Source organism: Cibotium barometz, chromosome 1, assembly GCF_041138505.1.
Source record: "Cibotium barometz isolate CiBa-2024 chromosome 1, ASM4113850v1, whole genome shotgun sequence".
Taxonomy (NCBI): Eukaryota; Viridiplantae; Streptophyta; class Polypodiopsida; order Cyatheales; family Cibotiaceae; genus Cibotium; species Cibotium barometz.
The window spans coordinates 10,435,287-10,507,375 of NC_141046.1; the positions used below are offsets into that span (position 1 = coordinate 10,435,287).

Below are 72,089 nucleotides of genomic sequence, written 5' to 3' on the forward strand. Positions count from 1 at the left end.
CTTTTATCCGATTTTGCGTGTTGGAGTTTCCTTCATTGTGAATTTAATACAATGCAATATGGAGGATTCAATGTGTTGGATATCTTTTTATTGCATTGTAGTGAATTTCATCCAAAATGTTTTCTTTGTTTGTCGTTTGAGCGTATTTTACATGTTGGAGTTCCTTTGATTGCGAATGCAATACAACGCTATGTATGGGTTTGAATCTGTTGGTTGTTTTGCATATCATGTTGTAGTGATTTTTATTCAAAATTTGTCCTTATTGGCCATTTGAGCTGATATTATGTGTTGGAGTTTCCTTCATTGTGGAAAGCTGCATGCCAGGAAAGAATATATCCAGCCTTTGGTCAATGAAGACTCAAAGGTATGAGCAACATAGGTCCGTTTTACGTGAATTGTGAAAGGAGTAGAGGCACATGCAGAGCGCAATTTTGAAGCTCCCATTCTAGCACCTTGTTAGATCCATTTGCAAAAGGAACCATTGTGGTATGCATTGGCAGGGCTCAACGCTAGGTTTCTTGCATGAGGCTGCCGAGAATCGGCTCATTGAGCATTTTCAAGACAACTACGTTCTAGCTGCCCATGCACACAGAGTAACAGGGATGTCAAAGGACATGTACTCGCTACAGCTTTTTAGATTCAGATATGACAAGACCCTAGAGCCAATGAACCTCACTAAATCAAAGATGAAAGGTATCATGGAGATCCCCCCTAAGGGAAAGAGTTACTATCACTAAAGAGAAAGGACAATCATTCGCGGCATGACACATATGGCACAACGTACAAAAGACCAATAATGAAGCTAGAAATAGGGAGGTTGATAGGGAGAGTATTGAAAGGGCGAGGAGAGAAGCAACCTTTCAAAAATTGCATAATTCTAATGTTGAATCTTTGAGGTATTTGGCCCCCTCCATTGTGAGGTTGCCATGCGTCGTCAATACTTTCCTTTCAACGTGGAGGCGATTGATGTGTTATCCAGAATGCACAAGGAGGTCAACAACAGAGTTATGAAGGCTATTTTAAGGTGTGCTATGTCCGTGCCCTAAACTTAAATTTAAAGTGTTATTCTTTGTCAAAGTAATACGATTTGAGTTATCTATGTAGCCTAGTTTATCAAATCTACCATGGGAAGCTCAGTGCACGGTATATATTTTGGATTCTCTTATATTCTTGCTTTTGGTTTCAGAGGAGGTTTCCTACGTGGATATATGTCCATGTTTTAGGCATGTAGATTTTGACCAAGCCCAAATCTTTGTAATGGCTTACCATGAAAAGTAAGTGTCATGTGACCTAAATTGTACTTTTGGTATTCTGACATAGATACTAGATTTACTGTCTTATATTGTTTATTGTTGTAGTGCACACTAGAGTTTGATTGTTACAGATACTGAGTCGAAGTGATGTTATCTTGCCAATTCAACTGTAAGATTTCATAGCAATGTGAGGTAGTAAGTCCATGAGATAATTTTTTATATTACTGAGAGAGAGAGAGAGAGAGAGAGAGAGAGAGAGAGAGAGTATTGACAATTGAAAAATGGTTTGCATATCTATTAGAAAGTTAATAGCTAGTATTGAGGCCCTTACCCAAGAAGAGATTTTAGAGGCGACAAAGATCATTAGATACAGAGTCCCACAACAAAATGATGGCTTTGGCTGTGATTGGAGAGTGTGCTACAACGCCATCATGTTGCTGCTGCACTCAATATTGGGACTACCCTTAGAAAATGTAAGCATGCACTATCTTAGTTTCTTTGTACATTCACTGATAGCACATATGTAATTTTTCATATGTGTAGAATCTACGATTAGTTTTAATTGTTGTGGCCTTGTATAACTATACAAGGCCACAACAATTGAAACTCTAATTAATAATATTGGGCAACAAGATTCTAATGTGCCATATGTATTTTTTCCCCCTTCACAACAACAAAGACCAATGCCGCCACCGTGCGACAGTATCCCACAAATCCCAAAACCGACAGGGAGTCCCCCAATGGGAGCACAACAAGAGCATGCTACTAACTCTCCCCAATAGAGCAAGGGAACTCTCCCCCATAGTAAGAGCAAGCTACTGACTCTCCCCAATAGCAAGAGCACTCTCCCCCACAGCAAGAGCAAGCTTCCCCTACCCAACGATAATATTCTACATCAGCCCATTCACCTTTGACGCAATGTGTAAGTTCAATATAATTGACAATGTAAGAAGACATTGATCTTTGTATTAACTACTCTTAACATGTTGTCATGCTGAATGTTAACAAGGCATTTTTATATCTCCATGTTGTAATGATGATCTCTATGATATAGTCGTTAGCACCAAGAAAACTTGCTTTATGGTAATGTCTTTACATGTATGTAAGTAATAGCCTACTATGGCGTAATGTTGAAATCTAGATATTTTCAAGATAGAGGAGTAGCGATGCCCAGGACGTGTGGTTGCCTTGAAGCAAATAGAAATATAACAATATAAAAAGAAGAAAGAAGTAACATTTATACAATAACATATAGACCAAAGATAACTCTTGAACTTTTATTATAGCATTAGGAATTTTTTGGACCCAAAAAGGGCCTCCTAAGGATTCCCAATTTTAAGGGATTAGAGCTTAAAAGGCTGGGCTTAAGGGAGACAAAGGCTATGATGACCCCTATTTTTTGCCTTGCCACATCAGCCATACCCCCCTAGTTTCACTTTTTAAAGGGAATATTCTCATACTCTCTCTCTTACTTTTTGAATTTTTTATCTTCACTCTCTACAAATTGAATCTTTCTTGTCAGTTTGAAATCTCCTTCCTCATTAATTCCCACCATATCTCCCTTCCACATCAGCAAAACATTCTCGTAATTAGGTGGGTCCCAAAAAGTGAAATTTTTTAAATTTTAAATTTTTTACATTTTGAGGTGGAAAAACACCACCCAACCAATATGTATGATGAAAATACTTTTTTCCCTCCAAAAATCTTGTAATTCAAGCATCACATCAGAAGCCTATCAAGAGCCAGTACATCCATAAGTAACTGTCAGGTCTCCACAACCCCATAAACATAACTAACTGTCAGGAACCACTATATCCATGAGATCCCAAAATTGTGGGGAGGACCTAGAAATTATTATTTTTCAAATTTTCTCATAAATGTAATTTATTGATGAAAAACTCCATGTTAGTATATTTGTATATCAAAAATATCATTTTCTACTTAGAAAAACGGATTTGTGTTAAACCTCCAACAGCAAAGTTTTAACAGTCTCTCTCACACTCTCTCTCTCTCTCTCTCTCTCTCTCTCTCTCTCTCTCTCTCTCTCTTCCCCTCTGAGGATCTCTCTGCTTTAGCTTCTTCCTTTGCTTAGCTATGGAGCCTTTGCAAGTTGTGTGTGTTGCCCCCCTTGTGAAGCTAGAAAACGGAAGGTTGATTTACACATTCGTATTCCTGAAGAGTATGGCAGCTCTAAAAAAACCCATCCTACTGATGCACAATCTATCCAAGCTCATAGGATAGCTAAGGAGAAAAATGTAGATCTTTGGGTTGATGGGCGTCTCTATCCAATTGACCCTCCATTAAGAGCAAACCCTCCTTTTCGCGATTTGTCATCTTTTATGGAATTTGTTGGTAAAGGAGAGCTTGGCTTGTTAGGATATTGTAGAAGATTGACTACAAGTGGAGCTTGGCAAACCCATATTCTCCAATCTCAATTGAAAGCATCACAATTCACCCTTTTACAATGTCAAGAAGGACTTAAAACATCATCAGATAAAATGAAAGAGATCCTCGTAGAGAATGTAGAGAAGGATGCAAAGATTCAAAGGCTAGAGGAACTTATCAAACAACTCAAAGCAACGCCAAATGGTGCTCCTGAATGCAAAAAGACATCATCAGATAAAATGAAAGAGATCCTCGCAGAGAATGTAGAGAAGGATGCAAAGATTCAAAAGCTAGAGGAACTTATCAAACGACTCAAAGCAACGCCAAATGGTGCTCGTGAATGCAAAAAGACATTGGCTGGTATAGAATCTCTTGCGTTTAAAGATGGAGCACGGAAGAAAAGGATTCGTACAACAAAGTAAGTAACATAAAATTTCATTATGCACTCAGTGATTTAAACAAAATAGTCATGATTTGTGTTCTACCAGGAATTTTCTGCAAGAGGTGTGTGGTTCTAATAACGAAGAGGGATGGAAGGATTTGGTCAAAGCCATTCTGAATACCAAGGATATTCTCTCAATTATTACTGACCCTCATCGTCCTAAAATACGCCAAGTTGTTGTTAGCAATGTGGTGAGCAAGATTACCACCTCCATCGATTCTTCATTAATTCAACATGCTTGTGATGCAGCTGGAATCAACATGAAAGGGTACCAAACAATCCGTTAGGTTGTAAAAGATGCATTTCTAAGACAAGAAATCACTGACACTTTAAGCGTATCAATAATGATGATGTGCAGTGAGCTATAGGATAGTTTTATCATGTTGAGGGCACACTAACATTAGACACAAGATCGAGCAGAAAGAAAATCAAGACAACAAGTACATAATTTCACTATAATGTTTATAATAACATCTTTGTTCATATTGAGAGACTACAACAAGCTATGGTGAAGTTCTATGGTCTTTCACCAGAAGGTGAGAACTTGCAATTGCTACTATTCATGTTTTTCAGTAGAAAATGAAGACGATTATTTTGTTTTGAATATTGTAAATTACCGTTTATTTGCAGTTTTGGGGAGCACACTTTCATTTGTGCTCAAGCTAGATGAGTGCCAAATTGTGAAAGGTTGGAAGCTGGAACGTATGAGCATTATGCTCATGAATGAGGCCATGATATGTGCATGGAAAAAGACTACCAAACCAAGTTTTAGTGTGCAATCTAAGAAAGAGGTCTGGTGGCTTGGTGCATTCGAGGTACCGAAGGAGACACATGAGGTATTGACATGGATGTTTGAAAGGACTCCCTAGATAACAGATGTAATCAAAAAGCAAATTGATGGTCAAATTTTAGATGTAGAAAACATAGGAAAGTTCAAGGTGGATTGGCATCTTGGGGGAGATTTGAAGACAATTAAATGCATGATGGGTTGCGCTCAAGGCACGACATCAAGATGGCCTTGTCCATACTGCAATGCTCAGATTGATATTCCTAGGCAGAAAAAGACAAATGGAAAAGGTATGCAGAAGGTTGGTTCTGTTGGGAAGGATGCCTTGAAAGGTCTCAAGAAAGAGAAGAAGCAACAGGAAGATACAGTAGATCCAACCGAGTCAACTGATGAGATGAAGATGAGGAACAACCAAATGCAAGATGGGTGGAAGGTGTCGTGTCTCTTGATATGCTAGGAGAACCAAACAGGAATTCGAATTGGAGTCCCATAATTTTCCACTAAAGAATATTCACTTTTGCACACTTCATGCATTCATGAGAATCTTTGATCAATTGCTTAAGTGCCATATCGATTATGCATTCACAATGCCTACACAAGAGAGGAAAGTTGTAGCCCTTGGTAAATTAGAGCATCTTTTGAGTTCTCTGGGGCTGCCATGGTGAAAACGTGAAAATTGAAGTGAATAAGCAGGCCTCTGGTATGTCATACGAGATTTCTCAAAAGGTCTCCATGACTGGAGTAAAGGCAAGGAGATTTTTGGAGAAGCCAGCAAACATAGAGAATTCAAAGAAGACTTGGGGAGTCTGGAGAGACCTGTGTGCAATCACCACAAATGTAGATTGTCCAATGCTAGCTCTTGTAAATATGCGCAAAAAGCTTTGGATAAATTTCAATAACATGGTTTGCATTATGAATCAAAGTAGCACAATTGCCCACCAAGAACGAGCATCATTCCAACAACATATCGTAGAATTCACCAAAAGTGTGCTAGGTGCTTGGGGAGAGAGTAAAGTAACACACTATATGGTAAGTTGTACAATAAAAAAATAACCTGGTGTTTTAACGTGAAATTTTTCTAATTAAATTCTATTGTCATGTGTACAGCACATAGTTTATGCGCATGGTGCGTATTTCATGAACAAGTATGGATCGCTCAACATGTGGAGTACCCAAGGGATGGAGAAATCACATTATAAAGCAAGAGGGGTTTATTTAAAAAATACAAGACATGGAGGTGGAGCTTTTGCAGGAGAAACACGTACAAACTATTTACAAGGGATGTTCAATTGGTTTTATCGCACAACCTTTGGAAGGGTATTGGTTAGGGAGCAGGCCCAACAATCAAAGCTTGTGCAAGAGGCATGCAAGGCTACAAAAAGTCATGCTCTGCTTCAATGGTTGTATACCAATGCTCCCCGTAGGCATGGTTCTTGGCGTGCACGAATGAGGAGACAAGGAAGGCATTGGGTTGTGCATGCACCAGCACAAATCTAGATGTAATAAGGCTAAGAAAATAAGTTTAGTTAGGTTTTTTTTTGCCCTTAAAAAAAACTATTAATAGTTCCTTCTCTCACTTCATTTTCATTTCACTTTTTTAGAGAGCTTGAGCTTAAGATCTACGTAGGCACCCATCTAAAGACACCAACACATCACCACGTTAGCACAATAGGCATAGTCATACATGGATATGGCATGCACCAAGAACACCGCACGTGTTACCATGCCTTCACAAAACACAGTGCAAGGCACCCAACGACCACATACTATAATGACACCACGGAAGAGAGTGACCCCTTGGATTCTAGGACATGCCTAATGGGATCACTAGAGTCCAACCCTCCTCCCACAGCAACACCACATGCAGGCCCTTCTAGTGGGAGCAAGCGCGTGAAGAAGACCCCACAATGGAGCCACCCCAAAGATCAAGACAGAGAGGCCGATGATGAGCAGTTCGACTGGGTTGGTGAAAACATTCCTACATTGTGTAGTAGCACCACAGGTGGCAAGACCCTACTACCAGGATGGGGTCCCCTACCTCTACCTAGGAGAAACTTGATACATAGGTACCACAGCAGCAAGAGGAGGAGGATTCAGACTATGAGAGAGACCAAGGGGAGGTTCCTGCAAGTGCGCACAAACGTAGAAAGGTCAAGCTCTTCAAGCCAAGGAAGTCCCAACCTCGCCAACGCACCAACACAACATAGAGAGCTCCAAGGAGAAGGATGCGCCAAGGGCATAGGGCTCTACAAGAAATCAAGTTTTATCATAGGAACACTAAGTTGCTGATAAGAAGAGCCCCTTTTGCTCGCACAGTGAAGGAGATTCTCCAATGATATAGAACAGAGTTCCGTGTGCAGGGGATTGCCCTTGAAGCATTGCAAGAAGCCGCCCTGAGGCTTACCTTGTTGGGCTTTTTGAAGACACCAACCTCCTTGCAATACATGCAAAGAGGATTACCATTTCTGCCAAGGACATGCAGCTAGCTTGGCGTATTCGAGGTGAGCGAGACACTATCTAGAGATCTTAGATGTTAACCTGCTTTTTGAAACAACTCTTTTGTTTCAAACCCCCCTTTGTATAACAAGCCTATCTGGCTTTCATTTGTAACCTTCTAATAATTTTAATTTTAATTTTCTCTTACAATGTCTCGGTGTTATCATATTTGTTTTAACATGGAGTGTCTATCATGTGCCAGTTTGTCACCCAAGGCATCAGAAATTCTCTTGGAGGACTGAGGAAGCTGTGCCAAAATAGTGCGAATTTGGCCTCTGTAGCAACGGCGATGTAGGCTAAAAATTCGCACTGTTCTAGCACTTCTCCCCCCTAGCCACTCAAGATCATTTCTGATGCATTTATAATGAAGTTGAGTACACTAATTGTGAGAAACATTAGTTTACAAGATAAAAACACCTTTAATCATTTGTAAAAATACATTGTTTGTCATCTAACGCATCAGAATTGCTCCTGGAGGACTTGGGAAGCTATGCCAAAACAATGCAAATTTAGACTCTGCAGCGGTGGTGCAGGCTCAAAATTTGCACTGTTCTGGCACGCTCCCCCAGCCACTCAGGATTATTTCTTATGCATATAATGAAGTTGAGTACATTGATTATGAAAAACAGTAATTTACAAGATAAAAACACCTTTAATCATGTGTAAAAATACATTGTTTGTCATCCAATGCATCAGAACTGCTCTTGGAGGACTGGGGAAGCTATGCCAGAACAGTGCGAATTTAGGCTCTCCAGCAGAGCGGTGCGGGCTCAAAATTCGCACTATTCTGGCACTACTCTCCCAACCACTCAGGAGTATTTCTGATGCATTTATAATGAAGTTGAGTACATTGATTATTTCTGATGCATGTTGAGTACATTGATTATGAAAAACATTAATTTACAAGATAAAAACACCTTTAATCATGTGTAAAAATATATTATTTTTCATCCAATGCATCAAAATTGCTCCTGAAGGATTGGGGAAGCTGTGCTAAAATAGTGCAAATTTGGGCTCTACAGAGCGGTGCAGGCTCAAAATTCGCACCACTATTTTGGCACTACTCCCCGAGGTCCCCAGGGTCATTTTTGATGCATTTACAAAAAAATTGATGGTACAAACTAGAAAAAATAATGATATACTTGATGAAAATAAGTTTGCAAAAACTATATTGTATTCATAATAAGAAGTGATACATCATCTTTACAAAAGCTTTCTTACAATATTGAGCTTTCTTCTCTTGTTATTGGGCAGAGTGTGCTCAAGGAGTGATTGGGTTATTTCTTGAGGATCCTCTATGCCTATGCTTTTGGCTATACCTATACGAGGAAGAAGCTTACCCGTAAATCTAGAACCAAAAACATTGAAGGAAAGGGATTTTTTAATCAGAACTATACATTTGGTGCTCTGTGCCATAGAGGCTACACAGAGCACCTTAGAGAGGGCTTTCAAAAAGAAGAGAGTGAAGGCAGATTGAGGGGTGTAGTCCTTGTGGATAATGGTGCTGCCATCCATAGGAAGCCGACCAAGATAGTGCGCCAACGCAGCATCATGTCCATGGACCTTGGCCTGGTCTCTACTGTCGCCGCCTCTCCCAGCAAATGCGTCAATTTCAACCACCCTTTGCAATCAAAGGAAAAATCAAAATATTTTCCTATACATCATTACAAATGTTTCTAAGTTGTAAAAGGTCGATTATTACCTCTTGCTCAATGTCTTCTTTTGCCAGAGTTCTGGTGGGGGCGGAGAGGTCAATCGAGGACTTGACCTCATCCTTTTTAGGTGCTTTGGTCTCCTTCATCACTCCAAGAGCAAGGGTATCCTTTTTAGCCTCTAGCTTGTCTTGTAAGGTTGTGAATTCCTCCTCTGGAGCTAGGGCTTGCTCCACGGTCTCAACTGCAGTTTCCTTGACAAAAGCAACTGTCTCTGCGATAGATTCTCCAAGGGGTAATATGACACTCTAGGTGAGGACCGAGGCTGGACGTATCAAGGTCCACCTCACATCGCGTGCATATAATGCCCAAGCATTCATCCATTCTCAAGCCAGCTGCCTTTTCAAGGTCATGAAGAAATAAGTATTCTTCACCTTCTACCACAATGGTGCTCAAGAGATTGATCTCAAGCTCTGGCAGCACCTTGCTCTCCTCGTGTGGGGAAGATGGCCCCGCATCTTCTACTACAACGGGCTTTCAGCTGTAGATTGTGCACCCTCTAGAAAGTGCTCTGATGCAAGCTGCTCTTCCACACCAGCACTCGTACCTAGTGCCTTCACTTCCTTGTCATCCCTCAAATACCCTGCTAACTACAATGCAGGTATCTCTACCTCCTCATCCGAATCCTCATTGAGGAATGCAAAAGTGGTGAGCCATGAGAGGAACCTAGTTCCTAAATTGCCCTTCCCCAACCTCTTCACCTCCTGTTTATTGAAAGTACACTAAACTCCTGCGGGGGATGCAGATGTCGATGAAGAGTTCAAGGCAATGGATGTAGGGGCGGGCATATTGTTGAATGTACTTAAGCAGCTCAACACACACCCATCAATCATTGGGGCAATGGGGAAAGGAGATGGAGTGGGGAGCCATGTATGCAATCTGCGTCTCATAATGTTGGGACGCAAGGGCGAGCCACTTTTCAAAGTCGACTTCACAAGCGAACATGGCAACAAAGAGCTTGCTCTTGCCCGCCCATGGGGTGGTGGAGAGAAACTCACATAAGTTGTCAAAGTGGGTAGCCATGTGAATGCAAAGAGATAGTGTGAGCTCGTGCTTAGTTTCTATTGCGTGAAAATGAGAAAGAAGGCATCTTTGGCTATTTATAGTTAAAATTTAAAGTTTGGCCTTTTCACACTAGACCGCTAGACAAAAAATCACAGTTTGCAAAAATATTAAGATTTTAATTAAATAAAGATTGGTTAAAAAAGAGCCTACTACAAAGTACAAGCATGTGATCTAATCTAAAATTGTTATAATGTCTCCATTTTTTGTCTCTCTTTTGACATTTACTTCATGTTGATCTCTATCTCCTTGTTGACTTGAAAGCTCGTCATTGCCTTGACCTCGATCCTGAAACTCTTGCCCCTCACGTGCATCAGAACAGAGGCTATTTTCTCATATACCCAGTTCATCTTCAAGCTCTTCCACATGCCTACTATATGTTGGTAGGGCTATGCACCTTGTTTGCTGAAAGTTCAAGGTCCTCCATTTGCCATGATTCTGAGACCATGGTTGTCCCCTCCTTATGCTTCCCAATCTGTTAAAATATAGAAAGTGGCACAATAACCAAAAAGTGTAAGGGTTAATTCTAGACATATAGTAGAATCAGATATACCTTTCTTCTCATCAACTTGAAACTTGACTCTTCCACACTGTCAAAGCCCATGATGCTAAAGTGTTGACACAGGTCTGCTAGGCTCCAATGCTTGCTTGCTTCTGCCACTCGCTCAATCCATCCATTTTGCATCATCACAACTACCTCAATAGGCACAATTTCTTCTTCTGAGGCTTGAAGTGGGATCCATGTCCCATGCTTTTGCATCCATCTTTGGTAGTGCAGCCGCATGTACAAAATAGAGCGTGCCTTCAAGAACCTGAAAGACACTGTAGAATCTACTATATTGCACTTGTACACATCACCTTGATGTGACCCTTCATTAACCTCCCAACCCTCTCCTAGTAATCCTTGAATGAGGTCAGACTGTACCTCCTTACAAATATACATTGTTTTTGTTTTCGGCATGGAACTGAACATGTGCACACAAAAACATGTAAAGGACAAAACGAATTTAGCCCTAGTGACGATATCACTTACCATCTTAAACTTTAAGCATAATATGGTCCAAGCATCAGGTTTGGGCCATTCGGGATTGTTAAGAGGGGGGTTGGGGATCTCTTCTAGCTTGCCAAATAAATGTGGTTTTTTATCTACAAAATATGAGTGAGAAAAGAAAAAGATATTGTTCTGTATAAGATCACTTGGGCTTTGAGATACAAACATTGCCTCTCCAATGGATGCATGCATAGCATAGAAAACTCCAGTGAGGCTTTGGAGTGGTTGTTCCTCAACATAATTAGAGGGAAAAATATCTACAGATAGAGACATAAGAAAATGGAGAATCATAAGAAAATTTGAAACAAAAAATCCAATATTAGCATGTTGTTAAAGGCTATGTGTATATTACAATAACAATTTGAAGGAAACCTTGGTCGTTGGCCTTGAATGTATAGGTCTCCAAGGGAATACACATGTTGCACTATGGCAACCAGTCCTTCCTTCTTAGTATGCTTGAAGCCTTTTAGCCGCCCCTTCCAATAATGTAGCATATTCTCTAGTTTGACGAACTCCATGTGGTCCCTTAGAGCTTGGCTACATGTAGACCCAAGCCCCACCAACCTTGAATCTTGTTGGAGCCTAAACTCCATTCTCGTCTCTTGTGTTATGCAGCACAAGCTCTTCCACCTTCTCCCTAGGTCTTCTCACATCACAGGAAGAGGCCATGGTGGTAAGAAAAGAGAAGAAGGGAAAAGAAAAGCTTGTTTTACAACAGAGGAGTGGAGAGGAGAGAAAGTTCAGGGTTTTCAGTGCAACAATGGAAAGCTTAAAAGAGGGTTAGAGTTTGAGAATAGGCTTCCTGAACCTAGAGTAGACTAAAGAGGAATAGAGTTTCTGCAACAATGGAGAGGGAGGGAGCTTGAGAGAGAGAGAGAGAGAGAGAGAGGGAGGGAGGGAGCTTGAGAGAGAGAGAGAGAGAGAGAGAGAGAGAGAGAGAGAGAGAGGGAGCTTGAGAGAGAGAGAGAGAGAGGGAGATTGAGAGGGAGGGAGCTTGAGAAGGAGGGAGAGCTTGAGAGGGATGGAGTTTCTTTAACAATGGAGAGCTTAGAAAAGGAAGAAAGAAGGAGAGGGAGCTTCAGAAGGAGGGAGAGCTTGAGAGGTATAGAGTTTTTGCAGCACTGGAGAGCTTAGAAGAGAAAGAAAGAGATTCAAAATGAGCTCTCCAAACCTAGAGTATGTTGGGGGGAAGTTTGAGAGGAAAAACACAATTTTGGAAAAAAATTTAAATTTTTCAATTTTTAGGGTTTTTAATCTGCGCGATTCTAGGTGGGGGGGACCTCTAAGTTTGGGCCCAGGAGATAGGGGGACAAGAGTAGTAATTAGGCCCCATTATCAAACCAAAGCCTAGGCCCCCTAGGGTCAAAGAAGTCAAAAATGTGCACCCAGTCCTCTTCCTATTGGTCCATTCCTAATCAAAAGTTAATCCAAGAGGCCCTCTTTGGGGTCCAAAAAATTCCTAATGGATGGAAAGGTTACAATCTCAAGGTGATTCCACAACCTCTAGGACATGTGGTTTGATACAAACAGAGCAGGTTTTTTGGAAGCTTCACTCCTGCTTACGATTTTCTAACCATCTAACTTAAAATAGGAATCCCTCGGTGCATCACTACACATCAATTGGATCTCTTGTCTAAGAAAGCCCAATGGCCAATGGCTTTCTTGATTGACCACCACTAATGGGTCTCGACCTTGTAATTGGATTAAAATATCTAGTGATGAAAGAGTGGGTTCCATCATGCATGTCTTGATCCAAGATTTGCCAGACGGCTTTCCATAGTCGCCATCTTCTGTAACGAAATCGCATGCATAATTTTTGCCTCCCAATTGTTGAGAGATAGTGATTGCGGTTGTGCAATGCTACATTGATATGGGTGATGGGTGAGTTTGTGAAACACCTCGATTAAGAGGGGATATTAAGAGATGTAATCGCGGTGTTGTGTGTATGTAGGAAAGCACCCTAGAGATGCAAGATATTGTGGTAAGACAAGAATGCCACATGTGATATTGTATGGTGTGTGAGTGTTGACCAAAAGAGTGGAAAAGGGAGTGCCACATGGATGATGATGTGTAAAGTGGGATAAGGCTAGAAAGCCTATAGCATTGTATGGTTCATTTGTGAATGCAATAATAGAAGAAAGAGATCAAGTGTTGAGTGTGCAATCTCTCTCTCTCTCTACTCATGGAGTTCTTAGTGTGGTATAACCCACCTTAATTTTATGCTTAATCCTGTGACTATCACCATGATCAATCCCATTTTAGGATTGTTAACATGGTATCACAGCTTGGGTGGGCTCTTGGTCATGGTGAATACTTATGTATAGTTTCTTGATTATGTGTTTATTTGATTAAGCATTATTTTCAATTTATTATGAAAAAAATTAACACACTCACTGTCATTAATATTGCGTTTGGAGAGAGATTATGCTCATGGAGATTTGGAGATTATGGTGTTACCCAAAGAAGCTGAAAATGGAGATTTCAACAAAGATGAAGTCTTGAAAGCTGCCTCATCATCAAGGAAGGTGAAAATTGCAGTTTTTTGCAACATTGAAAGTTGTTTTTTTTTTGTGGATTTTGCCTCATTAAAGTATTGGCGAGTATTGGAGAATTCTCAATGTAAAGAAGGGTTGCTGATTCATGGATTAGTGAATCCCATGGCTCTTGCAAGTTGGCAAAAAGCATGTGTGGAGGTGAAAGGCTTGTCCAAGCAAGGGGCAAGCATTGTGGGCAAGAAAAGCATCCCATGAATGTGTACATCAAATGGAGGGATGTGTTGATTTGCTCATGAAAGATGCTGAATTTTTGGTGGAAGCAAGAGGAAGCTTTCACAAGGTATATCACCTATGGTTTCTTGCGGGAAATCCATGAAGAATGAAGCACCCTTGAAGATGGTGTGTGCAAGGAAAGCATGCACATTGTGGAGCTTGTTAAGAGAACTCAAGAAGGTGGAGAACTTGGACATAGATCCGACAATGATGAGTCAATGCAGCCAAGTCTTTGAATGATATGTAACAAGGAGATGTCGCAGCTTGGAGCTTTAATAATGGAAGCTCGTGTGAGCCCACATGGAAGGCTCAAAAGTATCTCCACAAAGGACATTGAAGGAGACAAAGGAGTTGCAGCAAAAGAAGTTGCACATGGAGCTCAAGTGTGTGGGAGATCACCAAGGCTCTCTGTTAACCTATGACGGACATTGAGACGTACTATGTTTTACGTCATTAATCTAAATATTCTGAGTCATGGGCCGGGCTTGTCGGCACCATATGTTAAGGATGAAGGGATTGGGTGATCGTCGATGAGAGGCGCACCTTGAATATCAGTAGGATAAGGGTTAGGGTCGGCCGGCCATGTATGGGCACCCAAGTGTGAACGGCCAAGTCACCTATAAGAGTCAAATGTAACCCTAAAATCCTCATTCTCATGTGTTGTGAATACAAGAGTGCTCTTGCCTTATCTCCTTGGTTTCCTTCTCCTGCGTGTGTCAGAGAGAGAGAGAGAGAGAGAGAGAGAGTGAGAGAGCGATCGAGCGCACTGTTTAGCGGCACGGCGGCGGCGACGAGGCGGTAGAGCGGCACGACGGCGGCTCCTCCTTCACGGCTGCGACGCGGGAATCCTTCAAGGCGACAGTTAAGCGGTAAGTGACACACCTTTTGCATTCTGTTTTGAGCTTGCCTTCCTGGTTGTATGCTTGCAGCCATTCGTGGCTCGCATACGGTGTTTGGCAAGTCCCCAGCTACGACCTGTGCGGCAAAAGCGCACATTTTTGGCGCCGCTGCCAGGGAGTTGCCCTGCACCAAGCTCCAATTTGCAGCTCGGCTGTTGCGTGAAGTTTAATTTACACTGTAGGAGGAAAGGCGTGTGTGTTGCTGTTGAGGTGTTTCTGTGGTTTTCAATCTCTGTTTCTGCAATTTGTCTTCTGCATTTCTGTTTCTTTTGTTATTTTTCCGCTTCGCGTGTGGGCGTGCATTCTGTTATCTGGTTTTCTGCGTGTGAGGGGGGATTTCTGAATCCCCAGATCTGTGCTGTGTGCGAACTGCGCCGCGGCCAAGGCTGAACCTAAAGAAACCCTAGAAAACTTATCTTAAAAAAAACAGAAAATAAAAATAAAAAAATATATAAAAAATAAAAATAAAAAAATAAATTTTATTTTTAAAGAAAGAACCAAATGTATGGAGAGGAAAGATTTTCTAATTGGAGAAAAAATTTTTGAAAAGAAAGAACCCCAAACGACCCACGACCCCGGCCTCGGTCTCGGTCTTTTGATATATATATATAGGAGAGTGAGCCTCCATAGCTTTCTTTCAAGTGAGAGCTTATGGGAAGTCGTGCCCTATATGTAACCCACTCCCCAAGGAGTAAAGTGAGCATGTGGGATAAAGCCCTCACCCTTTCCTCCACAAGCAAATAGGCTTTTGCCCCTTCCCCCCAAGGGAAACGGATTGTTTTGAGGACTATAGGAGCTCTAGATAGGTGAACACGGTGCTGTAAAGCACACTAGGACCCTTTGAACGATACGCTCGTTTCGAGCTATCACACACGCCCTAGTCCAAGTTCGACCGTAAGTAAGGGGGTCAAAAATGAGTTAAAAACAATCTAAAAACAAGTAAAAACGGGGTGCGAAATACCCAAGAAACCACTTGTGTGGGCTTTAAGGGTAGTTACCAACGCACGTATGGTACCCACGTCACATGCATCTACGTTCTGGTCGGGTACTAGAGCCTGAGCCACTAGAAAGCGTTTCAGTTTACGCAGGCTCACACCATCCCTCCACGTTAGCATCTTGGCCTTCGGCTGGAACCCAAGGGAGTGCAACCCAAGATCCACGAATAGTGGATAGTGACTCGTCTTCCGACTCAGAAGCCATGGAAGGACACCCTACCAAGAACCCTGAGGAGACAAGCCAAAACATGCCAGTGTGGGTCCCACAACCTGGATCTAGCATGTTTAGTCGTCTAATAGAGACCTTTAGTAGAGCTACACGCTCTGAGCATGCGACAAGCGAAGTAAATGAAGAAGGAGGGGTAGTAGATTCACCATTCACATCTTATGTAGACCCTACCCTCCCAAAGAGTGTCCATGTGGATATTCTACCCACTTCGTTTAATGAGGGCCCTACTGAGCTACCAACTTCCGATGCTCTTCCTAAAGTAGAGGTCCCTAGAAGCCAATCCATAAGAAGTGACATTGCGTCCACTTCAAGAGAACCGTTTGGCACACCAAGTCTGGATGGGATATTTCTCAATGAAAATTGGGAATATGATCTACACACAGAGACTCTAACGGACCTATACACGGGTTACACATACCATGTGGGTTGGTTAGAAGTCCTACGATCTACATCTAGCGCCACTAATCTAGAAGAGCAACAGCAAATGATATGTGAGGTTATTCATAGGATTATCCAAATTGAGAGGCAAAATAGGGGAGTGAACCTAGTTTCCACTGGCCCTATGAGGTTTTTGGATACGGGCAAGGCCAAACAACCAACCCTATCACAATTGGAGACTCCCTCTCGGTGAGTCCCATAGACCCTTCGTATGTTGTTTTGCCTGGAGTCTCAATGCAGGTTGAGCCCACGAGTAGTAACTTTAGCTTTCCAACCTTGGCTCAACTTTCCATTCAGGAATCCACAATGCCTACCCCAATGACGAGCATAGCGAAAAATGCACCTGTTACCGCTGTAGTTAGTACGACACCGCTACCTAGTGGAACAGTACCTACAACAGTGCGTGCCAGTGCCTATCAACCATATGTACCTATCGCTACTTATGCTCATGTAGCTCCTACACCTCTTAGTATGCCAATGGCGTATGCTCCACGACTGCCTTATCATCACCCTTATCCAAGATGAGCTAGGCCTAGTCACATATCATATCCTACGTCATTTGCCAACATACTCAGACCAACGCCAACTCCTATCAGCCAGGCTATCCCAGAAGTGCCTCCACCAGCTATGCCTGCTCACCTAGGTGATCTCGCAGCGTTTGCTCAGACGATCGGACGATCTATTGCGGAAAACATGCGGGGTATGCCTGAGAGAGAACCTAGAAGCAAGGCAGTACAAGTGGCTAAGCTCGCTCAAAACTTCAGTGGTAACGAGGATGTTAGGAAGCACATTGAAGTCTTTGAACACGTGTGTGATTCCTTGGAAGAGCACAATGAGCTGCATAAGTGTAAAGCCTTAGGCTTAACCTTGAGTGGGAAGGCCGGAGATTGGTATCGAACCTTAAGGGTTGAAGAGCGCACTCACTACCCCACTCTCAAGAGATTGTTCTTGAAAGAATACATACGTGAGGGTGTGCTTTGGGGAGTAGCTTCTCAACTCCAAAAAGCTGAACGCGAGGAAGGGGAGTCAGTGAGAGACTTTATAAGTCGATTGAAGCATCTAAATTCTCGCTGCACTCCCGATGAACGCTTCAATAACAACCAACTCCTCGATAGATTCATCCGAGAATTGCGCCACGAGGACATTTACACAATGGCCTAGTCATTAGAGGTCTTACAACGTGGGAAGCAGTCACTGCCAATGCAATCCAGTTAGAAGACAACTTGATGATTGCAGGTAAAAAGGTGTCTTCAGAAACAAAATCCATTAGTTCGCAAGTATCTGGGCACGAGCCAATGACGGTAAAACCTATTGCCAAGGAGCCCAAGATATCTGAAATGTCTGTGACCGACCTTACTAAGGCTCTCCAAGAATACTTTAGGGGTAATCGAGCTCCTCCGAATAGCCATATGTACCCAAGGAGAGAGCAACAATGGTGTTCGGTGTGCTTAGGACCACATAGCACGAGTGAATGTCCCACATTCAGAGTCAAATTCAATGGGAATTGCAATGCATGTGGTAAGTATGGCCATCAATCTAAAGATTGCCTAGTACTTAAGCAAATGTTGGCAAATCAGGCACCACTAGCCTGGTCAAACACACCTCAAGTACCCGCACTAATGCCTGCACAACCTGTCGAGCAACCGTCACAGCACATAGTTCCAAGGAATCCGAATGTAGTCCAGTCTGTGCCGTTACCACCGCCAGTGCTGCTAGGACCACAACCTCCACATCCAAGGATTACCCCAATAAACCAGATGGGTTGTGAGTCACATAGTGCGTGTGGGGATTATGAAGAGGAGGTAGACCCCACTGCTCCATATGGGATTGATACATTTGAAATGATTCCCCAGTACTACATGGAGGATCATTTTGGGCAAGTCAAGCGTGTATATCAAGCGGCTGCTCTCGCCACAAGAGGGCAAAACCTTAAGACTTTGGCGAGGAGACCACCTCTTCAATGCTATGATTGTGGTGGACCGCATCGTGTAGCGGAGTGCCCTAATAGGCTACAGAAGATCGCTACTCAAATGCAACCAAATCAAGGGAGCACATCGGGAATGCCGGTACTTACATGTAATCGTTGTGGCATAGATCATTTGATCGCTCAATGTCCACATAATCCTAATGCACCCAAGATTACACCATTGAATTTGGTTGAGGTCACCAACCAAGCACGAGGATCCACACCCGTTGTACCCGCGAATGTAGTTACATGATCAATGCTTCAAAATCAAAACTATATTCTTGAAGAGAGGGATACTGCATCAATCGCTCAGGCAAAGAAAAAGAAAACACGGCGAAAGAGATCGCTTAATGCCACGAGCTCCAACCCCAGTTCAAAGACCAACATAGGGACAGGAGACGACCCCGTGTATATGAATGATCCTGAAGATGATTCCGATTCAATAGAAACCATGGGGACCAAAGCCACTACCTTAAGGGAGGAACCCACTCGGGAGCTCAATGAAGGAGAATCAAGTGAGTACATAAATAAGGAAAAACAGAAGGAAACTTCCTCGGCCCCACAACCAAGTCAGTTAATGCCCTCTCGACCACCCAAACTGACTGAGACTCCCCAAGACAAGCCACGTGGGCCAAAAACCCTCAAGAAAAAGATTGGAACTTACCCAAACCCAGTTGAGGAGATTGAACAAGTGCAACACTTAAGGGGTTTGGTGGAAGAAACACAAAGAGAACTGGAGCCAAACCCGAGAAAAATCAAAATTCCAGACACAGTGTTTCCTACGCAAGTTCAGCCTCACAGGAACCATAAACCGTTAGCTATTCCTAGTATCATTCGGGAAGAAAGTGAGGATAGGACATCAGGAAGTGGGCAAACACCCTTCTTGCTGGAAATAATGTTTAGTGAGGGAATGCCTGACCCCATCGAAGAGGAAGTGATTCCATCTTCACCAGTCCCTAGTCAAGGTGCGATGTCTCGAAAAGTACTGTTGAATGTGTCCAAGCTAATGGATTTCATGTCCTCTGAGATCAGAACCACGATCATATCCAAATTATACGGAGATCCTGAGCTATTCTTAGCTCTTCGGGCATTTCTCAATGGAGAACTAAAGGCGGGGCTACCACAATTTGCAAATATGGATAGACCCGACACGCTTCAAGATGAAGGGGAACATTGGGATCTACAACCCAACTTAGATGAAGATTCGGTCGTTGAAATACCTGTTAACAAGTTGAGACAGTACTTTGAAGGTGACGAATCTAATGCAACCCTCCCCATTACTACCAAGGGATTAACTCTAAAGGGAATCCTTGATGGTGGTGCTGGAGTGAGCATTGTGACTAAAAACTGTTGGGAATCTATGGGGAGACCTCACCTCGAAGTCACAAACATAGTGGTTAAGATGGCAAACGGAACTATTGCTAAACCTATTGGAATGTTAAGGGACCTTAAGATCAAGGTTCTGGGATACAAGGTACGACATACCTTCATTGTAATGGATTTCTCCAAGCATCCTATGTCATATCAAATGATCTTAGGACGTCCTTTCATGAGGGAAGCACAAATGGTGCATGATTGGTCGAAAAACCATGTCTATCTACAATTCCAGGACTCTGTCATTCGAGTTGATCTTGAGAATGGTTGTGCACATCCTTTAGGAAGCAAGGTTATCATTGATAATCGATCGGATACCACTATTCACTCCGCCCCATTAAGGTATTGCTATACATGCAAAAAAGAGACTGATGATGGGAAAGATTCTCCTTATATGGATGTCCTACTGGGTATGACTAAGTCGGATAACGTGGATTGGGTACACCTAGCGGCAACCATAGACACATGGGGAAATAGAGGCACAAGTTGGGTAACACCTGAGGGGCAAGATATGCCACCGTTAGTGCCAATAAACATGATAGGTATTCTGCACTTGACTCCTGATGGCCAGAAAGTGGCAAACTCCACCGACACTGAAAGTAGCGAAGACTCTGACCAATGCAACTCTGAGTATGAATCTCAAGAAGAAACTAACTCTGAGCCTGATGGGAGGGATGGATCAAATATTCACCCAAATGTGGAAGCAATGTGCTCAAGGCCTAGGACAGTGGCCTCCTGCAGTTCATTCGAAAGTGAAGATCGACCAAGTGAGTCCGAATCTGATAGAAACAAACATCAAAAACTTGGTAAGAAGAAAACAAGACAACATGAAAATTGTCAATGTACTACTTAGTTTTTGAAGTTGCTTGCATGCTAGTGTAAATCATTAATGAGCTTAACTTTATTGGAAATATTCCTAGGCAGCAGCATGACGTCTTTAGTTAACCTTGGAATACGATTGTCTTAGGTCTAGGATCAAACCATCTTAATGTTTGACACCTGGCCATGTGTGTGTTGACCTCTAGGACATAGCTATTCCCCCTTTGTCGAAAGGATGCAAGACAAATTATAGTTCAAGAGCGAAGATCAAAAGAAATAGATTTTAAAAAAAAAAGCCTACAATAAATGGCAATACAAGTCTATGATGTGCTTTAATGTTGGCCTATCGCCTTATTGATACTTGGTAGGCGAGGAGTATTCTACTCCAGACCGATGCCTTGGTTGGTAGGGGGTAGCCTTGCCTAAAGTGAGCTAATAGATTCCTGGATAATGCCTTGTGTTAAACATGGTACCAGGATCGATGTTAGTTTTGCCTTAGGAAGGTCGCCATTGTGTGTAAAAATTGTCACGTGCATTTTTTTAAAAAAATAAATAAAGGCAAAAAGCTCCTGTAACTCTGATGTTTCTTGTGTCCCGAGGTTGTGGTATTAACTTGTTCTTAGAGTAGACACAGTGTGGTCATCTGTTTATTTATTAAGCTTGGTTATTTTCCTTGACTTAGGCCAGTTATAAACCTTGATTAACCTTTGACACCTTGCTTACTCTTGATTTACTTTCAATAATTTTAAACTCCTGTTAATTTGCTACACTAGCTCATTCATGTGACTCTTAAACTAAGTTCTCATAGCAACATCCATTGTGGTCTAACATGCTTGAATTTATACACTTTATATCTTTTGAATTCCAGCATACTTTCACTCTACTTCCCTGTTTTGCAGACGGTCAACAACAACCCTCTCGAGCTTACCATACCATAGCTTCCGAGGACGGAATCTACATCAGGAAGGGGGGCATGTTAACCTATGACGAACATTGAGACGTACTATGTTTTACGTCATTAATCTAAATATTCTGAGTCATGGGCCGGGCTTGTCGGCACCATATGTTAAGGATGAAGGGATTGGGTGATCGTCGATGAGAGGCGCACCTTGAATATCAGTAGGATAAGGGTTAGGGTCGGCCGGCCATGTATGGGCGCCCAAGTGTGAACGGCCAAGTCACCTATAAGAGTCAAATGTAACCCTAAAATCCTCATTCTCATGTGTTGTGAATACAAGAGTGCTCTTGCCTTATCTCCTTGGTTTCCTTCTCCTGCGTGTGTGTGTGTGTGAGAGAGAGAGAGAGAGTGAGAGAGCGATCGAGCGCACTGTGTAGCGGCACGACGGCGGCGGCGAGGCGGTAGAGCGGCGCGACGGTGACGGACATTGAGACGTACTATGTTTTACGTCATTAATCTAAATATTCTGAGTCATGGGCCGGGCTTGTCGGCACCATATGTTAAGGATGAAGGGATTGGGTGATCGTCGATGAGAGGCGCACCTTGAATATCAGTAGGATAAGGGTTAGGGTCGGCCGGCCATGTATGGGCGCCCAAGTGTGAACGGCCAAGTCACCTATAAGAGTCAAATGTAACCCTAAAATCCTCATTCTCATGTCTTGTGAATACAAGAGTGCTCTTGCCTTATCTCCTTGGTTTCCTTCTCCTGCGTGTGTGTGAGAGAGAGAGAGAGAAAGTGAGAGAGCGATCGAGCGCACTGTGTCGCGGCACGGCGGCGGCGGCGAGGCGGTAGAGCGGCGCGACGACGGCTCCTCCTTCACGGCTGCGACACGGGAATCCTTCAAGGCGGCAGGTAAGCGGTGAGTGACACACCTTTTGCATTCTGTTTTGAGCTTGTCTTCCTGGTTGTATGCTTGCAGCCATTCGTGGCTCGCATACGGTGTTTGGCAAGTCCCCAGCTACGACCTGTGCGGCAAAAGCGCACACTCTCACGATGACCACATGGAAATCTAATCTTGGAGGTCTTGAAGAACGCAGGTCACCATGGATTTGCAAAACATCCAACTTGACAAAGGGCAACAGAGGAGCAAGCCACAAAGCATGTGGAGGAGCTTGTAAAACATATCATCCTGAAGAAGATAAAGACCATCTTGAAGAAGAGAAAAGAAAGCTTGCGGTAGCACCCACTAGAGAAGAGAGACTGTCAATAAGATTTCCATAAATACTGAGCAGCCAGTTGGTGAAAACAACGCTTGACAGAGGAGGTCATGCAGGTGAAGGCGAAGGCTAGAGAAGGGAGGCGCCATGTCGGCCCATGCTATTGAGAAAATGGCATGTCTGAGAGAAAAAAGGCACAGAGGAGGCAGTAGCGTAGCATGTGAAGCTGGTCAACGGATGATGACTGCTGCTACTGCTGCAAAAGTAAGCTCGCCATGGAAGCTTAGTGAGGCAATGCCAGGAGAACAACCGTTGAGGAATATGACAACCTGGCAGAGGTGGCAGATCCCAAGAAGCCAGGCGCAGTCAAGAGGGCATTCAACGCCGCCTACAGAATGGCAGGTTCAGAAAATGCTAGGGGCAAAAATGAATCAAAAGAAAATTTGTTTTTAATTGACCTCCATGAAACCTTGGGCTTGCTCCCATGCTTGAAAAAAAGCATTATCAAAGAGATTTTCACTCACACAAGGTTGTAAGTACCCTAAATAATCGGGCAAAATATTGGTATACCAATGTGAAGCCATGGATAATTCTTATATGTGGGTTCCTTACCCGATTGCGACCAAAATGGAGATAAAAATTGTAATCTGATATTCACCCATGTACTTATGGTTAACCGTACTCGAGCTTGAAGCTCAAAACGGGATTTGTTTTTTCTTTTTTCACCCATTGGTATGAGGGTTGCCCTGCCCAAGCACACCGACAAGCTCAAAATCGTTGTCGTGATGTGTGCATGAGTGATGCACGTGTGAGGTGCATGCGCATGGGTTGGTTTCCACCCAAACTTTTATGTTCAAATCGGACTCAATGGTTCCGCTGTGAGTGAGTCGGCTCAAAATGGACTAGGTGTCTAAGATGGTAGACATGTGCACATGTGTTCATTGAATAACACTCCAATGTATCATTGAGGGAGAGTGTTGAGAGGTAGCGATTACGGTTGTGCAATGCTACATTGATATGGGTGATGGGTGAGTTGTGGAACACCTCGATTAAGAGGGGGTATTGAGAGATGTAATTGCAGTGTTGTGTGTATGTGGGAAAGCATCCTAGAGGTGCAAGATATTGTGGTAAGACAAGAATGTGATATTGAATGGTGTGTGAGTGTTGACCAAAACAGTGGAAAAGGGAGTGCCACATGGATGTTGATGTGTAAAGTGGGATAAGGCTAGAAAGCCTATATCATTGTATGGTTCATTGTGAATGCAATAATAGAAGAAAGAGATCAAGTGTTGAGTGTGCAATCTCTCTCTCTCTCTCTCTCTCTCTCTCTCTCTCTCTCTCTCTCTCTCTACTCATGGAGTTCTTAGTGTGGTATACCCACCTTAATTTTATGCTTAATCCTGTGACTATCACCACGATCAATCCCATTTTAGGATTGTTAACACCAATGAAATACTTGGTCATAAAAATAATCAATGCTTAAAAGTAGCGGATGTCACCCTAACAGAATTTGCTACGAACACAAACAAACTTTATGTTTTGATTTCACTTGAATGTAACATCTAGCATTGTTACTTTGCATTCAATGGAATCTTCTACAGAGGTCCTCTTTACATCCCTTCTCTCCTCCAAAATTTGGTTCATCCAAGCATTATCAAGGGACCTCACTTGATATGTTAACCTTTTTTTTCTTGACACCCTCATATGATGCAAACATATGTAAAAAGGCGCTAAATGGTATAAACCAATTGAGATGGACATCCTTAGAACCTGTTGATGGTTTCATTGCTGCAAACATATCTATTTTTATCTTATTCTTGTATACTGTAATGATGTCTATGCAAGAACAAACCCATTCTCTTGGCTAGACAATGGTGATAGTGGGATAGACTGTAGTCTACCAACATTATCATTTGCATTAGCCAGAATATACATGGAATTATAAAAGAAGATTCCCTGTGTTGCTAAATGCCCGGGTGGGTTATCATATGGTAATGTGTCTATCTCTACATGATGGAAGACATTGATTCTTCCACTGATGCACTCTGCATTCTGCCACTCCTCCACATTTTATGGATATAAAGGTGCAATAAAATTTTAATGCTTAGCTATAGAGCACAAAACAATTAGATATTGAACACAAAAAATAAAGACTACTTATTTAATCTTATTGTTTGCCTTAGATCTTGTACTTTCATCGTGTTGATGTAGCATTATGTCCGTGTGCATATAAACATGCTACACGAGGACCTTGATTGCACCATTTGACCACCTTGTAGAACTCCACGATTCTACCTTTCCAATGCTTGTTAGGATCACCAATGTCTTTTTGTTTTACCTTGAATGCTCCTCGAGTGTTTGGTCTCATCATGATCCAGTCTGACATCCTAAACCACTAAGGGATCCAGCTGCCACCATCAGTGTCCTTCTTGTTAAAAAGCTCCACACTTTTGATGTTATAGATGTGTTTTCTTCTAGAGCTCATCCACAAAGGCAAAAGAGAATATTATTACCATTTCATTGGTCTCAACAATCTAAATAACGAAAATAAAACTTTAAAAAATGTTGTGAACCTTGCACTCCATTTTCCTTGTGACAAATAACCTTGCAAGTTTTCTTTAACAAACATAACAAACAAAACTCACAAAGAAATCATGATTAGCAAACATAGCTTAATAAAGTTTGCCAGACTTTTAAGATGAAAGAAAAAAGAGGTTGAGGGAAGAAGAAGAAGAAGAGATGAATCCGATATGGTAGAAATAAGTGACACTGTAAGAGAGGCAGGAAACAAAGAGAACTAATTTCAAATTGTGGAGAAAGTCTTCAATCAGCCTAGCTTTCAATTAGTCTAGCGTCTTTTACTGATATTCCTTCTGACATATGTTTTGGTAGGTGGTATTCATGGCTGACATTCTTCTATTTTTTAGTTTTATGCCAATAAATTTTATTCCTCTTTTTTGAGCTCGAAATTGTGGGGACCACTCTGACAAAAAAGATTCACGTTACATGGATCTGGAATCCAAGCACTCTCATTGGGTGGCCTTATATTTTTTTAATGGTCTCTAAAAGGGCCCATTTGGAGCCTGAATTTTCCCTAATGTCTTTTCCATCCACCTCGACCTTTCTTATTTCCACTTTGATTTCTTTACCATCCACCTTGGCCTCTCTAGCTCCCTATGCCTCTAGAGTGGCCTCTTGCACTTATCTACGAATTGGAATCATTGTTAAGGCTGTCCATAATTTATGTTTCCATATTGGCCTACACCTCAGCCTCTACCTCTACATGTTTGATTAGAAGGCATTACTAGAGGATGATTTACTCATGAGATTCATCTCCTTATTAATCAAATGGCTATAAGATCCTAAAAATTAGGACAATTTTCTTGGGTTCTGCTAGATGTCCAAAACTCGTCATTATCTTTTCCAAGCCCATTTAATGACCAAGTCATCATCATCAACCAATACTCTAATAGAGACATGAGCATCTACAATCCCTTTCACCTTAACACATTATGTAGCTCTTGCTCTAATTGCGTCTTCATAGCGCCTTTCAGTAATTATGCGATATAGCTAACCAAGGTATCCCACACATATTTAGGTGTCGCTGCATCTCGTATATGACCAATCATAGAATTAGACAAACTAATGGAGAGTAAATACATAACCTCATTGGCCCTCTCGTGCCATCATGCCTTAACGTCCTATACCTGTTGTGGAGTGTGGTTTTCTTCCAGAGCCTTGAGCTCCTTCTTATGGTGACTAATAATAAACTCCTAATATCCTTTTGAGGAAGTTTGTCATCCTAAACTTCGATGCCTAGAAGGTAATCTTATCTAGCTTTTGGATCATAATCTAGGGTGGACTATCAGACATTCTTACCTACAGTCATGCCATGCCTTAAAGTCCTATACCTGTTATGGAGTGGGGTTTTCTTCCACAACCTCGAGCTCCTTCTTATGAACTATAATAAACTCCTAACATCTTTTTGAGGAAGTTTGTCATTCTGAAATTCCATGCCTGGAAGATAATCTTATACAGCTTTTTGAACACAATCTAGGATAGACTGTCACACATTGTTACTTGCAGTAACTTTCATGTGTACCAAATATGGTATCTTATAGAACAAACAGAACTTGCAATAACTTCTATACTTACAATAATCCTGCAATCTCCAATAATATGTATGATGGATACATACAAAATTACCAACGATATTATAAATTTATTCTATAGCCACTTTATGTGAACCAATCACATCATACATCTGCCATACCCCAAAATATTTGTAAGCACTTCAAACCAACCATTGTGCATAATAGTCTGTGCAAAACATGCACAAAAACATAACTAAATATTGTGATTGTCACACTTCAGAGTGTCTGCAAAAATTTACAGGGCAAAAACGAGCTATAAAATGACTTCAAATGGCTAAAATAATGATAGACAGACACGCATGGTCTTAAACGCAATATACACCATGCTTTTGGTGCACCAAAGACGACTTCTCAAGATATGACAATGTCTCATCATGTTGTGCCTATTGTGCCTACAAGGTCCCCTCCAGTTATGCCTAATGTCGTTGTCCTTAACTAATAGCTACTCAGATATTTTCTTCTGAATCAAAGGAAAAGAGATGGAGTTATCCTTACTTGTGTACTGCTCCCTTTGCTTATCGCTTGCTTGCCTCTTGAGCTCATTACGCGAACCCGCCCTTCTGATACCATGAGAATAACGTAGGGAGAGGGTGAGGTTGAGTTCCTTGCAAACTTCTTCACACACACACACACACACACACCAATTTGACAAGCACACAAGAGAGAGATGAATGGCTGAATTTTTCACTATCATCTTCACTTTTATACAACCATAACATAAAGATAAGACAGAGATGAATGGTTGAATTTTCCACTATCTTCTTTACTTCTATACAACCATAACATAAAGAGAGAGATGAATGGATGGATTTTCCACTATCTTCTTCACTTCTATATAACCATAACATAAAGATAAGAGTACATACTATATGGAAAGGTACTCTACTATAAAACATACAAGGTCCATAGTGTAAACCCAATTATATGAGCTAGTACTAAACTGTGCCATAACTCTAATAGAACAAAGTGGTTGTCATACAGCTTGTAAACCGTGGCAGCATATTCACTATAATCTTACCAACCATGCCAGTGGCATTAGTACAATGGTGTTATGTTATCATTGCGTGTCATCCATATTCGCACTAGTTGAGTGCTCAATATCTCAACAAGGCCTTCAACCAAGTTGTTGGGTACCATCAAACATTTCTCCATACATATCCCAATATACAAAACAAACGTTGTGTTTGCAATTCAAAAAACCTTAGAGCCATTTTTAAACAAACATTAATTCAAGCAACATACTTTTTTTTGCTTTTGATCTTGGACCTTGCATCATTTATGTCTTTACAGCCTATCGTAAACAAGTGTTTCTAAATAAGATCCAACACTTATTTGTGTTTACTATTTCAACAAAATCATCTCGAAGTGTTACTGCAACTCAATGGCCACATCTATCTCCTCATTGGACTCCAATGGTGGCCATGTGGCACCCTTATTCATCCCACATTGATAAATAGATTCGCATGTATAGCGAAGAGTGCGCAATCAAGTAGTGAAATTGATACTTTGAAGGAACCACTCTACAAAAGAACACATTAGCTCTTCCACCAAATTTCAAGAAAATAGAAGTGTAAGTTCAAGCAAAAGATAGACAGTTTAAATAGAGTAACTTAAAACCCAAGAAAAGAAAGGAAATGTGATGAACCACTCAAATAAAAATAAATTTTTGATGTAAGTTAATTACAATTTGATGGAAACCTGTTGTAGTCATTGTCAGTGCCAAAATTGTGTGCCATTTACACATGTTGAACGCTTGCAAGCAAACCATGTTTCTTTTGGACTCCTTTAAATTGGGGAGCCTTTCCTTCTAATGATTCTCTGAAATGCCACTTTGTCAAACTCTATGGGAATCTTTTGCACTTACATGAACACCCAATAATATTTCTTGAAATTTTTTCCTATCCAATGTCCAAAATCATCTTCAACAATTGCACATGAAGACATAATAAATCGAGTCATTTGTGCATCTTGGTGAGTCTAGAGAAGACAAATAAATTGCAAGGGGAAGTTGAATGAAAATGAATAGAAAAGGAAAGATGAGAATTTTGAGGACATGCATGCATTAACAACGAGGAGTGAACCAAAAATTGTTGAAATAGAACGGGTGGGATGATATGGAGGAGGAAAGAGAGAAGGTTACTTTTTAAAATTAAAAATTTTAATTTTAAAAGATTAAAAAATTTCTAGGTTACTTTTTGGTCGAGTTGATGATGTGGCATAGGTGGAGTAAATATATTGAGCAAAAAACGAGAGGGAGTTGTGGTGGTAACACTAGAAGGGAAGCTCCACCTCTCTCGCCATTCGTCCACCTAAAATTTCTTTCATTAGAGAATGGATTAAGGATTATCCAAAGACCCCCTTTTTCAGTCTATACGTCCCCCCTCACGTCTTCATTAATTAATTTAAAGTTGAGATCCACAAATGGTGTACAAGAGAATTATTTTTCTGTACACCTTTAGGTTGCAACATATTTTGCATGTATAAGAATAAGTTAAATGAAGCTCCAAAACAAGGCCTTCACGGTATGCACTTAAAGCTACAATGTAAGATAGATCCAACTTGTTGGATGTTTCACACATTGGAGCATCATAGTTGCACTATGATAGATTTCACAAATAACATGGTTCAAATCCAAAAGCCACTCTAAGCACAAATATGATCACGAAGAATAAAGCCTGCTAGATCTGATGGGCTTGATCCAAACCTGTAAAAGAAAAGCGAATCTCTATGAGCTGGTAATGTGATCACTATGTCAATCTAAACACTTCAGATCGCAACTTAACTTTCTAAACAATTGTCTTAATTTCTAAACTAGGATGCCCACCATCACAAACTTAACTTTCTAAACAATTGTCTTAATGTGATTATTGCATCTCTTCAAGCAACATATATAGGAAGCTTTCATGCTAATTGGCTAGAAGAACACAAAAGGCAAAAAAAGATCATGGCAGTAACTTGTCGCATGAGCTAATATAAGTGACCAAGTAGTGATGTGAGTACCTCGCAGCAGTGAAAACATGTCCCTTTCTAGGTCCCAAGGCTGGACTCTCGACAATATCATTCATGTAAGTATACATATTTGTAAGATGAATATTTTTTTTTTTCGAGAAAAGATCCTTTCATTAGTTAAAAAAAACCCGCCCACTGGGCTACAAAAAACCTCTCTTGCTCTTAAGAAGGCAGAGCAAAGATCCAATCAAGGCAGCTAGGGAGACTCTCCCTAGGTGCAAAAAGGGTACAAAGATCAGTACAAAAAACTGAGAGCTATATCATACAATAGGAGGGCGGAAAAGCCAAACAGGTGGCCTGTAATGCCAGCGGGGGACTCCCGCGTGTAGCGTATAGAAGGAGCCGCTGCACCAAGTGGTGTGGAAGGCCTGGCGCCGCAAGATCTCCGCATCTGAGTCGCCCCGGATGCGGTCATACTATCCGCGCAGGGTGTGGATCAGCTCCTGCCAAATCCCCCGAACAGTCTCTGCTGGTGGCTCCAGTCTCCCCTCAAAGGCCCAGAAACACCGGGCTCTCCAGGTGAACCAGATGGTGAGGCTGCTGAGGAGCTCCCATCGAAGATCCCTCTCCTGTGTCCAGACGACGGCGGACGAGAAGTCCGGTGAAGGAACAAGGCGAAGCTGGCTCCTAATGAATCTGATAGCCTGGCTGTCCTGCTCCGTCTCGTATCCCGGAGCAGGCCCTGACGATGTCGACCAAGCAGCGGCACCCCACGTATACATGGCCTCTGGAGAGAGGGGGACCGAAATGCGCAGCATCCTCAGCCAAATATGTTGCGCCTGTGGACAGTCCCATAGGCAGTGTCTCTGTGTCTCCAAAGGGTGGCCGCATCGGACACAGGCCGCCGGAAGACCACTGTAGATAAGCCAGGTGCCAACTGCAGAGCCCCTATGGGCAACCAGCCACACTGAAAAGTCGAGATCCTGCGTGCCTGTCGACTAGCCCAGAGCCTGGTCCCAAAAATCCTCCAGGAACTCCTGTGAGAGTCCCTGCACAGCAGCCGCCTGCGGCGGCTGGAGAGACCATCCTCCTCGCAGTCAGAATATGCCTCCCCAACCGAACAATGTACTAGAAAAAGGTAATCTCTATGGCCCCGGGGGACGCATAAGGATCATGCCACTCGTACTCGCCAGGGTCCCACTGGAGCCGGGCCAAAGGGCGCGCATCATATGCCCAAATGCGCCAATCAGAGTCCACATCTGCAGGGTCTGGATCAATATGCCACTTCTGAGAAGCGGCGGCCACTACCCGTATCCTCTGAAAGATGCACTCTGCAACCAAAGGCGACTCTGCCTCCGCTCTCTGAAGTCTGGCCTCATCCTGGATCTCATAGTAGAGGCATCTACCATCCTCAGTGCAAGCTCTGACAGCAGTAAAGATCTCCAATTGTGTAAAGGCTCCCATCCATCGTGGGGCCGCTGGCTCGAAGGGCGTGAACCACTCCTCAGTGAGTGCCTCTTGAATGTCATCCCGCATAATCAGCCCCCCTCTGAAGTGACTCAGCCTCTCCACCTGGACCTCCTCTGGGAGACTGCAAAAGGCCTGCCAATCTCCAAAACTGCGTGCTGGGCCTGCCGCCAATGGTCCCCAGGCTAGACGAGGCCGAGAGCCCAGCATATGACCCTGCTCAGTGCGTACCGCGGGGCTCCATATGAGCGGCTCTCTGGCCCACTTCTCATCACAAGTAGGAGGTCTCTGAGAAAGCCCCGGTCTTGGTAGCTCCCAAGCTCGCAGGATGCTCAAGGCAAATCTGTCCTCCCAGCCTCTACTGAGGCTTGTCCTCCTCATCTCTATGAAGATCCATCGTATCTCTGGTGCCCAAGTGCCCTCTGCTGGAGGAGCCCTAGCCTGTCGCTAAAAAAGAAGCTCCTTCCAAGGCTCAGCGCGCCTGGAAGCAGCCCCCAATTGTAAGATGAATATTTAATTCCCTTACGGAAAGTTAAATACATAAGTACTACAACTCCTACTTTGTAAGATGAATATTTAATTCCCTTAACGCAAAGTTAAATACTTAAGTAATACAACTCCTATGCATGTAAAAGACTACACGTACATAAAATACACCAAGAGCACTAGGTTAATCACACATAATGGGCATTGAGATTAGCATAATCACACCATGAGTGGAGGATTAATGAATCATGTTTCATTCATGAGAGTGTGCCTCTTAAATAGGCTAAATACAAAGCATAAAATGTGTCATGGATGATGTCAAGCACCTCCTCAATCATCTCCTACATTCTCTATAGATGCTCTCCTAGAATCTCTCATCAAAGTCAACATTGGTGGGTTCATAAATGCATGAGAATAGGCGCCTTCTTCTAGGTAAAAATGATGCCTTTTACAAAGAGTAAAGCCAAGGTTTTGTGTCCCAAATAACCTTAGAATATGAGTATGAATATTGGGTGTATTTCCCAATATTCATGACAATGCTACATCTCCCCTAGCTATGATGACACTTATAGAGCTCATTAGACTTACTGGTTATGTTTACAATGCCATGCCCGTAGATCTTACTCGTTATGATAACAATGCTAGAGAGTTATGTGAGAAATTCTAATGATGATTACAAAGCTTCAGGATTAGGTAATTACATTTAGTAAGATGAGGTTTTAACATGGTAGGGGCATAAACCTTACGCTACTCAAAAAGCCTAATCTGCTTCAACATAGTTGGTCTCCTAAGAGACCTCTTCTTGAGTTACAAGGTACGTCTTTTGTGCCTTTTTTTCAAAGAAACAATTCTCCTCGATATGATTATCTTTACCAACAAAATCCACAAGACTTATTTGCCTTTGAGTCGGTGAAGTTCTTCTTGCTGATGAAGTTCTTGTTGTTGGTGGAGAACTTGTTCTTGGTGTAGTATGCTCCTTCATAGACACCAGTCTTCTCTTGCTTCTTCTTGTGTTCCTCAAGGAGTGCAGCATCAATGTCCTCTTAAGAAGGTTCTGGAAGATTTATTAGAGTAGAGACCGAATGTCCATACTCTTCATCAGGCATACTTTTTAATAAGATAACAATTGTATCTTCATATCTATAGGTGCTCCGGCAGCTGCTAGAATCATCCATGTTGGCACAAGAAGCATTTGCTTCCACTTTGATGAGCATTAACTTGTTTAGCGTACAAGGAAGACTATTGGCATATATGCTATGAGTTACGCCACATATGATATGAGTAGTGCCACATGTGAACATGGGCTAACCAAGGGCACTTTTCTCCCTTTGGGTTTTTCCCCTTGGATATTAGGTGTGAAAGGACACCACATGCATTGTCTTTTGATATTGTTGAGTCAACTCTCTTTGCTCCACACATTTGTATCCATCTTTCTTTGAGCGTCAGCCACCATCTCTCTCTCTCTCTCTCTCTCTCTCTCTCTCTCTCTCTCTCTCTTGCTGCTGTGTGTTTCTCTGTGCGCGCCTCATTTCTGTGCAACCCTAGTCCAACAATGGTATCAGAGCGACGTTCCTCTTCTCCTGCACGCGCTGGTCTCTCTGTCTGCAATTCCGTCCGCCAGGAACAACTCCATTGACCCTGCCTGTGATTCCGTCTGCAGCGCTCTGTCCTCTTGTGCCGCTGCCCTTTCTAGCGCTGAGCCCTCTCACCGCCCGTTTCAGCCTCCAAAGGGGGTGGAGCTAGTGGGGAGGGCTCCACCATCGCCCAGCCCACGGGTTGAGCTCACACCACAGTGGGCAGCGCTTGGCTGAGCTCCGCCACACTTGTGGCTTACGTGGAACAGGCCACTTTTGGGCACAAATCAAGGTCTTCACTCTGTCGCCGTATCTGTTCCGTCCGGCTCTGACCCCGATGCCATCCCACATTCGTCCGACAAGCTCTGACCCCGATGCCATCCCACATTCGTCCGGCAAGCTCTGACCCGGCTTCTCACTGTCGCCGTCCTCGTGCAATTCGATGCCGTCGACTGCGCCTTTCCTGTTGCCATCGCTGCCTTCTGTACTCCTGCCGTCTGCATGCTATCAATGCCCCGCTCCTGCCGTCTGCTGCAATTGCAGTCCCGTTCGTCTGCAGCAGCTCCCGTTGCCTATAGCTACCAGGTCCTGCACAATCAATGCCGTCGGCTCCAAGGTGCAGTCGCCCTACCCATCTGCATGCTATCGGCTCTCCCACGCTGCCTGTTCGTCATCAGCTCCCGCGTTGCACAGCTCAAGGTTCGCTCACTGCTGCCCATGTATCTCCCACAAGTTCCGCCTCAAAGGATACCAACACCTGTAAAATCAAGGTTCTATCTAATCAGATAACTGATTTTTTTTGGGGTTCCTTTCAAGGTGCTTTTGTGCATAGCTTGCTTTTGTGCATAGCTTGCTTTATTGCAAACATAAGGTGCAGGCAACAGTGCAGGGCAGCATTAGGGTGCACGACACACAAAAAATTTGTAGTGCCCTCGTTCTGAATTGAGGGCCAACTGATATTGAGTCCTAAACTCTTCTGAATCCGGATATTGTGCCTTCATACTGTCCAAGTCTTTGCCTTGAATTTCCAGCACATTGGACTCCTGCAATGTTTGAATAGTGCCCTTTCGACTAAGAGCATCGGCAACAGGATTATTTTTGCCTGGGACGTATTCAATCATTCTCCCAAATTGTTGGAACAATTGACTCCACCTAGATTGCCTCTCACTCCATTGGGCTCTAAGCATGGTTTGCAACCATTAAAGTGCCTGGTGATCTGTCTTAACTGTGAAGTCCCTCCCATAAAGGAAGTGCTTCCAATGTTTAAGAGCCGTCATCACCCCCAAGAACTCTTTGTCAAACACTGAATAATTCTTTTCGAGCGTTATTCAATTTGCAGCTGTAATAAGCCACTGGCCTACCATCTTGTTGTAAAGCATCTCCAATGGCAAGGTTACTGGCATCGGTAATGACCTCGAAAGCATCATCTCATGATGCCAACATCAAAACTGGTGACTCAGAGGAAACTTTCTTCATTGTCTGGAATGCCTCTAGAGCCTTGCCCGTGAAGGACACTTTTTGACGACGAGTCTTCACGCCCTTCAACAAGTCAGTGAGAGGTGCTGCAAGGTCAAAAAACTTGTCCATGTGTGTGCTATAGGCCTGACAAAGACCCACAAATGAGCGGATTTCTTGGGTTGTAGTGGGAAGCTGTAGTGGGAACATCCCAACTAAGAATGGCCTATACCTTTTCAAGATCGAGGCTAATACTTGATGAACTGATAATGTATCCCAGGTAATGGACTTCTTGTACTCCAAACTCACTCTTCTTGGCATTGATAAACAACTGAGTCCTACAAGAGTTAACAAAATTGTGCCACATCTCGCTCATGCTGCTCTGCAGTCCCTGAGAAGATAAGAATATAATCTAAGAAGATGAAGATGCATTTGCCAATGAGATCCCGAAAAACCCGAGACATCATTTTGTTGAACGTCACTGGTGCATTGGTGAGGCCAAAGGGCATCACCACAAATTTGTAGTGGCAGTGCTCGGTCCTAAAGGCAGTTTTTGGAATGTCGGCCTCAAAGATCCGAACCTAATGGTAGCCACTCTTAAGATCTATCTTAGATAAAATTTTTGCACCATTGAGTCGTTCATTCTAGAATGTACTCTATTCTGGGCATGGGGAATCTATTCTTAATTGTTAGCTTATTTAGCGCCCTGTAATCCACACATAAGCGTGCGAACTTATCCTTCTTTTGGACAAACAGAATGGGAGCGGCAAAAGGTGAGGATGACTATCGGATAAATCCGGACTTGAGTAGTTGGGCTAACTGATGCTCCAGCTCACTCTCCAATGCTTTAGAAAGGTGGTAGGGAAACTTGCTTGGAGGTTATGACCCAGGAACCAACTCTATGCAATGGTCCTCAGGTCTACTGGGTGGGAGATCGTCTTGCAGCATGATGTTGCTGTACTGAGAAAAAAGACCATCCAGCCGTTGCTCCTCGGCAGGTGCTATTTGAACTGCATTAGACTGAGAGTGGACATATAGTAACGCACATTCTGCTCCTTTCGGATGGCATGTTGGGCCAGAATGTGGGAAATTAGTGGAATTCCAGGAATGCTCCGATCCCCGCGAATCATGAGGGGCTCTGAAAAAGGTTGATGGCGACGATGTGGATAAGGCTGCTACGGTTGCTACTATGGAAGTGGATGCCTTAGAAGACTTTTTAGCCTGAAACTTAGTGAAATCTTTCTTCCCGTGTCCCACAGTGTGACAGAAGAAACAACGGTTCTCTGTCCTGTACCGTGTTTGTTCATCCGGCTGCTTAGCTTTTTCCTCAGGAGTCTTCTTGGGCGTAGAATCTTTCCTATTGTCCGACTGACCCGGAGAGTTTTTCTTTTGGTCATTTTGGTCTTTGCTGTTCTAAGCCCCCTTACCCTAGGTAGATGACTGTAGGGTAGATGACTGTTGTTGGGGCTCACGGGAAGATTGTACCTGCTTGGGCTTACCTCCGTTCAGCATCAGTTCCTGATTCTAAGCGAGGGTCAGAGCCCGTGCATAAGTCTAAGGCTCAAAATTCCTATCTGGGTACCTAATGTTAGTGTCTAAACCTCGAATGAACTGCTTGAGCTTATCTTCTTCCAATATGCCCAATTGTTGGGCCATTGTAATGACCTTGTTGGAATAGGTCAAAACAGGGGAACCACCTTGACTAAGTTTGTAAAACTCATCCTCAAGATTGGTCATGTACTGTGATGGAAGAAAACAGGCTTTAAGGTGAACCACGAAAGTAGACCAATGAAAGTGGAATTGGCCTATGATGGGATCTGTGTTAAGTTGTGCCCAATGCTGCCACCAAGTAACAGCTTCCCCAGTGAGTTGGGATGCTGCTACATGGACTTTGTCTTGTGGATATGTAATTTTAGCTAAAGGAAGATGTGCTTCAAATTGATGAATAAATTGAGTAACAGCAACATGATCACACTTACCATCATACTTACTCAAATTTGGAGAGGTTCGTGTATGATGGTGGTGGTAGGGGCGGTGGAGGACGAGGAATTCGGAGCCGGCTGTAGGAGGGGTGCCAGAATCTGTGCCATCATTTGCTAATGCTAGATTTGCATAGCCTCCAAGTCGAGTCTTTGTTGAAACTCTCGGTCGGCGATTTCTCGACGGCGCTGGTCTTCCTCATATTTGCGTGTGGCTTCCTTATCTCGTTGTTCCTCCGCACGTCTCAGTTCTTTCTCTTCTTCTACTTTTCTTTTTGCTTCCTTTTCTTCTTTCTTCTTCACGTCTTGCTTCTTCTTTTCTTTTTGCTTCTTCACGTTGATCTTCGTCTTTTCTTCTTTGTTCCTCCATAGTGAGAAGGATCTATGCCAGATCTGAGATGCCTTCTTTGGACTTCTCTTTTTTTGCGGCAAGCTGCATCTTCAGAGAATTTATTTGCTTCATCATTATTCTCAGGAGCTCTTCTATGCTTGGCGGAAGTGTTCGTTCAGTTTGGAAGCTTTGTGCCTCCACAACTTCTTGTTGGCTTTCTTCTTGATGTGATTTCTCTCTTGACATGGTGGAGGCCTAGGTGTTTTTTTCGGACCGCAATTTACCATCCACCGCCGACCGGATGCTCTCACTTCTTAGTAAGCCAAGTTGTGTCACCAACCTAAGGCTTTGATACCAATGTTACATGCACTGAGCTTGCCTTATTTATACCTTTATGTGGTGAAAATCTTTAGCATCCAATTAAGAGAGTAGAGAGAGATAAGAGAATGAGAATGAAGAAGATGACAAAGTATTGGGTCCCAAATACCCACTGAAGGGCCCCCCCCTCAAGGAGGAGTATTTGCTTATATTATTCTTTGGAGAATGTTGTACAATGCTTGAGTAAACAAGTGATATGAATGCCCAGCGCAAGGACGAGGAAGACCGTAAGTCCGCTGGACATGTCTGGACATGTCAATGTCAGGTCAGTCCTCTTAACCCACTTTGGAGAATTCAGCAAGTGTTCATCATATAGGTGCATGCAGATGTCAACCTTAGCAGTACAGTATGCATCATAGGCATATTAGTACACCTCATATAGTAGGGGCCAGCCCCAAGGCAGCCCCAAGAAGTGGGGAAGACTTGCAAAGGGTAGGGAATACCCCTACCCACCAGTCGGTAGCCCTTACGGGCTTAGGCATGTAGTCGACCAAGGCCATGATGGCCTAGATAGCAGTCGGCCAGGTATTGCTTTAGTCAGCCAGTAGGACAGATCAACCATGCAAACCACGCATTAAAACAAGCCTTAAATGCTATTTAATCAAGTCGTGGTCTTTCTCACCAGGCCGCAGCACCCTCTGGTAGCCGACCAGGTCCTGAATCCATAAAAAAAGGCAAGCCATCATCCAAGGTGTAAAGGTACAGTAAGGTAAGGTATGGTAAGGTACGCATTCAAGTATGGGTTGAGATTTTGAGGTACATTAAATACGTAAGGTCCATAAAAACATAAAAAATATACTATATAGTGTACATATATACAAAAAAATGAATGAAAAAACAATTCATTTTTGAACATTCAACTACAACACAATTACCAAAATGAGAGCTCCATCTGTCAACATGTTTCCTTCGCTATCATACTCTCAGCTCTGGCTCTACAATGGTGGTGACCGCAACGGCTGGCACCGCGTCATCATCATCTCTCGCTGCAATGTTTGTATCAATGAGAGGAATGGCTATGTTTGCACTTTGCAAAAGTTGGCTAAAATCAGCGAGATGGCAGCCAGCCTAGGGTTTTTTTTGGGCCAAAATGTTTTTAAAAACTGACACGTACTTGCCAGTGAGGTGATAGATCAAGTGGTGAAGGTGTTTGCCTAGGACCAAGAGGTCTTGGGTTCAAAACCCCCCTTGGTGCTTCCTTGGTGGCATCGCCTAACGTGTGGATAAATAAGCGGCTTCAGGCGAGCACCTACGGGCGGTGGAAAATCGGTAACTACGGGAGGATCTTGGGCCAAAGGTCAATCGGGAGAGGAGGGGATGTGGGGGGGGGAGGGGAGGGGCTTCCACGTACGGATCCATACAATACCATACTGTACACTAAAATGTACCTTATAATAAGGTACGGAAGTACAATGCAACCTTGCCACTATCAGTCGTAAAAATCATCAGATCAAATCAAAGTTATCAAGCAAATTCAGTAAAGCATGTGTGCATACGCTCCAGCCTTTGCATACTTACACCCACTCTTGTGCTTTCAACCCAAAACAAAAGAAGCTCATCCTCTTCAAGAGATCTCAGCACACCAACCCTCAGTCTCGGGCCGGTGTAACCTCTTCGAATGAAACTATGACATGAGGCAAAAGGTTTTGGATGAGTGCCATGTGCCTCCATATGCTAGTCATAGAGGCATAATGCCTACTACTCACATGATTGAGCGATATTTCTCTTGGCCAAGTATGCGAAAGCACATAGAGACACAAATATGGCATGTATCACCTGTCAAAACGTGAAATTCGATAGGCAAAAGGCACCAGGATTGCTTCAGCCATTGCCTAATCTCACACAGATATGGAAAAGTATTACAATGGATTTCATTATGGACTTGCCACGGACCCAATACGGTAATGATGCTATTTGGACAATTGTGGACAGGTTTACCAAGCAAGCTCACTTCTTACCGGTCAAGTGGACCATCAAAGCTAAGCGTATGGTTAAGATATATCTTGCACAAGTGTTCAAGCATCATGGAATGCTGAAGTGCATTGTAGGGGATAGAGATCCCAGGACTACAAGTCTCTTTTGGCGGGCCTTGTTTGATAATATGGGCACCAAATTGGACTTCTCATCAGCTTATCACCCTCAAACGGATAGGCAAAGTGAGGCTGCAAATTCAGCCAAGTTGGAAATGTTATATGGCGGATCATAAGTCTTCTTGGGAGAAGTACTTACCACTTGTGGAATTTGCATAAAACAACACAATGCATGTAGACAGATGGGCCTCACTGACACACCTTTTGTAGATGCTTGGGGAGCCGGGAAGGACTTGACGAGGGCGAGGTCTCTCCTCCTCAAGTTCAAAGATACGGAGTCCCACTTGGCTTTCTTGAAGAAGAGGGCCACCCTCTGAACAACCAAAATATACCTTGGAGATGACCTCACCCCCCTACAGGTGCAACACAGGAAAGCTGGGATGGTTCAAGTTATGGAAGTCCGCAAGGTAGGAAAATGGGCCGTTTATCGTGATGACCGAGTCATCATCACGGATAAACGCCCCACACGACAGTGCGGGGCCTATGAGACCATAGATGCATTGAGGATAGGAGTATGGAATTGCAATGGAACTCTATGGTCAGACATAGGAGGCTTCACAGAGACTTACACAGATAGGGATATTATCTTCTACACAGAAATGCATCGAAGTCCTGAGAGAGGGCTACCCAAAGTGGAGGGTTATGCATGGGAATCAACTTTCAGAACACAAACACGCACCACTGGAGGGGTGCGTGGCTTGGGAGGAGTGGCATGCTTGTTTCGCCTTGATTTGAGAGGCATGCTCACAATGGTTAGACACGATGAGGAGGCTCGTTTTATCGAGCCGATAGATATGGACCCTCACGCGCCGTAAGAGGCGTGCATATGAGGAGGCACAGTACTGGGATATGTACCACCTTCTCATGAGGAGAGATACAGCCACTGCATGGCGCAGGATGAGAGCCTCGCTGTCGTACCCCGATTGAGGATCCACACACATGGCACACATATGCAAAGAGCCTCTAACATATCCCTCAGCAACCGCCCATACCACAGCCATAAGAGTCCCGCCCTACCACCACCTCTACTTTCTTTACTGCCACGATTGGTAGAGAGAGCTATCCGCCGGTTACTAAATGGGAGATCGGCTGACCACACACGCATACAGAGTGAGCATCTTATTTATGCAGCTGACACACTGGGACCCTTTGTTGCTCACCTCTTTAATAGGGCACTAGTGGAGGGCCTACCAGCTGAATGGACTATGCACACCATCGTGCCTCTCCACAAAGCAGGAGACATGCTAGACCCCAGCAACTACAGGACTATCATGATTAGTCATACATTGGCCAAACTTTATGGCGCAGTGCTTGAGGCAGAGTTGAGCTCATATGCAGAGGAGGAGGGACTGCGAGCACCAGGGCAGGCTGGTTTCCGACGAGCTTTCTCTACTATTGACCATATATTCACTCTGAGATGTCTGATTGATCAGGCTAGACGTGGGAGAGGAGATTATACTGCTGCTTTGTGGCTTTCCGCAAAGCATTTGACACGGTGCCACGGGAGATACTCTTCCAGCGCCTCCAACATTGGGGATCCCATTAGAGATGGTCTGGGGCATCTATGCTTTATATAAGCAGGTCATCAGCCGCATACGATGCCTCGGGGGGCTATCTGATGTTATTTCTAGCACCATAGGTGTGAAGCAAGGATGCCCACTCTCTCCTACACTATTTGGGCTATACATTGATGAGGTGGCTAACTTCATTGTTCACGGTGGTGGGGACGGGGTAGACATCTCAGCAGGTACCACAGTCCACATTATGCTATATGGAGATGATATCATTTTGGTCTCTGAGTCGCAAATGGGACTACAACATCATCTCCATGCACTCCATGACTTCTGCACACAGAGGGGACTTACAGTGAACCTTGGGAAAACCAAGGTCATGATTTTCCACACCTCAGGGCCGGTTAGACGACAGGCCATCTTCACACTAGAGCAGGAGGACAGGTAGAGGTGGTAGACTCATATCTGTACTTGGGGATTACATTCGCGACTCCACCAGGAAGATTTACTATGGCACAGGCAGCCAGGGAGAGACTCACACAAGGGTATGCAGCTCTGGCCATGCTAGAGAGACAATGTCACCGGGCACACTTCCAGGAGCCCCGCACGAAGGGGTGGTTGTTTGACACACTAGTCACCCCTGCTTTGATGTATGCTGCAGCAGTATGGGCACCTGGGCTCGCCACCTCCACATGGTCTCACAGAGAGAGGCCTCAGATTCTCATGCTCTCACGGATGATGCGCAGCAAACCCTCCATCCCACATGACATTGTCCAAGCGGAGTTTGTTGCACCTCCTATGCTAGTAGAGGCCCTCTTCCAGACGATCTGCTTCATACAGAGGATCAGAGATATGCCATCAGATCGACTCTCACATAGAGCTTTTGAGGCGTCCAGGCAGCTCACAGAGAGTGGAGATAGGAGATCATGGTATTCAAAGATGATATAGTGGCTCACTCAGCATGGTCTCCACATAGATCACCTGCCACCTTTCCAGTATGATATACATGCACCACACATCCAGCTCTCTCACAGTGAGAGGAACAGAGTCCTTCGGCATGTTTTATGACAACGATACACCCATGAGACTTGGATTACACCTAGTTAGCCTCAACCACCGAAGATGCTATACTACAAAGATCAGTTTATGCGTATCTCATCAGCGGATGGATTCATTCAGTGACCCGGATATATGGATGTGTACATGCCTCACAGTGCCCGAGTGGCGATTGGCTAGCTCAAAGTGTCATCACACCAGCTTGAGATTGAGGCAGGTAGGGCAGCATGGATCCCCAGAGCAGAGAGGATATGCAGACTATGCCAGGAGGAGGTTGAGAGTGAGGAGCATTATGTCTGCAGATGCAGAGCATATAGTGTCATTAGAGAGAGATACAAAACCATCTTCAGTGGGCATCCCTCACTCCGCCAGATCATGGAGTCCGCAGATTTGGCTAGTTCTTGCTAGAGGAGAGGTGGGCAACAGCTCCAGCTCACGGATTTCTTCCAGAGATCTATCCCAGTGCCTACCATGACACAGGAGGGGGTTACACTTCAGCACGCTACGGACCTCCGAGCCAAACGGAGACCAAGAGCACCAGGCTACCAGACTCCCAGGCTACATCAGAGGGAGATCACAGAGATACGGGCTCGACATCAGCACCATATCCAGGAGCAGCTAGCTCACTTACACTCACACCAAGAGATCATGCTTCGAGGTATTTTTGCCTCGCCATCGCCTATGTATCACATATTACACCCCCATTATGGTATTGGTTGGAGCTAGACACATCTGCATTGCATTCTTGTATACCCTACGCATATAGGTTGCATACTGAGCCTCTAGCAGTAGTGCTCCATCCATCACACCCCCCCACTAGCTCAGCACTTTCATAGTTTATTTCATGTGCATTTTGTCATTTTTTTTTTATGGACATCCAGAGGACATTGACAATTGTACATTGATTTGTCTCATAGGTCGAGTTCGGCCTCTAGTAGACGTTAATACAGCTTTCTTTCTTTCTTTCTTTCTCTTTTTCTGGACATCCAGAGAACATTGACAATTGTACATTGATTTGTCTCATAGGTCGAGTTCGGCCTCTTGTAGACGTTAATACAGCTTTCTTTCTTTCTCTCTCTCTCGGGGGCACACTCCACACTAGATCACATCTTCATGCTACGAGGGATCATTGAGGAGGGGAGAGCTCTTGGGCATCGGATATACTATTGCTTTGTGGATTTCCACAAGGCTTTTGGCACTGTCTCACGGGCCAGATTGATGAGGAGACTTTAGGATATGGGAGTACCAGCAGATATGCTTTGGGGGATCCTCAAGCTTTACACAGGGGGGTTGCTTCAGAGGTCATACATAGCACTATCAGAGGACCAAGAGCATATTGCAAGAGCCTTGATACCTATCCAATTGTATAGGACGACATTGTAACGCGCGGAAGCTCGGGGTAGTCTTCTTTCAGCCCTAAACACTCTTGGAAACCTTCTGGTGCAAAACGCACCATCTGATGCAAAAACGCAGGTAGAGAGAGAGTAGAGAGAGAGAGTGAGAAGTGCTGGAATTTCAGTATATACTATGGTACAAAAAGGGTACATATCTTTGCAGCCCTTGGCTGCCTTCTTGAAAAGGTGATAACACACCAAAACTGCCCTAGACTAGGACTCCTAATGACTCATACCCCTAGTGGGTTGAATGATTAAACCATAGAGCAAGGGGGGCTATTTATAGCCCCTTGGACTACATGGGAAACTGGCCGACTGCTGGTCGGCCAGTTCATAATTCATTAAATTCCATTTAATGCAGCCGACTGGATCTCTTCTATTTTCCTTGATGCGCCTGCCGCCAGCACCCTCTGTCCTACAGCCGACAGCCCTCTGGTACTGCTGACGTTAGCCTCCATGCAGCCGACAGCTTTCTGATCCATGCTTTTGCTCCAAGTCCTGCTCCATGTCCATCTTCTACTGGTTCATGGTCTTTATCTGCTTGCCCCTTCTGGATTTAGTCTTGAGAAGGTCCATGGCATTGCTGATGCACATGACATCCCCCTCTGCTAAACTTGATGACGGGAATCCAACCTGCTCTTGGATGACTGTCATCATCCCAATCCTGTCCCGAAGTCCCTCTGTCATCATCCATCCCTGGCAAACCTTTTTCTCTGAACATCCGGTCTGTTCTCCAAACCACTCTGTCTCTGATGAAGATCTATGCATCGGGTCTTCCTCTAGTCCACAATCCATTCCTGCCCTGGCTCTGAAACACCGTCTTGGTCTTCATTCCTAGAACTGAGTCTGGCACTCTCACATCACCCTTGGAGGATCAACCTCCCTTGGGACCGTTACCTGAGAACCTATCTGGCTCACGGAACTGCCATCCCCATCTGGCACTGTGGAACACCACCAACAAACCTCCTGGGAGTTCTTCCCGATCTGTGTTCTTGCCTTGGGCTTCGAATCCGTGTACTTTCCTGTACCTTGGACCTGTACACCATCATCTGGGACTGAATCAGTGTTTAGCTTGGCTGAGCCTGATGCTCTGATACCAATGTAACGCGCGGAAGCTCGGGGTAGTCTTCTTTCAGCCCTAAACACTCTTGGAAACCTTCTGGTGCAAAACGCACCATCTGATGCAAAAACGCAGGTAGAGAGAGAGTAGAGAGAGAGAGTGAGAAGTGCTGGAATTTCAGTATATACTATGGTACAAAAAGGGTACATATCTTTGCAGCCCTTGGCTGCCTTCTTGAAAAGGTGATAACACACCAAAACTGCCCTAGACTAGGACTCCTAATGACTCATACCCCTAGTGGGTTGAATGATTAAACCATAGAGCAAGGGGGGCTATTTATAGCCCCTTGGACTACATGGGAAACTGGCCAACTGCTGGTCGGCCAGTTCATAATTCATTAAATTCCATTTAATGCAGCCGACTGGATCTCTTCTATTTTCCTTGATGCGCCTGCTGCCAGCACCCTCTGTCCTGCAGCCGACAGCCCTCTGGTACTGCTGACGTTAGCCTCCATGCAGCCGACAGCTTTCTGATCCATGCTTTTGCTCCAAGTCCTGCTCCATGTCCATCTTCTACTGGTTCATGGTCTTTATCTGCTTGCCCCTTCTGGATTTAGTCTTGAGAAGGTCCATGGCATTGCTGATGCACATGACAATCAGAGGACCAAGAGCATATTGCAAGAGCCTTGATACCTATCCAATTGTATAGGACGACATTGTCCTGATCTCTGACTCACCAGAGAGGCTATAGAGGCATTTGGATGCATTACGGGCCTCTTGCGAGGACCAGGACCTCACTATGAACCTTGGGAAGACCAAGGTTATGATCTTTAATGCCTCCCCGCAGTGGATAGGCAGATTCGCACCGCTGTTTATATATAGTGGGGAGCCCGTGGAGCATGTGACCGCTTATGTATATCTTGGGATCACTTTTGCTAGACGCAGTTCTCTATGTGGAAGGCAGCCAAAACCAAATTGATGCCTGGCTATGCAGCCCTGGGCTCACTTGAGTGGCAGTGTTCTCAGATAGAGTTTCATGAGCTGAGGACGAAGCTCTCGCTATTTGACACACTAGTCACATCTACACTATTGTATGGAGCTCCCATCTGGGGCCAGTTTGTACCACAAAAGGAGACAGAGGGGGGTGCCTGCTGAGACAGATATGGAAGAGGTATATGATGGGTGGAAGCCCATGGAAAGGACCCTAGTGTGATGATGATCTCGCACATGATTAGGAGTAGGCCTTCAGTGCCACATGAGATTGTGTGAGCGGAGATGGGGACTGCAACGATCGTGACAGAGGCTCAATTCCAAATAGTGACATACTGGCACACATTATGGGAGCCCACCAGGGTAGATAGATACCCCTGGCTCGCCCTAAGAGTCCACGAGACAACTTGCACTAGATGGAGACACAAAGTGCTGGTATGCACATGTGAGAAATTGGTTCGATATACATGGCATGCAGATGGGGGCACTCCCCCCGTTTCAGTACAACATAGAAGCCCCTTGCTTTGCTCTCAGCTGCACAGAGCTGAACACGGTCATCAAGAAGGACATTGTGAAACTAGATACTCAGAGGACCTGGCATTCACTCGTTCAGCCCCTGGGGATGAAGATGGCCTTCTACAAAGATCTTCGCTTGATAGAGGACAATTTCATCATGTGCCCGCACTACATGGACACACATCCGTCATTTGGGGTGTGATGTGCAATTGGACAAATCCGCACCTCATCCCATCAGTTGAGAGTGGAGACAGCCACATATGGGCCAGCGACAGCTGCACCAACGGACAAGATATGCCAGCTTTGTCATATAGAGATTGAGATAGAGGCCCACTATATATGTCGATGCCCGGTATACTATGAGATCACGGGGAGGTTCCAATGCCTCTTCCAAGACGGATTTGGACCACTTTCCAAGATCATGGATTTCCCAAACCAAAGATGCCTGGGGCTCTTCCTTCTAGAGCTCCACAGACACAGGTAGTCCTTATTGCAGCCCAGACCAGCTACACCCGCGCCTAAGGAGCACAAAGAGCTCTCACTGACTTCTTCCAGAATAGAGCTCCAAGAGCAGATCAACCCACTACACTCGACCTCCAGACTGATGCACGAGCCCGGCCGAGTAGAGTGACACTAGACACAACCATCGAGCTATGCAGAGCCCAACGCCCCCGCGACCCCGTGGCCCCCGCCCACACTCGCGACACCACAGGAGGATAAGAGCCATAATTTCCCACCACCACAAGACTTTCTCCCATCGGCTAATCTTTACTACATTGGGTACCATGATGCAACGCCCTAAGCGGGATATTATAGGGTGATGTGAGAGCTTGACGCTCTTTGTATTGGGATCAGCTTTGGCATTTCAGTATATGGGCTCCGCATGGACCGCCTACCCCCCTTCACTACAATTCGGACTCCCCTTTTATTTGGCTCTCTCATGAGGATACCAACCGGGCTATCCAATTAGATCTTCTCAGCCTCTACACCCATTGCTCATGGATCACACCTCCAGAGCTCCCCACGAAGATGCACTTCTGCAGAGATCACTTCCTCACACTCACTGAGGATGGATTCATCCAGCAGCCGGGCTAATTGAGCGTTCACATGTCCCATGCCATGCGGATTGCGATTGGCCAGATATAGGTTTCATCCCACCACCTTAGAGTGGAGACAAGTAGAGTTGAGCGCATCTTCAGAGCCGGGAAGCTCATACGGAGACCCAGAGAGGAGAGGATCTGCAGATTATACCCCACAGAGGTTGAGACGGAGGAGCATTACATATGCCGCTGCCCAGTATACTATGAGATCCATGGGAGGTTTCACTGTCTATTTCATGAGGGATTTGGTCCACTCTTCAGGATCATTGACTTCCAAGACCAGCATTGCCTAGGCCTCTTCCTGCTTGAGCTCCACAAACACAGGGACACCTTCTTGAGAAAGCTTCGGCCCCAACCACCCCGCCCCCTCCCTCACTAGCCAACCATCACCAATTTCTTCCAGACCCAGGAGGTGGAGGACACCGATATAGTGGATCTTGTAGACCCTCCACGAGCTGCTCCGGACCTACCTCACCCGAGAGGAGTTACCTCAGACCAAGCCTCCGCACTCCAGCGTGCCCAACGCCCCCGGCCGCCCCATCGGCCACAATCACCTCATCAACTCCAAATTCAGGACATGCTCCACCGCCATCGAGCTACCTTTCCACATGCAATAGTAGAGGGCGACCTCTCGGCCATACTCGTTAGCCCCATGCCTGATATTTTGGAGTGTGGTATACCATCTACTCAGAGCTGATGTTGCTCTCATGTTTCTATGTTCTTAGTATTCCATGATGAGTTTCCATGGACAGTTTTGTATCACCCCAATGAGATAGCTATATTTTTGTTTTTGTTTCTGTTTTATTTTCCATTCCATGATGAGATTTGCCATGGACATTATTGTATCACTTTGGTCTCATAGGCCCATGGCCCTCGCCCACGGCCACGCCACCACAGGAAGATCCGGGCCATCATCTCCCATCATCGCAGGACCTTTTCGCACCAGCTCAGTGTTAGCACCTTGAGCACCATGTCATAGCGGCCCATGAGGGATGTATTAGGGTGATATGAGAGCTCTCTGGTCATGTACCTAGATCAGATTTTAAAGTTCTAGATTTTTGTTATCTTTCTTTATTACTATTTTGTACCTAGGATGATGTACCTCATGGATATGATGTAACCTTTTGGTCTCATAGGTCATTTTGGCCTTTTGAAGACGTTAATACAACTCTCTCTCTCTCTCTCTCTCTCTCTCTCTCTCTCTCTCTCTCTCTCTCTCTCTCTAGTCTCATTTAGTTGTTCTCTTTGATGAGACACCAACTTCAGATGTACTCTCAGTTTTGGTCTCATAGGTCATTATGGCCTCTCATAGGACCCCACCCAAAGTAAAGCCCTAGTGCTACAGTTCACAGACGAAGTGAGCAGGCAAACCTTCATGAGAAAGAGAGTTATTCTGAGAAACCTACCAGGGGACCCCATCTACTTTGATGATGACCTAACTTGGATGCAGAGACAACACAGGAAATCATGCATGCCACAAATTAAAGCAGCACGTGCTGAAGGGAAAAAGGCACATTACAGAGACGGCCATGTATACATAGAGGGCAAGATGGTGGCATAGCGCCACATGGCCTATGGGACACAAGAAATTATCAAGAAGCACAAGGAGATATATGCAGCAGTTTGGAACTGCAATGGGGCTCTATGGACACATCCAGGCAGACTAGAGGAGGTTATGGAGAACCGGGACATCATGTTTCTAACAGAGACACATGAAAGCCCAGAGAGAGGCTTACCATGGGTAGCAGGGTATCAGTGGGAATCAGTGTATAGACAAGGGATGTGACAAGGCACTTCCAGAGGCTCAGGTGGGATCGCTATACTATTCAGACGAGCACTACACCAGCGTATCAGGGTGGTGTCGAGAGACCTAGAGGCACGCTACATGTGGATTAGCCTACAGCTCTCAGAGGTGAGAACAGTTTACTTGGCAATATGCTACTTCCCGCCGAAGGGGTCGGGATTCAACACAGGTCACATGGAGGACCAGATTGGAGGAGGAGAGGAGAGGGGGGCCCTTCCTAGTGAGTCTCCATACGCCACTCTATCCGCACATATCCTACCCTATTCGACCATGGGGGAGGTTCTCCTGATGGGGGACTTCAATGCATGCACACAGAATCGACAGTGTGAATCATTCGACTTCACAGATCCCCTCATCCTACAGGCACTAGACGATGTAGATGCAAGGACCAAGAGGATGTCAGAGGACAGTGGGCCACACAGTACAGGTTATGGGCAACACCTTCTCGACCTGGGAGCTAGACATCATCTCGTTATTTATAACGGGATGTCACAATGGCCAGAATCGGGAAGACTCACATGTTTCCCATCATCAGGAGGTAGCAGCACTGTGGACTACATATTGGGCTCGCGGGAGAGCACAGACCTGATAGACTCTTTCACTATCCCGACATGCCCCATTGGTGCGGACCATACTTATTTGGCTTTTTCTCTTAGGAGCTCTCTTGATCTGCCACCCCCGACCACTCAGGCATCTCGTACCATCTTCCACTTTACTCGGGAGCTTGCAGACGTTTATGATTCAAAAGTACATGATGGCCTCTTTGGTATGGACCCTACAGCACCCATCGATGTACTGACGGCCCAGCTTTCACACATACTGCACACAGCAGCTAGCCACAGCTTTCCACACCACCAGACAGGGAAGCCACCTAGATCTGGGGACATGCCCCAGAATAGATGGTATGATAATGAGTGCAGAGAGCTTTATCGACATCTCCGAGCCCAGATAGCGAAAGGGGAAATAACACAGCAACAGGCCAGTAGACAGATGCGGTCTCTTACACGCCGTAAGCGACGCACATATGAGGAGGCTCAATACTGGGACATCTACCACATGATCATGAGCAAAGATGCAGCCACTGCTTGGCGACGACTCAGAGAGCCACGCCCCCCACCCCACCCCGATTACTGATCCTCAACGCTGGCAGAGTTATGCAGAAGGGCTTAATGATGTTCTGCACCAGCCACTCATCCCTCGCCCCACTGAGACTCCACCGACCTCATCGGTTTTCTTTACTACCGATATGGTATCTCGAGCTATACATAGATTCCAACATGGGAGAGCTGAGGATCACACCGGCTTACAGGGTGAGCATTTCATTTATGCAGCTGACACACTCTCCTTTTATTGCTTACCTCTTTAACAGGGCTCTGGTAGAAGGTTTCTCGGCTGAGTGGACGATGCACACTATTGTACCGATCCACAAAGCTGGGGACATGCTGGACCCCGGTAATTACAGGACTATCATGATTGGTCATACCTTGGCCAAACTCTATGGGGCTATCCTGGAGGTAGAATTGAGCACACACGCTGAGAGGGAGGGGCTTCGTGCCCCTGGTCAGGCAAGTTTTCGGCGAGCCTTCTCTACTATTGATCACATTTTCACCCTGAGATGCCTGATTGACCAAACTCGGGCACGGAGACAGAGACTCTATTACTGTTTTGTGGACTTCCGCAAAGCCTTCGACACAGTCCCGAGAGAGCGCCTCTTCCACCGCTTATAGACACTCTTACAGACACTAGGCATACCCCCCGACATGATGTGGGGGATTTATAGATTATATGAGCAAGTGTTTGGACGAGTTAGATGCCCAGGGGAACTATCAGATATGATTGCCAGCACCATTGGTGTGAAGCAGGGCTTCCCTCTCTCCCCGACACTCTTTGGCTTATACGTTGATGAGGTAGCAGACTACATCATACACGAAGGAGGCTCTGGGATTGACATCTCAGGTACGACTGTACACATTCTATTATATGCTGATGATATCATTCTTGTGTTGGATACTCGGACAGGGCTACAAAGGCATCTACAGACCCTGGATACTTTCTGTGCGGAGCGAGGACTCACAGTGAACCTTGGGAAAACCAAGGTTATGGTCTTTCATACATCAGCAGCAGCAGTCAGATGCCAAACTATCCTTACACTAGCCCAGGGACAGGTAGAGGTGGTGGGCTCATATGTATACCTTGGGGTCACATTTACCAGCTCATCAGGGAGATTCTCTATGGCACAGGCAACGAGAGACAGAGTGACACGAGGGTACGGAGCACTAGCAATTTTGGAACGCCAGTGTCACCAGGCACACTTCCAGGAGCCCCGTACTAAGGGGTGGCTATTTGATACACTAGTTACTCCAGCATTGATGTATGCAGCAGCAGTATGGGCACCAGGTTTGGCTACATCCTCATGGACACAGATAGAGCGCCCTCAGATTTTGATGCTCTCACGGATGATCTGCAGCAAACCTTCAGTACCACATGATATCCTTCGAGAGGAGTTTGCTGTACCACCTATGTTAGTAGAGGCCATGTTCCAGACTATATCTTTTATACACAGGATGCGGAAGCTCCCACTAAATCGGGTATCTCGGGCTGCTTTTGAGGCATCCAAACAGCTTGCTGAGGAGGGACATACCTGGTCATGATACTCCCAGGTGGTACAGTGGATATCATCACACAGGATTGATATTGACAGATTACCACCCTTACAATATGACCTAGCTGCACCACATAGACGCCTCTCTCAGACAGAGAGGAACAGAGTCATGAGACATGACATTTGGCAGGGCCACATATAGGAGACTTGGCTATCTCCCAGTCAGCCACTCCCGACGAAGATGCTCTACTACAAAGACCACTTCTTGAGCACCTCCACAGACGGCTTCATCCAGAGACCACGATACTTGGAGGTCCACTTATCACATGGAGCCAGAGTAGCCATTGGGCGACTAAGGGTCTCATCACACCAACTAGAGATCGAGACTGGGAGAGCAGCACGCATCCCTCGAGCAGAGCGCATTTGCAGATTATGCCAGACGGGGGTAGAGACAGAGGAGCATTTTGTTTGCCGGTTCAATGACATCGGGTAGATTGCGAAAGGCAACAAGTCTTCATAGGAAAAGCATGGCTGAGAATCATCTTCGCCAACCAATGAATGAGATGCCTCCACCATTTCTACATGAGGAGGAAGAGGATCTCATCATGGAAGATATGGTGAGTGGCTTCTTTGAATGGGAGGTCATGGATGATAGAGAGCAAGCTCCAATATCACAAGAGGAGTAAACCTTGCGTAGAGAGGTAAGCAACCCTTTGTATGAGGGATGTTCGTACTCTACACTAGGAGTAAACTTGCAAACAACTTAAGGATGGAGTGATTAAAGTGTCACAAGTCTTATTATGTAAGATCCATTAATATATTCTCTTAAATAGAAAATGTCTCTTGTTTTTTATATACTCTCCTTATAGATATTTTGACATATGATTTCTTATTTTATGTTGTAGGTCTCGTAAATTGCTCTCTATGCTAGGTATGGATGTCCCAATGATTGCATGCCAGATAGAGGGGTTAATAAAGATGCAACACACTGTCTACCATGTGGAGAGAGCTGCTATAGAGATGATTTGCAAGGAGACAAAATTCCCCGAAAGGTGTTGAGACACTTTTCTATCACTCCTTGCATATCCAACACATGTTTAAATGTAAGGAGATTGCAAAACTTATGACATGGCATGCAACTCATTACTCAATCGATGGCATTATGAGGATTGTAGGTGATTCACCAACATGGTAACATATGGAGCATCAATGGCCAGAGTTTAAATATGAGCCCTATCACTTACGTCTTGGCTTAGGCATGGATGGTGTTAACCCATTTAGCTTCAAGTCCACATTATGGTCTACTTGGCCTATTGCATTGTTGAATTACAACCTCCCCCCATGGGTGGCAATCAAGAAAGTTCATATCATGCTTGCTCTCCTTGTACTAGGCAAGTATAAGGTGGCAAACATAGATATGTACCTCAATCCTTTGATTGAGGAGCTTGAAACACTATGGCGAGGTATCAAAGTGCATGATGTCTCAAGGCCAATAAATAGGTGTGATATGGAGGTGAAAGGAGTTTTACTTTGGACAATGCATGACTATCTCGAGTTCTTGGAGTGCTCAAGTACATACTTGAACTTTATAACTTTAAACTTGTCTTACTCTACCTCTCAATCATCTCAATTTTAAAATAGGTTTGGCAACCTCTGGACATCATGCATGCCTGATTTGTGAACCATCACTAGTTTCGAAAAGACCCTATACACTAAAGAAGGTGATGTATGACAAACATCATCAATTTCTTCCTCCTTCACATTCCAAGTATGTGCCACATAATGTCTCACCACTTGTGATGAGAGGTAGAGGTTGGTCTGGGGCATCGAGAAGCACCCCAAATCCACCACCCAAAGGGATATCAAGACACTCAATCTTTCTTCGGCTTCCATATTGGTGTGAGTTGAGGATCAATCAGAGTCTTAGATCCCATGCATATCTTCAAGAATGTCGCAACAAGTATTTGGGACCATTTTATTGGTAAAAGAGATACTAAGGGTGCAAGAGATGACTTACAAAACATTGGACACCTTCAAAACATGGCCAATTGTAGGTGAGAGTGGTGACATGATCCTACCAAAGGAACCATGGGTATTAAACAAGAAGGAGCACAATAAGGTGAAAAGTGTGATTGCCTCTTTTCGTACACCAATGCGAGTAATGCATTCATCGAAGGGTGCCTTCACAAAGACCAAAAAGATAGAAGAGATACAATTATATGGCCTCAAGACATATGATTGGCACAAGATATTACAGATATTCAAATATTTGCTTATTCATTTTCTCTTTATGATAAATCATTTGTAGGCTCATATACTAACTTTCATTTTTTTCTATACATGGTTTATTCTTCCAATTGATATAGTTGGTTATGGAGACAAGAAGGCGAGAGAGGCTATCGAAAAAATGGAAAGCTTGGTGGGGTATAAATCTTCTCCTTCAATTCACTAGCTAATTTATATTTGGTATTTGGTATTCTCATGTAATCACAAGTTATGTATAATAAATTGTACACATGATTGCTATGTATGTAGGTACATATCCTCAAAGGAGATAGATCCTGCATCCATTAAGATGGCTCGTCTCAATGCTATTGAGACAATGTGTATGATCGAGAAAAACTTTCCTAGTACAATTCTTACTAGCCAATTGCATATTGTGGTGCATTTGATTGATGAAGTGGCACTTTTGTGGTGTTGTTCATGTTCAATGGATGTTTTTTTCTAGAAAGGTTCATGAAAGCCTTTAAGGACTCTGTGAGACAAAGAGCAAGGCCAGAAGCAAGCATGACAGAGGGATGGTTGATGCAAGAGTCTCTTGTGTATATCACAAAACATCTCTCTCGCATAGATCCTTCCATGCCACGATTAAATGAGGAGGATAACCGACTAATCACTAATATGCCAAAAGGAAAAGGAAAGCAACGAAGACTGGATGTCCACACAACCTTAGTAATAGAGGGGGGGGCGGTCCACACAACCTTAGTAATAGAGTATTAATTTATGCCCAAGGGGCTGAAATAAAAAATAGCGTATAATTATGATAAGCAACAAAACTTCCTTGGGCAGCGAATTACCTCGTGTCCAGTGGACTCTTCTTTAAGCTCCTCCCCTAGATGGCTTTTGATTATGGCCTGGCACTCTTTGTCTAAAAAGCACGTAAGATCATCCCCAAAACCACCTACAACAAATTCTTTAGCCTCCGAGACGAAGAGGTCCATGACCAGTTCATGGTGCTGTTCACCACAAATCAATGTACCAATCTTGTGCAATTCATTCATACCACTGACACAAGCCATGAGCACACATGAATCCGGATCGGAACTCGAACAGCAGTGCCCTAGCAGGATGAGCATAATATTGCAGACTGTGAAGCTGGTGGGATGCTGGTGCTCCTTGAGATGGTGGACGCCACGGGCAGGAATGGACAAGCCGCCAGACCAGTCCAAACTGAAACGCCCCGAGGGCTCGACAGAGAGGAGATTGTGTGGATCTTGGGGCACAAAAGGAGCATCTTCAGAATGGTTCCACTCCACTCCAAAGGGCAGAGAGTTGAAGGGGGGGGTTTGGGTGAACTCAATGGTGAAGGACTGGCCAATGTCTAAGTGGTAAGGGGTATACCCATGCAGAACGGAGCCATTTCTAGTCAAGGAGGCCCGTATGGTAGAAGCCCTCATCACAAGACTGCCATTGTCTTTGACCTTAACCACCTCTGCACTGCGCCTTGTCACTACCTCATACTGATGAGCCACGTTGATGTCGACCTCAAACCTTGAGAACTTTGCGTGCCTCAAATTTGGAAGCCAGGATATGTGTGGACTACCGCCATAGCCTTCCAAATCTGCTGCACACAAACTCACCAGCAGCTCCGGCTTCTCCTGCATCAGCATCTTCGCCAACCGCACAATCTGCTCATCTAGCGTGAGCTTTGTCCTGACGGTGTGATGACCTTGGAAACCCAGCAGACCCAATATGGACAAAACCCTGTCCTCCTCGACTGAGCACTCCCGCCTCCGGATGTGTTTCACGACCTCTTCCACATAAAGCTCGTCACATTTCTTGTGCAGCCTGGCATACGCAGCATTGAAATGAAGCCTCATGCCCCGATCCTGTAGATCCCTGAAGAAACGATCCCGCGCGTCAATCAGGGTGTTCATCATCACCTTGTAGCCCTTCACATCCAGACAATACAGCTCCTTGCCTCGATCCGTTTCAAACGGGATCTTCCTTCTCGAGAACTCCTCCGTCTCTTCGTCCCAATCGACCCAGTCGCCGTCCTCGTCCCAGGATGACGCTGCTAGCTTTAGCAACATCTCTCTGTCGAACTTCTCCACGATGAAGCTGAGGTCCTCGGGAAGAAGAGACTCTTGCAAAGTCCAGGCTCTTGTGAACCATCGGGGGAGGCTTCCTGCGGGGTCGAGGGCCCGAAAGCCGCATTCGGTGCCGATGCCGTGAGGGACGACGTAGCAACCGGCGCTGAGGCGATAGAAGGCTCCCATGTTGCAGATCTCTGATTCCTTCTCCTCATCATTGAGCTGGTTGATGCAAAGGGCATCGAACCATACTTTCTGAACTCCATCAGCAGAAAGCACGCAGAAGAATTGTAGCAGAGACTCGTAACAAGGCTCCCCACTAAATTTCGCCTGCTCAAATGCTAGATTGTAACTAGCTCCTTCCTCATCGTCTTCCTGTCTCCATCCCGTTTTGATCAATGCAGTTGCCACCCTTTGGGAGAGTTCCCTTATGTCCTGGCTCCAAGTGTGAGACACCACATGGAAGCTCCAATCTTCCGGAATGCAGAAGCACACTCCACCCTTCTTGTCAATGGTGGCCCTTAAATCGATCACACGCTTTGGGAAGACACTAGGATTGAAAAACAATTCAGACTTCTTCAACATGTTGCCCTACTAGCAGGTTTTGAGTTCAAAACAAGCACAGGCTACACAAATTGAGAAGCATTAAGGTCCAGAGTTGGAGTCTCTTTCAAGTTTTAACAATCACTAACGGCATCCCTTTTCATGAGCCTTTCTCCACGATCAGCAAGGCTTTAGCGTTTGTTGCAAACCACCACACCACGTTACTTTCCTCAAGGTTGTTTCCCCACTTTTCAAGATTGCAAGAGAGATTAAAATAAAGTAAACAAATTAATAAAACGAGTAGCTTCACCGTCCTCAAAGGGCAAGAGAGTGGCCAAACTTCCACTCAAACATGACATAACTCTCCTTGCTGAATGCTACATATATGTCGATCTATATAAACATGTACATTATAGATGTGTATATGTAAATAAACATACACATGTACATCCATATAAACATATATTCATACATACATACATACATACATACATGTGTACACGCGCGCGCACACACACACACACACAATTCTTAATTTACTACATATATCCATACATAAGATTTTGTCTATATACAACCATACATTCATATGTATCAATCCATACACACACATGTATGTCTAAATTTATGTATGTGTGTCTACATATATCGGCCATATATAAGATTTGTCTATATACAACCATACATTCATATGTATCCATCTATTCATCTAATTAGTGTTTGTGTGCATGTGCGTGTGCATGTGTATAGCACCCCACTTCTTTCAAAATGCTTGCCACAACCAAACCCTTCACTCTGTGCTTTGCCTTGAGTTTGAAAGGATGCCACTTGTGTGTGTGTGTGTGCGTGTGTGGACAGGACTCATATAGTCTTTCGGCGACCAATCTTTCGACAAGTTTGCTTTCTTTCACACCTCCCTGTAGCAATCTTTGTATGACTGTCTGTGCAGGTGCATGATATTGATTATATTTCCTTTCAGTCTTACACTCGTATCTTTTGAGATCATGTAATCGGTTGCCCTCAATCTGAGGGTTGACCTCTGTTACTATAAATACAAATTGAGTTCACAAAAACGTGTGTGTGTGTGTGTGTGTGTGGGCGTGTGCACCTCATTAGTTGTGGATTGGGGTGTGCCACTCCATGAGTAGAGCTACTTAGAGCAGTGCCAAGCACAACATTATTTCCTAGCAACCCCTGTCTTGCGATCTCACCATGAATTTGTTCCAAACACAATCAACCCAAGGTAGTGCCAAGCACAATACAATTTCCTATAGCGACCCCGGACTTGCAATCTCACCATGAATTTGTTCCCTCCTTTCAGTTGCTCCTATACTACCACTGACTTTCAAGATGCGAGTTAGCACTTTGCATTATTAGAGGAGAGGCCCTTATGCTGCTTTACTTCAAAACAGCTCAAAGCATCTTCACTTTGCCCTTTTTGGGTATATCCTACCATCAATGCATTCCAATAAATTACATGCTAAATAAAAAGCTTCTCAAGCAGTCATCATGTTTTTGTGAGTGCCCCTCATTTGGCATACATATATCATCAAAACGATATTATTTCCTAGCAATCTCATCTTTCATTGTCAACTTCTCTTATGTTGCCACAATCTCAAGATGCAAGTAAAGGTCTTTGCCCGTGTTGGACGTATCCTACAATACATGCATTCCAAAATGTAAGGAAGCGACTCAAATGTCATTTTGCAAGGGCATTGCATTTTGTATACATATCCAGCAAACCAATGCCAAGCATAATATTCTTTTGTGGCAGCCCATGTATGACAATTTATAAATTATGTCCCCTTTATTAGTTGTGTGCATGTCGCTACACACTTTTAAGAGGCAAGTAGAGAAAGTAGAGGTCACAGTGTTTGGGAAAGAGGCCCTTGCACTACATCTGCTCAATACAATTCAAAGCATCCTCATCGTTCCTATGATGGGCCTATCCTACAATGAAGGCATTCCAAGAACTGACACCCTAAAGAGGAAGCTCCTCTAGCATGCTTTCACCAAGTGCACCCTATTCGGTAAAGATATCCACCAAATCATAGCCAAGCAAAACATCCTTCCTAAGCAATCCATGTTTGACAATTGTTAGGCAAAACTTTTGTAAAGGTGTTTTGGGCTTGTGTATATGGGACGCATGGCATGTAAAAAAGCTTTGCCCTCCTGAATGCCCTGGTAGATGTACAGAGTGGATGGTTTTGTAGTAGGTTAGTACATGCATGTTTTTTTTGGGAGCAGGTGCTCGAGGTTTGAAGCTTTTTTTCATTGCAGCAGTGAGTATGGCTACCAGTGTGAAACGACCTTATAATAGGCGGTGCTCTATGGTGAGAATGAGGGCTAATGCCATCTGGGCAAAGGATAAATAGCATAAATGGTATTTATGGGATGTAACTTAAGCAATGTGAACAGCCTTAAGCGAAATAAGTTTAATATGAAAATATAAGGCTTGAAGGTTTTAAAAAATAAGGAAGGTGGCAGCTGCCAATAACACCTTGGCAAGTTGCCCCTCACGGCATGCGCCAAGGGAATGGGAGGATGCCACACGTCAATAGCAGGCAAAACTTGCTAATATGAGGGGGAAGGAATCGCCAACAAAAAGTAAGAAGACGAGGGAGACGAAAGGGGGAGGAAAAAGAGAAAGAGGGAGGAAAAAGAGAAAGGTCCAGTGTGCGAGGCCGCCTCTGGTTGCAGTAGTGGTTGGGTGTGTCACCATGTATGCAGCAGTAGTTGTAGAAGAGAAGGCGGGTGTCGAGGGCAGCTGAGTAGAGGAGGTGGTGGCGCCAACTGCAACGTAGCAGAAGAGAAGAGCCGTCATTAAGTGGTGGCAGTGGACTGCAGAGAGGCAGTGAAGAAGAAGGTGGGAGTACGTCGACAACAAACGAGGGGAACCGCCTCTGGTGATGGGAAGGTTAGGAGGTGTTGCCGCCGTTAGGCGTGACGGCTGGCAGTGAAGCAGAGATAGAGCGTGGAAGCGAGAAGAGGAGAGCACGTCAGCAGTGAAGCTGTGGCGGAGAAAGACGCCGACTACAGTCGACAGTAGAGAAGAGGAAAGCGTCCACTACAACAACGCGAGGCTGGTGGTGGTATCAAGTGAAACGGAAGGAAAAGAGGCTGGCGCTGACAGTAGAGGAGCGAAGTGAGGCGTGTGGATTTTGGAATTAAGGAAGGTTGCGAAGCTGCGAAGACAAAGAGGGTGTGTTTGGCGCAGCTGCTGTTAGCACAGCAGATAGTTACCATACCGAGGTGCAGCTAAAACAAAGGTGGCAGTCTCTTTCCAGAAGAGGGGGCGTCAACTGTAAGAAGACGAGGGACTGCAGAGAACCAAAAAGAACAAGGCGTCGATTGTAGAGGGAAAAAGTGAACATTAACAGCAGTAGAGAAGGTGGTGGCATCCACTGTAACAAGGTGAGGGTGGTGGCAGTGTCGACTGCATCGAAACAAGAAAAGAGCACTAACTCTAGAAAGAAGGCAAGGGTGGCACTAACTCCAGGAAAACCAACTAGTGCTGACAGCGCTGTATATATATTTGCTTTGTTGGGGTGCAACTCGTGATAGCCAGAAGCTTGGAGGGTAGCCTACTACAGACATGTATCTTGTTCTGGAGCTGGGTCCAAATATCCACGAACTGTATTTTGAAGATCCCTCAATGTTTGAGATTGTATACTCTGATAGTGATACAGGGTATTGGTCAGTTGTAATTTACATAGATGAGAGGGAGTGGGCAGATTATGAGTGGGTGTTAGAGGAGGATGGTTGTGAGGATATTTTGGATATCCAACTTTGTAGAGACGAAGATTTGTTCTGAAATAAAGTCTTGTTTGTGCTATTTTTTCTGGTGTGGGTGGTGTGGTGAATTGTGTGAGAAGTGTTCCAGCCAGTGTGCTGGTGGTGCCCCAGGTTGCTAGTGATTCCAAGGTTGGGGGAGTGGGAAGCTATAGAGGCCTGTTCCCGTGTTCTTTTTTCCACTCCACAACAATCTCATTATACGAATTTGTTTCTCCTTTTCATCTGCTCCTATGCTACCACCATAGGCATTCAATATGCATGTAGAGGTCACTGCATTTGGAGAGAGATTTACATCTGTCCAAATCATTGAGAGCATGGTCCTCTTGCCCCCTTGTGCCAATCCTATAATTAGTGCATTCCACGAAAGTACATCTTGGAATATGAAGCTCATCAAGCACGTGTTTTTGCAAGTGCACTAGCAAAACAGTGCCAAAGCACAATATTCTTTCCGAGCTATACATGTCTAACAATGTTATCATGGGTTTTTTCCCCTTTGTCAACTACTCCTATGTTCTTATGTGGCCACTTAACAATGCAAGTAGAGAACATTGTGTTTTAAGAGACACCCTTACATGTTGTTCAAAACAGTTTTCAGAGCATCATCACCCTACCCCCGTTGGGTGTATCCTACATTTACTACATTCTAAGAAAATACATTTCAATATAATTTCCTTCTACCCCCTTGTCAACTACTCCTATGTTGCCACATGCTTTCAAGATGCAAGTGGAGGTAATTACATTTGAAAAGAGATGCTTCCTCTGTATACACTTGAAACAATCCAAAAAATCCTTGTCATGCCTTTCTTGAGTGTATCCAGCAACAAATAGTGTATTTTGAGAATTTACATCCCAAAGAGAAAGCCCATAAAGCACTCGTGCTTTGCAAGTGTGACCCATTTGGCATACGTATCCACCAAAGTAGTGCCCAACACAAAATTATTTCCCACCAATCCATGTCTAGCAATCTCATAATTAATTTGATCCCCCTTGTCTCAACAGGTGCTATGTTGCCACAGGCTTGTGTTAGCCTTACTTATAATTTAGTGGGTAATTTGTAGTCGTAAATGGAAGTAGGATATGCTTGATAATGTGCTATAGACTTATTTAAATAACAAAAGTTAGAGCAAATAAGAACACTAAGGTAAGTGAATTGTGGGCATTAAAACTACCTACATTTATCTTACCCATTTGTATATAAGTTATTTTCTCTACTTTGAATAGGATAACACATTACATTATGCCTATTAACCATTGCTTAGGTATTTCCTACTTGAAATCCCTTGAACCTTATTTATATGCAAACCTCTTATATATAAATAATCTTTCCTAGTCTTATCTTTTAGTGTTTCCTGTCAGTCTCATAACATTTAGCCATTCTTTCCAAAGTTGATTCTTCTTTTGGTCTATCTTTCCACTTTACTAAACATTCTTTAAACACTAAATGTCTAGTTTTCTTTTCTCGATATTCAAGAATCTTTTCAGGCTCATGTTGTGGAAGATTAGGTAGTTCTATAAAATCAACTACTACTTCTTTTCCAATGACGTCATTATTTCCCATCTTAAGTTTCAGTCTACTAACATGAAACACAAGATGTACTCTAGATCCTTTAGGTAAAGCTACCGTATATGCTACACTTCCAAATTTTTTTAAGTATTGTATAAGGACCACAAGACCTTAGAACTTTTCCACTTTTTAAAGTTTCTAACTTTTCACAAACTTTTAGATAAACTAAATCACCTTCCTCAAAATTAATTGGTCTTCTTTTACCTTTCTCATAACTAATAGAACAATACTGCACTCTCTTAACGTTGCTTCTTGCAATGTTTAGCATGTCTTTCATGTCTTTGAGGAAATCTTTTGCATTCTTTAATTTTTCTTTTTGTAACCCAACTACATGGGTGCTCTAGGTTGAAATCCACACATTAGTATGAATGGACTAAAACTGGTAGTAGAATGTTTAGCACTATTATAAGAAAATTCTAATAATGGAAGATACTCATCCCAATTATTTTGTTTATGATTAACATATGCTCGAAGCATATCTTCTAGGACTTGGTTAACACTTTTTGTCTATCCATCACTTTGCGGATGTTCAAACGTACTCATACTAAGTTTAGTGTCTAATTTTTTGAACACTTCTTTCCAAAAATGGCTTATAAACTTTGTATCTCGATCACTTACTAAATCTGTTGGCAATCCATACAATCTTTATAGATGATGGCTTATAAACTTTGTATCTCAATCACTTACTAAATCTGTTGGCAATCCATACAATCTTTATAGATGATGGATAAATATTCTAGCCAATTCTAGTATTTTTACCACCCACACTGAATCATGCCTTCTACTTGTTTGGGTTGAGAGCCAAAATTTTCTCCCCATGAGGTTTATATGAAAATTTTCTATCTTCTTCTTTACGATACCATTACCCATGGTATCGTCAAATTTTTTGCCAATCTTGTAACCTCATCTAAGTTTTTTGGCTCTTTGGAGTGAACTTCCTTCTTGTACTCCCTTTTTAGGCATCTAAAAAAACCTCTTACTTTTTGAAAATTGTCTATGCCCTTAAGTTTTAAGATAATTTCTCTATAGCAATCTATATATTGAGTGAGATTTAAATTATTTTGTTCTATAGAACAATTATCTCACTCCTCCCAATTTTAATCTTCTTCATTTTCAGGAAGGTATTCCTTTAAGAGTAATTCCTTTAATGAATATTAAGAATAGGATACTTGCCTAGCTTCCGCTAACTCATCCACCACTTTTATAAGCTTTGCCTTGTAAGGATAGGCTAGCTTCAATGGGGCTGTTATGATCAAACACATTTCTTAAAAGATGCAAATCTTTCCATTTTTTAAGAAAAATATGGACTGCATCTTTATTTCTCTCCTTCTCTTCTCCACTAAAAGTGGGTGCCTTTAAATATTTGAATACCATACCTTGGTCTCTAGTTTTGGGACCCTCTTCAATTATGGTTTCATTCAACCCTTTTTCTAGAGTTTTTTCGCTTCCCTCACCAATGTTACTTTTAGACATTTCTTTTACTCCTAATCCTTCCCCTCCCATCAAAAATCTAAGAAGACCCATCATTTTCTTAAGTTTTCTTTCTATATTAGATAATTTTTTATTTCATCTCTTTCATTTACATATCCTCATAAGCATTAAATTATAAATCATGCATATCTACTTCATTTGGTTTTGTAATATCCTCTTCCATATGGAAAGAGGACATTAGGTTTTCCCCCTTCTCACCATTTTCATCCTTCCCACCTTGAGAAGCCATTTACTCTAACATTTACTCTAACACTAAGCCATTTACTCTAACACGAAGCAAAATGGAAATTTTCTTACAAAAAAAAAGCAACACAATGACCTTAATTGGTTGGGTAATTATGAATTGCCTAATGATGTGAAGAACAATTCTGTTGTTTCCTACTTGTTGATATTTGCTTCAATGATCCTCCAAGGTTGTCTTGTAATCCACTTGCTCCATGTTAAACTCCAAAGTATGGCTAGTTTATTAGGCAAGAGGTATTTTGTATAAAGAAGATTTGATAAATATAGGGATTAGCTTATGGAAATGAATAGAAAAGAGATTAAAGTGTAGAGATTAATGGGTATAAATAGAATTAGATTTTGCAATGAGTGGCTTAATGGAAACATGGAAGAGAAAGAACTTGGCTCTGATACCAATGTAATGCTCCTTACATTATAAGCTTGAGGACTTGTAAGACTAGTACTTTTATTCTCCACCCAAGCACATCCCAAATGGACCCTAAACTCATGGTTATATAGGCCTAAGTGGTACATGACCTTCCAACTTCAGCACCCTTTGACCTTTCATTAGCTAAATATCTTTTTAGCTAACCCTAGAAGGGGGTTCCCTCTTATGTGTCCCTTGGGCTTCCATTGTGAACCATTCACTTCCCCTTTTACTTTAACTTCAATGCCTATAAACTATTTCTTAGGTATTTCCTTTTTGAAATACCTTGAACCTTATTTATATGAAAACCTTACATATAAATAAACTTTCCTAGTCTTACCTTTTAGTGTTTCCTGTCAATCTCATAACTCTCTCTCTCTCTCTCTCTCTCTCTCTCTCTCTCTCCATGAGAAATAAGCCTAAACACATGTATGTATTGATAATATCATCGAATAAGTAATGATATCCAAATAAACATGCAAAGAACATCCTCATTGTATAGCAGTGAAAAAGATTAATAAAAAAAAAACAAAACATTAAAAGTAGCAGAATCAATCAATCACTCTAGTGAGATGAGTGATAAAAAAGCCAAGCTTCCGCTTCCTAGAGCCATCAACAAACAACAGGCAATGTATGAAGTCGTCGCCCAACATGGTACGATGGTGACATAGCTCCAATACACTAACCATGAAGTGTGGATGTCTTCTTACACACAAAAGAAAGAATTATTGATAAAATACTAATTAAAAATATAATAAAAATCTAGGTAATCTTACCAGACACAAAAGAAGACCGAAATAAAGCTATGCCAAGTGCCACAAAGAAATTTTAGAGAAAGGAGAAGCTCTTGTATGTAGTGAATAAAACCCAAGTCTCTGGTATAGGGTAACCCTAAAAAGAGACAGTACACTTCTCCATGTCATGGACCATGTCATACATGCACTCTTTTATAAATAAATATACTCCTAACTCCTCATCAGGAACAATAATCCCACGTCTCTCAATCCCCTCATCCATGAAAAATTCCACCATAGGTAGAATCCTAAAACAAAGAAGAAATTAAGAAGTTATATAAAAAATCCAAAAGTGCTTCACACGCTTGAATTCTTATCCCAACTTGGTTTACCACAGTATCCTACTCATCTTTATCATAGCCATTGGCTAATGATACTATATACTTTTGAAAACTTGAACTTGGGACTTGAGGCAACTTAAGTTTCTTAACCAAGTTGTAATTTAAAAAGTTGTGTGTGGGCATATCATCTATGACGGTTCTAACTTTTTTATCCTTAATATTTCCATAGACTCAAACCAAATCATGTGGTCCAAATGCTGGTTTCCCACATAGATTTTGCCACTATATAACAATGCTTTTCATCAAAATGATAAACCTTGACCGATTTATATTTAGGAGAATCCTTAAGTGTCAACACTTAAATAGTGTTGTAATGCTCCTTTCATCATAAACTTGAGGACTTGTAAGACTAGAACCTTGATTCTCCACCCAACCATATCCCAAATAGCCCCTTACCTCATGGTTATATAGGCCTAAGTGGTGCATGACCTTCCAACTTCAGCCCCTTGACCTTTCATTTGACTAAACATTGCCTTTTCCTTGTCCAATGCCTCTTCAACTGCCCTGTGTCCCTTGGGCTTCCATTGTACACCATCTGCTTCCCTTTTTACTTTAACTTTAATGCCTATCAACCATTGCTTAGGTATTTCCTATTTGAAATCCCCTAAACCTTATTAATATGCAACCTTTTACATACAAATAATCTTTCCTGGTCTTACCTTTTAGTGTTACCTGTATGTCTTATAACATTTCCTCCCCCTTGAAAGAAAAGTTTTCGTCGCCGAAAACAAAACTAGGTAACTTCTTTGTGAGTATGCCAGTCTTCTCTTAAAGTTTGATCACACTCAATCTTTTAAGTATCGTCAAATATCTCAAAACCTTCAAGCACAATACTTTGGAGAAATATTAGAACCTTTCCCCCTTTTAAAAGAAATAGAGTTCTCCTAAACTCTTTGGTTCACCCTATTGCTACCTTAAGAGATAACCTTCTCTTTTTTAAGGTCTAATACTTCACTTCTTTTCAAGAGAGTACTTTTACGCTCTTATACTAGAGCATGCTTATAGTCATAATACAAATCTTGTTTAAAGATTTCTAACTTTTTCCTTTAAATCAAACTTAAACAAGTCTTTAACTTGGAATAAGTTCTCTTTTATAAGTATTTCAGTTAGACAAACACTTCCTTTAGTAGAGGAATATTACTTCCTCATTCATCTACCTTTAAACTCTTTTTCTATGAGAGAGTATCTTTTTCTTTTAAGAACACCTATTGTCTATGTAAGTGTCATTACACCATACAAATCTGACATGGTGTTGTTGAACTTTATGTTATTCTTAGAACAATGAGGTTGGCTTTAACACCTTCTTCTAAGATGAATACTTTATTTTGGTTGATGTGAAACATAAGGACAAACCAATATGATTATGTCCACCAACTTTACATATGTCCTTGATTTGAGGCTTGTATGCAGTTAATGACTTTTCATTGTTCTTGTTTACTTCGCGAGTGTCATGATCACTCAGAAGCTTTACCTGGTTACCATCAAACGTTTTCTAGTGCACACTTGTACACACTAACTAGAACCAATCTTACGGATAACTTCCTTTCCATGAGACACAATTCCCAAATAACGTTGTTGTATTACCTTTTTGTACCTTATGTACTAGCTAACTGACCTTGCATACCATAAGCAATGAAGAGTTATTAACTGATTTTCTTTTAGGTTTACCATTACCATTCCCAGTAACTTCTTGTCTTTGGGACTTAGGATAATGCTTTTTACCATGTCCCAGCTCAAGATAAGAGAAACCAAGTTTTTTTAATTGCTCTCTCAAAATCTTGCTTTTTTAGAAACTTACTAGAATTGGATTTTTGCTTTTTTTAAGGTTCTTCCTTTTTAAAGAAAAAACCCTTTCTTTTTTTAAAGCCAAAATTTTCTCCATGACATTTATATGAAAAAAATTTATCTTTTTCTTTACAATACCATTACCCACCATGGCATGGTATCATCAAAATTTTTGCCAATCTTATACCCTCATCTAAGTTTGTTGGCTCTTTGGAGCAAACTTCCTTCTTGTAATCCCTTTTTAGGCCTCTAACAAAGCCTCTTAATTTTTGAAAATTGTCTATGCCCTTAAGTTTTAAGATAATTTCTTTATAGCAAGCTATATATTGAGTGAGATTTAAATTTTATGTTCTATAGAACAATTATCTCACTCCTCCCAATTTCAATCTTCTTCATTTTTAGTAAGGTATTCCTCTTTAAGAGTAATTCCTTGAATGAATCTCAAGCATCAGGTACTTGCCTAGCTTCTGCTAAACTAATCCACCACTTTTATAAGCTTTTCCTTGTAAGGATGGGCTAGCTTCAATGGAGTGGTTATGGTCAGGCACATTTTTTAAAAGATGCACATCTTGCCATTTTTGTAGAAAACTATGGGCCACATCTTTATTTATCTCCTTCTCTTCTCCACTAAAATTAGATGCCTTTAAATCTTTGAATACCATACCCTAGTCTCTAGTTTTGGGACCCTCTTCAATTATGGTTTCATTCAACCCTTTTTCTAGAGTTTTTTTCCCTTCCCTAACCAATGTTACTTTTAGAGATTTCTTTTACTCCCAATCCTTCCCCTCCCATCAAAAAGCTAAGAAGACCCATCATTTTCTTAAGTTTATTTTCTATATTAGATATTTTTTCTTTCATCTCCTTCATTTCCATATCCTCATAATCATTAAATTATAAATCATGCATATCTACTTCATTTGGTTTTGTAATATCCTCCCATATGGAAAGAGGACATTAGGATTTTCCCCTTCTCACCATTTTCATCCTTCCTACCTTGAGAAGCCATTTACTCTAACACTAAGCAAAATGGAAAATTTCTTACAAAGCAAAAAAAAAATGCAACACACTGACCTTACTTCGTTGGGTAATTATGAATTGCCTAATGATGTGAAGAACAATTCCGTTGTTTCCTCCTTGTTGATATTCGCTTCAATGATCCTTCAAGGTTGTCTTGTAATCCACTTACTCCATGTAAAACTCCAAATTATGCCCAATTTATTAGGTAAGAGGTATTTTTTATGGAGAAGATTTGATAAATATAGGGATTAGCTTAAGGTGTAGAGATTAATTGTTATAATTAGAATTAGAGTTATCAATGAGTGGCTCAATGGAAACATGGAAGAGAAAGAGCTTGGCTATGATACCAATGTAATGCTCCTTGCATTTATTGAGAAACACGGACCGAGAGCTAATAAGCAAAGCTATGGTGGATCAAATAGAATGATAAACATGATTTCTTAACCAAATGGCAAGACCAAAAGAGACATACAAATATGAACCAAATAAACTTACTTGATATTGATGCTTGAGTTGAGTTGATATGAGACATTGCTTGAAATGGTTTCCTTTTATATGAGGAGGTACACTCTTGGGCTTGTACTTCTCTCTAGCTCACATGTCACCTCAAATCTCAACACCCCCCCCCCTTGTGACGACCTATCTTTGAGGTCACCCCTTGATGGGGTGACTTGACCTATCTTTGAGGCCTAGAGGTCCTCTAAAAGTGAGGTCCCCCCCTTGATAGATACTTGACCTATCTTTGAGGTCTAGAGGTCTCTTCTAAGAGTAGGGTACAAATACCAAAAATCTTTGACATACATCACATCTCTTGACAAATTCAGCTGCATCACTTTAAAGTATAGGCCGCCACATCCTAGCTTGCAAAATTTTGCATGAGGTGATTTCTATAGCAAAGTGGCCTCCACAAATTCCTGCATGGGCTTCTTATAGAATTTCAATGTAATGGTCTTCATGAATGTATAGCCTCAAGATATCATCTTTGCCTTGTCAATACAAATTGCTGACTATAAGTGTATATGGAGATACTGCATTGATCAACTTACCAACTCGGTCAAGAGTGATGTCTTTATCCATTGGTAAGCCAATGGGCAAGAAATGAGCTATTTCATGGCTCTAGTCTAGTATCATGCTTAAGTGAAATAAACATACATCAGGCAAACCATCCTCCACTCCTATGGGAAGTTCTCCATTTAGAACTTTGGATAAATGATCAGCTAGAACATACTAAGAGCCTTTTCTAACTGTCACTGTAAAATCAAATTCCATAAGAATTTGTTACCATCGAGTGATCCACCTAGTGGCACAAGGCTTATGGAATTCCATATGTAAGAATTCATAACCTTTGAGTGATCCACCAAATAGCACAAGGCTTGTTCACCAACTATAAAAGTGCTTGATGGTCAACAAAATACCCAAACTTATTAGCTAAAAGGTAATGTCTAAACTTCTTCACTACATATAATCCTTCCCATTTGGTTGTTGTGTAATTTTTTTCTACGTCATTGAGTTGCCTACTTGCATATAGCACACATGAAAATCTATGATGTTTTCCCTTGGTTGGTCTAAGATAAAGCCAATGGCAAAAGCTAACGCATTAATGTGCACATGAAAAATTAAATCCCATCTTGGTGGTCTAAGTATTGGACCTGAAGACAATGCCATCTTCAACTTCTGGAATGTCTCTTCACATTCTTCTATCCATTCAAAGATAATGAGCAATCTGTATTGTGGTAAAGTGACATTTGCATACATGAAGATAAATCTTTGATAATATCCACAATGTCCCATGAACCTTTGGACACCCTTGAAGTTAAGGGGTCGTGGAAGTTTTATGTGATAACCTTGATTTTACTCTCATCACTAGATATACCATTCTTGGAAATAATGTGTCCAAGAATTACTCTTTGGCCTACCACTAACTAACACTTCTTTGGGTTTTGAGAGATACGATATAATCTGCATATCTCAAATACTTTTTGTAGACAATCTAGGTGTTCTTTCCAAGAAGAATTGACACACATATCATCCATGAAGACTTCTAAACATTTTCTCAAAAGTTCTTTGAAGGCTATACTCATCAGTCGTCTCGTTGAAATGTTACATTGGAGCATTGATAAGGCCAAAAAGAATGACCCTGTAAGCAAAAATGCCCCACTGAGTAGCAAAGGTTGTCTTATGTTGGTCCTTAGGAGGGATCAATCATGACCTGAAAATTTGTCAAGAAAACTATAAGCTTCTTTGCCTACTACTCTCTCAAGGACGTGCTCCATGAAAGGAAGTGGGAAGCTATCCTTTACTATGGTAGCATTGACTTTATTAAGATCAATGTGCAACCACAATCGAGAACACCCACTCTGTGTGTTTAATCTCATAGATGAACCCTACATCTTAAAGTTTTTGAATTTCCTCTTTGATAAGTTGAGGATATTTTGGGTTCATCTCACATGGCCTTTATCTAACTGGCCATGATTCTGTCACTATGGGGATCGTGTGCATAACAACTAAAGGATGCACACCTTGCATGTCAGTATAGGACCATGCAAACATGTCATGAAACTTTTGAGGAGATAGACTAAGTCTTTTTCCTCTGTAGGGTCTAGTCCTTTGCTATATACCAGCTTAGGCTGCACTTCAAGTTCAGCTAGGTCTACCTCCTTAGTATCCACAGGTCCTTCAAAGACCTTTGTTATTTTTTCACCAAGGGTGCGTTTCACCTTGTCACTTTGAATGAGCCTATCACAGATGTTATAATTACGAAAATAATTAGGAACCAGTCTAGTATTTCCCTCTTCTTCTTCTTCTTTCATTTTAGCATTGGATTCTCGATCCTTCATTGCTAACTCTTTGTTCCTTTTTCATCTAGCCAAATGACTGAGCTTGATTGGTTCTTGAGTTTGGGTGGACTAGGAAGGAATTTTGGTCTTACTCAAGAAGACATGCATTTGTAGAGATGTTGTTCCCCCATCCCTATTGGGTTCCCAAGTTTGTTTAAAGATTTTGTGGGACTCAATGGTTGTTATGTAATAGAGCCAGTCATGGTCAGTTTTGACAACTAGTGTTTCTTCTGCTAAAATCTTGATAGATTTAGTCTTTTTCTTCCTAGAGTCTTTTGAATGGTCGTCTCTTGTTTGAAGTTTGCGTGACTTTTCAAGCTGACCAAAAGATACTTGGAGCTTGGTTAAGGTGTCTTGTGCTCTTCGAGCTTTTAGTTTTGTAGACGAGGTTTTTGAATCTACAATAGCATCCATTGTCTCATGACATGAGCTATTTCTATCCCAGCTTCATTAAAAAAGCAAGAACCTCCTATTTTAGGTATCATGTCAATCTAAAATGTGCAACCAATTTTCATCGCTCCCTAGTTTGCAAAAACCTATGGCATCAAAGTTCAATTCAACAGATGACAGATCATCTATCTCTGGACTTTTAAAAAAAGGCAAACTCAATCGTCGACTCATCATCCCGTGGTTTGCGAAAACCTATGGCGTCAAAGTTCAGTTCAACAGATGACAGATCATCTGTGTGGAATTTTTCAAAAAGGCAAGCACTCTTCACTCAATCGTTAACAATCCACTCTATAAAATAGTGACAAAATCTACATCAATAGTATCTTTTGTTATAGGATAGTGACTCTAATTTCTCAAGTTGACCTTCATGATGACCTCTTTTTTGTGCAGATAGACGTGATCACTTCCCCAATTGTGGACCATTCAAAGCTGTCTCATAAATGGCCTTCCCAATATCACATCATATGTTGTGGTTATTTTAAAGTCCATAATAGCAAAGATGTGATCAAAGGTAAGTCCACATGGGCATGGTAAGATTTCCATCAGCCAGTTTGATTTTTGAGATAGTGGAAGTTAATTTTGGTGATCTTCATTTCTCCCATTGTTTTTTTGTGGCTATGCTGACACCATCTCCCCCCATCTAGGATTGTTGTAGATGTTTTGTCTTTCAGTCTCAATGGAAAAGTGGCATTAAGCTCCTCACCCTTAAAATACTTGCCAAACTTGTTGACATGAATGTTTTATTACAGGTGATACTGGAAACTTCGTGTCTGACCCATCTATATGGTACTGGTCAAATTTTTCATCCATCCATTCTCGTATA

The 72,089-nt window shown here is 43.0% G+C and overlaps 1 protein-coding gene across 3 annotated transcripts; it reads right to left on the reverse strand.

Moving 5' to 3' along the window:
• Positions 1 to 27,389: 27,389 nt before the first annotated feature.
• On the reverse strand, positions 27,390 to 56,775 carry LOC147641591 (uncharacterized). Of its 3 annotated transcripts, none has more exons than XM_086792160.1 (2): positions 54,765 to 56,774; positions 27,390 to 27,506 (listed from the first exon to the last, which is right to left on the reverse strand). In XM_086792160.1, exons 1-2 carry the CDS (start codon positions 56,583 to 56,585, stop codon positions 27,489 to 27,491), a joined length of 1,839 nt encoding a protein of 612 aa, XP_086648286.1. In that variant the 5' UTR covers positions 56,586 to 56,774; the 3' UTR covers positions 27,390 to 27,488. The 3 variants fall into 3 exon arrangements, with proteins under 3 accessions (XP_086648286.1, XP_086648126.1, XP_086648210.1); XM_086792000.1 differs by lacking the exon at positions 27,390 to 27,506 and adding an exon at positions 28,374 to 28,466 and having other exon boundaries at positions 54,765 to 56,775; XM_086792084.1 differs by lacking the exon at positions 27,390 to 27,506 and adding an exon at positions 29,332 to 29,650.
• Positions 56,776 to 72,089: the final 15,314 nt, after the last annotated feature.

Coding starts and splice junctions, on each gene's coding strand:
- LOC147641591 (XM_086792000.1), bottom strand. CDS start 56,585: ATGTTGAAGAAGTCTGAATTGTTTTTCAATCCTAGTGTCTTCCCAAAG. Junction 28,467..54,764: donor AAGAGTCCACTGGACACGAG/GTAATTCGCTGC, acceptor GTTCTTTTGTAG/AGTGGTTCCTTCAAAGTATC.